The 58,650-nt window shown below is 34.0% G+C and overlaps 2 protein-coding genes and 1 long non-coding RNA gene across 3 annotated transcripts; all 3 read left to right on the top strand.

The window, feature by feature from the left end:
* Nucleotides 1-24,091: 24,091 nt before the first annotated feature.
* LOC142636088 (uncharacterized) lies at nucleotides 24,092-29,541 on the top strand. The gene is made up of 4 exons (XM_075810165.1): nucleotides 24,092-24,240; nucleotides 24,687-24,800; nucleotides 26,486-29,261; nucleotides 29,372-29,541. The coding sequence occupies exon 3, from the start codon at nucleotides 26,493-26,495 to the stop codon at nucleotides 29,259-29,261; it is 2,769 nt and encodes a 922-aa protein (XP_075666280.1). The 5' UTR covers nucleotides 24,092-24,240; nucleotides 24,687-24,800; nucleotides 26,486-26,492; the 3' UTR covers nucleotides 29,372-29,541.
* A 118-nt stretch (nucleotides 29,542-29,659) lies between these two features.
* LOC142636089 (uncharacterized) lies at nucleotides 29,660-33,195 on the top strand. The gene is made up of 2 exons (XR_012844251.1): nucleotides 29,660-32,255; nucleotides 32,698-33,195. It is a non-coding gene; the product is annotated as an uncharacterized LOC142636089 (long non-coding RNA).
* Nucleotides 33,196-50,539: 17,344 nt separating this feature from the next.
* On the top strand, nucleotides 50,540-54,952 carry LOC142637264 (uncharacterized). The gene is made up of 4 exons (XM_075811542.1): nucleotides 50,540-50,673; nucleotides 51,165-51,337; nucleotides 51,993-54,669; nucleotides 54,782-54,952. The coding sequence occupies exon 3, from the start codon at nucleotides 52,000-52,002 to the stop codon at nucleotides 54,667-54,669; it is 2,670 nt and encodes an 889-aa protein (XP_075667657.1). The 5' UTR covers nucleotides 50,540-50,673; nucleotides 51,165-51,337; nucleotides 51,993-51,999; the 3' UTR covers nucleotides 54,782-54,952.
* The last annotated feature ends 3,698 nt before the right edge of the window (nucleotides 54,953-58,650 follow it).

Genomic DNA, 58,650 nt, shown 5'->3' with positions numbered 1-58,650 from the left:
AGGATTGTCTTTTATGTATTGAATGAATGAAATGGATGTGGGTCACTTTTTGGTTGGTGGTGGTGGGCGGTGGGCTTCTCTTCATTCTTTAAGAATCAAGATCTTTGTGTCCCTTTTTAAGTAAATGATTTTATTTTTGTTTCCATTAATAAGTTATAAAAGTCTTTGCTTTGTTTTGGGATTGGAGGTGAATATGCTCTCTTTTACAGTGCCATTCATGAACAATTTACACTTGCCCAAATTGAGAGGTTGATCTCTCTGTTTTTATTTTAGAGAAACAAATCTCCTTCAATGAAGAGGCTCTATTATTGTCTCTCACAGCTCGGCTTCTTTCTATAAGCTCTACTACTCTCTCTGTCTCTTTTGGTAAACTTTTTATTACCCTCAAAGAAGGTTTATATATTCTTGGGAGCATATATGTTGAATATGCACTGGTCAATGAACTATCTATAGACTAAAGAGCAATAAAAAAAGGAAAATTATAGAGGAACAATACTATTCACCTTCGATTTTCCTTTTACATTGTATTTTATTTGTATATTAAATCTTTTTAATTTTTTAATTATTTCTTTTTTTTCATACGCAAAACCATCATTCACTCTCTTCCTTCATATATAACAACCACTGTCCATTCTCTTCTTTTATGTTTGAAATATGTAAAAAAAAAAAACTAAATGCAAAATAAATAGTGCCAATATAAATTTACGTGGTTATAATAATAATTATATATTTTTCACAACTTTGCATAAATTGATGTGGGTGAATTTTAGCTTAATTGCCTAAAAATGTGATATGTTATCTATTATACAAGCATTGATGCGATTACCCTCGGTCAAGTAATTTTTTTTTTTTCATTCTCAAAAAAAAAAAGTAAGTTTTTTTTTTCAACTATCCTCTTTTCAAATACAACTTTAGCACCAGTTTGGTTTTCAAATACAACTTTAGCACCAGTTTGGTTGGAAAGAAAGGTGGAGAGAAAAAAAAAATATGAGAGAAAATGGTGGGGCCTAGAAATTTTCACCTCGGGCCCAACATTTGGAAAAAAAAAAGTGTTTTTCTCCCAAAATTTGGGAGAAAATTAGTTTTTTTTTTTTGGTGCTTAACTTTTAGTCTTTTTTTTTCATTAACTTGTAGTTTTTTTTATATATATAATATTAAATATTTTTCTTGGTACTAAGGGCACAGGAGTAAATTTATACAATCTATCTTTTATATCTTCTCATTTTCCTTTTCAACTAAATAAAAAAGTTTTTTATCCCTTCACTTTTCACCCCTTCCCAACCAAACACTAGGAGAAAAAACTAAAATTTCTTCTACCCTCTCACTTTTTCATCCCCATAACACAAAAAAACTCTTATTACATATCAATTTTTTTAATAAAGATAAAAAGCTTTTGAGAGAGAGAGAGAGAGAGCTCTAAACTTGTTAAAATTTATTACTTCCACTTCATGATTAATGTTCTTTAAAACCAAGATATCACTAAGTTTATTTTGTGAGCATGTATGTGTAGAAGGGTGTCTTTGATGGAGTCTAGGCCTTCAAGTTTTTTTTTTTTTTTTGCTCTCAAATAGAATTTTATTCTAGTCCAATCTAAAGTGTATATGTGTATGAAACTCCTTTCTGAAAATTTGAACCTCGGCCTTTATCCTTTCACACCTCACAAATACTTATACTTGTGGAGTAACCATCATGCCAATGGTGCACGATGAAAAGTTTAATTAGTTAAAAATATGTAATTGGAGAAATCGTGACTATCTTTATTTTTATTTTTTTTTAATTGGAGAAATCATGACTATCTTTTATATATATATATATAAAAGTTGTTACAACAAATGGTGAAAGAAGATTTGAACCTTGCTTCTCCTCATAAAGAAGAACGAATAAAGATACCAGGCTACAAAGCTCTTAACATTATCTTTAACAACATCTGGATTAAAATTTATTTGCATCAATACAAAACATTTCTGAGTATCTTATGGACCACATCAATGGAATGCTAAAGTTAGTTCCATAGTATCATGCAAAGAATAGTCCCGTAGTGGACCACAATCACCACATCAATGTATACCCTTTTGTATTTTCTGGTAAATCGCAGAGACCCCTCCCCCTGAAAGCAAATTTGGATTCTTAAGTACAACTTGTACACACTTTTTAGTTTTCACGAGGGATGTTCATGCACGTTCTTAACATAAGCTGCAAGAGTAAAAATTTTACATCATCACTCCATTTCTCACTGAAGCTAAATAAAAAGGTTAAAATGTACCTATAAAAATTGCTAAAATGTCAACCACTCACTATCTTACACTTGTAGCAATTGCAATTGATTCTATATATGGATATTTTAAAATTGTAGATGTTCTTACGTTAACCGTGAATATTGATATACGTAAACGAGTTTAAGAAAATATTATATTTTTAAAAAAAAGAGGTTGGTGAAATTTGCTTTCCATGCATATAATCTTTACTTTACTAATTGCGTGAAGAACTTTGTTTTCCACACATGTAGTGTATACTTCACAATGCACACTTCAGTCAATTAAAAAAGAGGGAGTCTCAAACTCTGATTTTCACACAAATAGTGTATTCTTCACTAAATACACACTTCAGCCCGTTAATATAGAGGAAGATTCACACTCTAGTTTTCTGAATAAATGAGAGTAGACTATGATATTGAGCTTTTTGTTTATACCTTATTTACCTCAATAAAATATTTGTGGGAGAAAAAAAAATGTTGTAAATTTGTAGTGTGCTAGCTGTCTAGTCAACCGATGGACCTGACCCACCCGCCTCTACCGACCGAACCCGAACCGCTGCCGACCGAAGCAACTTCTCTGACGGTCGGCGACGGATTGCTTCCTCCAGAACCCGACTTTGACGGGTCGGACGTCGATTCTCCTTCTTCAAAATCCGAGAAACCCGATCTGACCGACCCACAAATATTTCAGCGTTATTTGATAAATCTGGTGAGTTTTGAGATGTTTTTTGGCTAGATCTTGGCTAGATCCGACGAGATTTCGTTAGATCTAATCGAGTTCTTGGCTAGATCCAGTGAGATTTTGTCAGATATAGTCGATTTCTTGGCTAGATCCGGCTAAATTTCGCCAAATTTAGTCAAGATCTTGGGTATTTCCTGCGAAATCTCAAAGGATTTTGGCCAATTTTCATCTTTCGGCGAGTTTTGAGATGTTTTTTGGCTAGAGCTGGCGAGATTTCATTAGATCTAGTTGAGTTCTTAGCTAGATTCGGTGAGATTTCGCCAAATCTAGTTGAGATCTTGGCTATTTCCGACGAAATCTCAAAGGATTTTGGCCAATTTTCATCGATTTTCCAAATCCCGACTCCAACCTAACCCGACCGCCACTCATTGGTGTTCCAACCCACCTGAACCGATCATCCTCTCGGTCAGCGGCGGGTTGAAAGTTTGTCCACTTGATCTGGTCGAGTCAAATGTGGGTTGAGCACAAACTCGATCCAACCTAACATGACCCGTGGACAGGCCTATAAGAAAGACCATTATGAAAAATTTGTACTTAGACAACTACATCTTTTAGAAAAGTATTAACCATTTCTTTGTTATATCTTGAAATGACCCCTCACAATGACAGTACCATGTAATTGTTTATATATAATTACTCATATCCATTTAGTAAACACCTCCTGCATTACAATTGGAAATATTAAAAATCAATAGTCCAACAGGAAATCTTTTTATTTTATGTAATTTAGTTGAATACTCTATTGATGAGGCAAAGACTTTCTTGCAAACCAAGAAAAAAAAAACAAAAAATATATATGCATTGGTTGTAGTCAAACACGACCATATATAAGAATACTTTATATTTTTTGTTTTTCTTTTAGGGAATTAAGAGCCTCTCCAATAGTTTAGGTAAAGGTAAAATATTGTCTATAATAGAGAATGAGACTATAAAAATAGTCTCCAATGGGTTTTCTATACATAATTTTTGTTTTTTTTGCTAATGAATAGTAGCTCATCAAATCTGATGGGCTACTATTTATTCTTCAAATGTTTTTTCTATTATAATAATTAGATATTGAATAAAAAAATGTTGAAAGATCTATAGTTGTTAAAAAAAGAATAAAGAATGAATGAAGAAATAATATTTAAATGAGATAGAGAATGTGATAGATAATTTGTTGAAAATATATTTGAAAAAGTGGATTGGTAATAACTAAATGTCACTATTCATTCTTCAAACAGTACAAAAATTTGAATAATATGCTGAAGATTATCTAAGGATACTTGTTTTTGTTTGGTTAGACTGTTAGGATTGACTAGCGGAAATGAATCTCAATCAATCACCATCAAAAGTCGCTTTACTTGATTTAAAAGTTCAGTCAATATCAACCCGTAGTAGGTACTTTATTATTGTAGTTCTATTATTAGAGTGATAAACAAGAAAGTTTTTGAGAATGTTGAAGAACTTTCATAGTTTCGCCCGCCTAGCACAAAGTGAGATAGTCTAGAAGCTTTGTTTGGATTGCGTTTTTGGCTTTAGGCTTATAAATAAGTAATTTTAAAAGTGAACCGCAATTGAAAAATAATTTTTTTATTGTTTTTAGTTTTCAGTAAAATAAACAGTATCTAAATGTACATAAAATTTTATTTGTGAAAGTAAAATCCTCTCAATTTACGAGAGTATCACTTTGATCTTTTATTTATTTATTTATGAATATGCTATAAACACAAGGGTGTCACTTTGTAGGATTGAGATCAGGTTCAATACCTTAAGTATTGCATTTGATGCAATTCTTATAAAGGATTGAGATTGGTTAAAAAAGTTAAGAAAATTGAAATAAAGTAAAAGGTAAAACTTAAAAATGTAAAAAGTACATTTTTTTTGTGAGACATGATAGAATGAATTGCACCAGATCCTAATTCGTAAGACAGAGAATCAACAATTATGAATAAATAACATTAATAGAGTTGTACCAGAAAAAGAAAGTTATGGAGTGACTGTAATTAGTTACGAGAATTAATTATCAATAAAAATTTGGAATTAACTTTATAGGTTTTTCGTAGAAGAAGAATTAACTTAATTATAAGGGATACATTTTGACATTTATCTATCTATCTATTTATAATATATTATAAAAGTTCTTACAAAAAAATATATTATAAAAGTTGGATTTCAAAACGAGTGGATACATATTATGAGGACACGTATTTCTTTGCCAAAACCTATAACATGACATGTGGTTTTTTTTCTCCACTTCGTAGGAGTTTCCCTCTCATCTAGGGTGAGCCTTTCTTTCACAAAGGGTGAGCCTTTCTTTCACAACGACGCCCCTTGGCTACGTCGTGGCCCCTTAACGTTTTTCTTCCCCCACAACCCCCATATTCCTCCCACCCCTCTGCCCCTGAATGGACTAGGGATGGACTCAGACTTTTGGCAATGTATTCAAAATATCTCGCTAACAATTGAGGAGGAAACCAACATCGTTATCATGCATAACCACTGGCAAAGGACATTGGAGGAATGTTCACTCAACCTTATTGGAAGACTACTCATGGACAAACCGAACAATCAAAGGGCAGCGAAAAACCTTTTCTAGTCCATCTAGAAGTTTGGGAATGACCTAAAAATTGTTGACATTAGGAACACTCTGTTCCAGTTCCATTTCAAGCTCGAGAGCCAATTACAGTGGGTTGTCGACAACGGACCTTGGAGTTTTGACTATTACCAGCTTATCGTCCGAAGGTGGGAAAAAGGCATGACAACACAAAACATTAACTTCCCTAGTATTCTGTGTGGGTACAGGTCTGGGGACTGCCTTTTGACTTACTAAACGTGGAGGCGGCCAACGATATCGGTCGAGGCTTAGGAAGGGTTATCGAGATAGATAACAAGGCTTTCTCTATTGAACAAGTGAGGTTTCTTCGTGTGAGAGTTGAAATACCTCTAACACAACCAATGCAAAGAAGAAGCCTAATTGTAAGCCTGGAGGGAGATAGGACATGGGTTGCTTTTTTATATGAATGGATTGTTGGCCCGTGCTTTTCGTGTAGAAAGCTTGGTCATGAAGCGAAGGTATGCACCAAAACAAAACTGGGTACAACCGAAAGGGAGCTATCATATGGAGAGTGGCTTAAAGCCAGTGGACAGCAAAGGCTAGAAGGGACGGATGGAAGATCCAAAGCCTGCCAAAGCAACCATACGACGAATTAGATTCACAAAGGACGGGGTCGTTGGTCCTAGGGCAGCACCGTTGACTATGGGTGTTGAATCCTAAAAAGGAAAGGATCCAAGACAAGGTTCTGATACTGGGCTGGCCCACCATGTACAGGAGGAAATCACGGACCCAATTATTAATAATATATTTTACCAACAAGGACACCAAGGGTCAAAACCGGACATGCATAACCCCACCCCATGTAAGGAAATAATATTTTGATGAGGATGGGACATTAGTGCATGGCCAAGCAATGCGTATTAGCCTCTCACGTCCAGGGACGTCGCAAAGGAAGTGGATGAAGATTTCGAGGCCACAAAACATGAGTATGGAGCTAAATGAACCACTATCTACCATAGGAGTAGGGTAGAAAACGCAAAATACAGTGGCGTTTGTGAACTGTGAAGAGTCAAAAGATGATGATGGTAAGAGGAGTAATACCACTACAGGGTCATATCCCTTCATCTTAACAATGGCGGATGCTGGGTCCCAGCTCCGCTGATTGCAATGATCATTATGGGCTAGAACTGCTGAGGGCTTGGGAACCGCCAAGCAGTTCAAGTACTCATCGACCTGGTGAGATCAAAAGGACCCACAATTTTGTTTCTAATAGAAACTAAGCTGTCAATGCAAGAGATTGATCCGATTAAGACCAAACTGGGGTTTCACTCCATGCTAGCAGTCCTAAGTACCCGAAGAAGCGGTGGACGAGCTCTCCTATGGAAAGATAATGTAACAGTTGACCCACAAACTTTTTCCCGTAACCATATTGATGTATATGTCTCTATCCCTCTGTAGGAACAATGGAGATTTACTAGGCTGTACACATCAAAAATATTTAACACGTCATAATGACTTTCCTTAAATACTCCTCAACAAATTAATTACTGTTATACATATTTGACATTTGTAAAGTTTATTGCTTAAATAATTGTAAGAGTAAATGTGTCTCCTTAAATTACTCCCAAAAAAACCTCTCATTTTTACGTTAATTGGGTTGTCACCTAATGCCTAGAAACTACACTATTTTAAATAAAATAAAAAATAGCAGTCAAACGTTGAAGTAATTAAAAAAAATTAAGAAAATACAATTACTCCTAAAAAAATGAAGGAAAAAATTCCAATAATATTTCATTATCATTGCATTAAACTGATGACTACTTCATTTAATTAGACACATATTGCCATATTCCATCTTTTCAAACAAAACAAAAAATTACTTGCAATTATATATATATATACACACACACACATATTGAGTCTTATAAAATATATATATATATATATATATATATATATATATATATATATATATATAGAGAGAGAGAGAGAGAGAGAGAGAGAGGGGGGGGGGTAGAGAGTAATAAGAATAATGAGAGTTGAGTTTTAATTGAAAATTAAATGTGGGTCCGAGAGTATCAGCGGTAACAATTTATTTGAGAAGAAAGAAGACCAAATGGGATTCTAAAAGAAGAGAGGACCAAATGGTTGAATTTTCCATTAAAAAAAATGATAGAATAAAATGTCAATAAAGTTAATCATAAAAGAGGGGGAAAGGAGAAAAAAAATAAATTAAACAATGATGGAATCATTGTATAGGTGATAACTTAAAACGGCAAGTAGGGAAAAACAGAAAATAAATAAAATAAGAATAAGAAAAGAAGAATAATGCTAGACATACATAAGGAGAAAAATATAGAGAAAATTCTAATAAAATAATTACTCTTAAAAAACCAATGAAAGGAAATACAACTTCCAAAAATATTTCCTTTCAGAAATTAAATTTTGTGTGCATAAACTCAACATAAAAGTGTTGTGTTACATTGGAAACACATATTTGTTTAAGTCTCAAGGCTTCAATATTAAAATGTGCAAATAATAAAATATTAAAATCTGTTTAAATCTTCTCTCTCAGCCCAAAAAAAAAAAAATCTGTTTAAATCTTAAGGTTTGCATTTCTTAATTTTTAGTTGCATGTTTCATGATTGAGTTCTTTGAGAAGATGAGACGTAAAATAGGTAAAGGTTTATATATTTTAAACCAAATACTTCATAAAATAACCGTGCAAAGAAAGGGTTAAGAACTAATTAAAAAAAAAAAACGTGTGTTTTTTTTTGATAAATAAACTAGGACATGTACGGAGTAATGATTGTGTGGAATTAAAAAAAAAAAAAAAATTTAAGCCCTTATGTTGTCGTTTCTACGTTTTTTTTTTTTATAATGAAAATGGGAGGTCTTATTTATATAATATAAAGTTTATACATCACCAATACTCGAATGTCGGGCACATAGTCTATTAACCCCGAGGCCGGCCAAATCCCTTACATAGCACAAATATACAAAACTGGGATAGGTATTATATACAGACAATAGGTTCTATTGGTAAGCTCCCTGTTTCGCTAGTGCGACCGCACATTCATTAGCTTCACGGTAAATGTGCTGCACTTGCACCTCCCAGTCCTGGTCCATGAGGCTCCTGCAATCACAGATTAAAGGCATCATATTAGTAGGGTAACTTGCTTTGTTATTGGTTAACCATGATAGCACTACACTAGAGTCAAGTTCAAGTTGTATAAACTTAAAACCCATATTCCATGCCATTGCCAAACCTTGCCGGACAGCTGCCAACTCAACCATATTATTTGATGCTAGTCCCAAATTAAGTGAAAATCCTAAGATCCATCCACCCGAGTGATCCCGTAATATTCCCCCTGCACCTACTATTCCTGGGTCACTATTGCACCACTATTAGTGTTTAGTTTAATATAGGGATTAGGGGGCACTTTCCATCGTATAATCTACGGGATTCTAACCTGGCTCCGATTCGTAGTGCCAGCTAAGAAGTAAAAAAATCCGTAGCGGCTTGCACGGAGGAGTGGATAAGGCTATGTTGGGATCGAGATTGATTCTTGAAAATCCTTTCATTGCGAGCTAACTAGAGATTCCAACAAATGAAAGGAAAATAAACTCGCCCAGGGAGTTGATGGTGCATAATAACAATATCAGCAATTGCATTGCACCGGAGCCAATCTTGCAAAGACATGTGAAAGAAGGACATGGGCAAGATTCCCGAGGATTGACTCCAAGCCTCTTTTGCCCAGGGACAATCTCGTAGTATATGTATGGTCATTTTCGGGTTGTGGCATCTAGGACAGTGGTTATCCAGATGGTTGCACCCAATAATTAGGAATTGTTTAGTGGGCAACCGATTGCGCATAACTTTCCAGAAGAAAATTTGGATCTTTTTTGGGCATTGTAAAGCCCAAATCTAGTTCCATATCGATTTATTCCAAAATACTTGTTGTTGATGAAAAAGAAATTTGGAAGCAGATTTAACTGAATAGTTACCATTGTTATGGGGCCACATAAAAGTGTTAGAGTTTATAGAAAAGTGTGCCACAGGAATACCCTGGATAAGGTTTTAAAGCTGGGGGGAAAGAAGGAGGTTGAGAGAGTCGAATTGTGATGCCCCAATTTGATTGATTGTGTGATGTGTGTGAGTGTGTGATGAGTCCCACATCGGGTATTTACTCGGTTAAACTAGGTTTTATTAACAACTGCAAGAAGTCTTAATTGTGACTAATCCTTTTGAGGTATAGTGCAGATGCGGCTAGCGCTTTTCCTTGGGTCATTACACGAATGACCAAGAGTGATTAGTCCTCAATGAACTAATCCTACGATCTTCATCATGGAGGAAGAGGGGACCTTCGATATAACTGTGAAGGGAGCATTGAGGAAGCCAAGGGTCCTTCCAAATCTGAATAGTTTGCCCATTCTCGACAATCCAACTCATGCCCTCAAGTAACAAATTGACCTCTATCAAGAAAGCTTTCCAAATATGGGACCCTCTTGAATTTCATGGACTAGTAAACAGGGTTGTGTGTGGGAAGTATATAGCTTTTAGAACTTGGGCCCGAAGCATGTTAGGATTTGTATATAGGTGTCAGGCCTAGTTCATGAGAATCACGTGATTTCTATGACAGGTGGATAGTATTCCTACCCTACCAGCCTCTTTGGGTAAAGTGACGGTTTCCCAATTAACCGTGTGGCAGCCTCTATGTTGAGCAGTATCCCCCTATAGTAATTTGCAACTCATTTTGTCTATCTGGTGACTAATCTTTTGAGGAAGGAGCATGGTTTGCATAGCGTAGATTGGGATGGATGTCACAGATGCTTTTATGAGGGTGGCCAGGCTAGCCATAGATAAATATTTTGCTTGCCATCCTTCAATTTTCATTTGTATTATGTCCACTAAATATTGATATGATTGTGTTGTTCGGTGGGTGGTAAAAATAGGTGTCCTTAGATATGTGCCAATGCAGTCCGTGGTTGGGATACCAAAGATGCTAGCCACCTGCACTTTTATACGCCTAGTTGTACTAAGGGAAAACCATAGCCGCGATTTGGTAACACTTATAAGCTGGCCCTAAGAGTCGCAAAAGTTTTGTAGGATTCTACGTAAATTCTTGTAGTCCCTGGCCTTGGCTTTAGTGAAAAGAAAGATATCGTCAGCGAAAAACAAATGCGAGAAGCTTACCCTACCCCCAAAATTTATAGGGTGGATAAGCCTATCTTGAATAGCCTCTTCCAACTTGATTGACAACCTTTCCAAACAAAGGAAAAAAAGATATGGTAATAAAGGATCGCCCTGTCTGATGCCCCTACTTGGCACCACTTTCGGGAGAGGGGTCTTATTCCATAGAATGTAAATAGAGGAGATCATATTCATGATGAGTGTAATGAGGTTTGGTGGCATTTGAAAAAATTCTAGCGATTCCTTAAAAAAAGACCATTCTAACCGATCATACGCTTTTTTGAGATCCAATTTTATTGCAACGTACCTCTACCCCGTCTAGATTTTAACGTCCGAATTACCTACTGGACAAGGATAATATTATCACTCGTTCTACGGCCCAGCACAAACTCGGCCTGATAGGGTTTATAACCTCAGCAATATAAGGTTTGAGCCATTGCACGATGATTCGAGATAGCAACCTGTATAAGATATTATAGAGACTAATTGGTCGAAATTGAGTGATCAATTCGGGATGTGCTACTTTTGGTATAAGGACCAGGTTTGTTGTACCCCATGTTGGTGGAATATTAAGGGTCTGTTTGGTTTACAATCTCAAACTCACATTTTTATATTTTAAAAAACTTTACACACTTTTCCACACACTTTTTCACCCACACAAATTTCAAAAAATTACAAAAATCTCATCTCAAACTACTTTATCAAACACCCCTTAAGTTGCTCAAAAATCTCTTGAATGATCTAAATTACACTTGTGCCCAAACTAATCCATTTTTTTTGGAAGAAAAGAGCATGATAACCATTTGGCTTTAGGGCCTTCAAAGGAGGGAGATACCTAATATTCCTAATTATTTCATCAGGTTGGGGAATACAAAATAGAGACTGGGCATGTTCTAGGAAAGGACTATATTGACAACAATGCATCGCACTCCTAGGTGGAGGACGCATATGAGCTGACGTAGCGTGAAACAATTTTTTAAAAGCATCATTAATATGTTGAAGTAATGGTTCTACAGTAAGCCATAACCCATGTCATCTTTTAAGGTAACCATTTGCGATTGACTACGTCGTTGAATGGTTTTAAGGTGAAAATATTTAGTATTCGCATCCCTATAATTTAACCACATGATCCTAGATTTGAGTTGCCAATATAAATATTCTTGATGGAGAATGGTGTTATGTTCTTAGGTAAGCTGTTGTTCGAGCGAGTATAAAAAAGCGGATGGTTTCCTAGTTAAATCCACTTAGAGCCCCCGAAGCCTAGCTAAAATACGATTATTGCACTGGAATAAATTTTTGAAATGGTATTTATTCCAGGCATGAATGTTGTCCATTAAAAAATCTAGACGACGAGGGAACCTAGATAGGGAGGAGGAAGTAGATGGGATTTTTCCGATGCTTTCCAGCTATCCTTCAATAAGGAAGGGAAGGTAGGATCAGAAAGTCACATTTGCTCAAACTGAAACGGCTTGGGAGATTTCCGCTCTAAGGGGTCAATTATAAGCAAAATGGGACAGTGGCCAGACTTAACCCTAGGAAGATGGTGTATTTCTGTTGCAGGAAAAAGAATTTTCCATTCGGCATTTCCCAACCCTCTATCCAACATTTCTTCAATATTACATTGTCAAACTGGGCTTTTATTGGTCCACGTAAAGCAAGGACCCTGGAACCTAGGTCCATGAGTCCACACTTATCCATGCAATTTCTAAATGCAGATATGCTATTTCTATTTAAAGGTAAACCCCCAATTTTTTTGTCTTCCGAAATCATATCATTAAAGTCTCCCAATAGAACCCAAGGTAAAGATACTACATTAGCAAGATTTTGTAAATATTCCCAAAAAATTTTACGCTTATTAAAATTACGAGAAGCATATACGGCTGTAAGTAAAAAGGAAAGAGATGGAGATGATACATTCATAAGTGCATAGATTCTATACTCACTATGGGTGAGAATTTCCACTTTAAAGAAGGGACTTTCATTCCATAACAGTCATATGCCTCCGAAGAAACCAATAGGATCCACTCGTCGAGAGTGAGTATAGGGAAGAGTATTAATAACCGCTTGAGCCCTCTCCTTAGCAATGCGGGGCTCTACAATAATAAGAATTTGTGATTAATGCCTACGATGGAGTTCACTGGCATTGTTACGAAAAGCCACGCTGCCTGCTTCCTGGCAGTTCCAAGCAATCATCTTCATTGAAGAGGTATTAGGATTCAAATAGTCATTCGGGACCCCCTAGGTCCTCGGGGTCCTCACTGCAGATCGAGTGAGGCACTGATGCCTCGCTGTGGTTGTCTTGATACGATACATCTATTCCAGTTCACCGAGCCTTTCCCAGTACGTGACGAACACAACAAATTGATTTGTCCAATTGTCCTATTTATACTATTCCTTTGTACCATATTCATTGAAAATTAAATAAATAAAAATTTCTTGACATACCCATTATTATTTTTTTATAGAGAAAAAAAAATCAACACCCCTCTTTCGATAAAAATTATATTAAGAAGGATAATTTTGAATTTTGTTTTTTTAATGAAGGATAAATTTGAAAACTTATACCTTATTATTTAAAATACAATGTATCAAATGATGCATTTGCTAAATATTGATATGGGATAGTAATTTAAAAACTTGAATTTTCCACACAAGCCTAACGATATGGGATAGTTGTCAAATGTTGATGCATTTGCCAGCAAAACTATATGAAATATAAACTCAACCTTTTAACTTTACTAGTGTCTGCAAATTACTCAGATTTGCTAATTGCAACTTATCATCAGTTAACTAGTTACACCACTTCAGAAGATAAAGATGTCTCAGCTTTTTCATCTTCCATATCACGAGAAATGATATGTCCACAACATTTTCACAACATTTTCACAACAAATCCTAAGTGGCAGGATGTTACTGGTTGTTATTGTTGGGGCAAAAAAGTAATCTTAGTGTTAGGTTCAAATTTGAACCAATAACAACTAACCACCTATGATTTGTTGTAAAAATGTTGTAAAAATGTTGTGGACGTAGCACCTCTCTCCATATCACTGTCGGTATTAGTACAGTTGATTCCCAACTCAGTTCTTCAATGGTTTCCAAATTTAGGGTCTCTAAAAACACCAAATTAACTATAGAGGAAGGCAATTCTTGTATACGATTTTTCTTCAAGCTTAAGAACCTCAAATGAATCAAACTTCCTATTAGCTTTGGTAACTATCCATCCAATGACTGGCTTCCTTCCAGATCCAAAACTCTAAGCAATTTTGAGTACTTAAAAACTTATTTGACTTGTGGCTATTTTCATTGGAGTATATAAGGGACCTGATTTGAGGATTCTCTTTGTAATAATTATTTGCGAGTTCATCAGAAAATATGGCAAGTCTTCAAATACTACCATTTGATGAACAAGTTGTCTCATTTTCACTCTAAGGACTCACTATGTGGAGGAAATTTTCCTACTTTGCCTTTGACAATCATAGGTCTCTCATAAGATCATGGAGATGACATGATTTAATCATTCCATTTCACCTAATTACACCCACTTGAACCATGCATCTATTATCAACTCAACCAAGTAGCGTTCTGCATAATCTTCTAACATTTCATCTCCCTTTAGTTCATACTTTAGTGGCACAAAGCCTTCTGCCACCCATAGTTGAACCAACTTCTTTGCTGGTATATCAAAGTCCTCTAGGAAATGGATCAGATAAAGGAAGCATGGTTTCCATTGGTAAGGCAATTCAAAGTAACTCATAGCCAACACCTCGTGAACTCTTGATTGTTGTCCTTCACCTTGGCCTCTGCGTAGGTGTAATTTTATATTTCGATGCACAATATTCCACTCATCCAATGTTTCTTTTGTTGCCAAAAGTCCTCCAAGCACAAAAATTGCCAGTGGTAAACCAATACACCTTGCCACCATTTCCCTCCCTAACTTCTCTATATCTTTGAATATTTTGAATTTTGCATGCTCAAAGGAACTAAATTAGAAAGTATTACATTTTCAAGTACTAGCTGAATTCCCGTAGTACAACTTATTATTAGTTTTCTCCAATATTTCAATAATTTTTATAAAGAATATTGTAGCTTAACTGGTTGGCACTCAATTTCCAATAGAGACATTTATAATTCAGATCCCTCAACTATTGATGTGTAAAAAAAAAAAATTCAATAAATTTCCTTGTAAAAATTATAATCTTTAGTTATTTTATAGACAAAATAGAAAGACACTAAGAGTAGTGTAGTGATTTGATCACACTATATATATGTGTTCACTAAGTGAAAATTACATTATATAATGGTTAATATAGATAAGCATGATTCATGCCTACTAAAAAAATGCATATATATTTTTATTTTGTAACATCTTGATTGTGTGTTACTAATTTTCCCCCTTTTTATTGGACATTGCATCAATGGTTGCATAATACAGTGTTTCAATTGTTTCTCACATAAAAAAAAAAAAAAATATATATATATATATATATATATATATTTCTCATATGATTCCAAAAAATAATTATACTCCCTCCGTCTTAGTTTGTTTATCCTCTATTCAATTTTGGGATGTCCCAAAATATTGTCCAGTTTCTAAAAATAAAAGTCATTAATGTACTAAAGTTCCTATTATACCCCTACTTTATTTTCAAAATTATTTGAAAAGAAAACTAACAAATATTTAAAAAATCTATCTAATTGGGACACCTTTTTAGTTGCCTCCTTAAGAATAACTCTTAAAAAAAAAACTGATAAATTTATTTAAGGATAGTTTTGGAAACACAAGACAATAAATGATATTCCCTTAAAAAATTTGATTTTTCAAATAAGACAAACAAATTGGGAGAGAGGGAGTATGAAAATTTTATTATGCTATAACAAAATAAATATATTTATTCTATTACACACACACACACACATGAAAGGAGTTAGGAAGTTTAAAGGATTAGCAACTAAACATGAATAAGAATGTCATACTCTAAATTTATTATTATTGTAATTCCAACAAATAATTATCTCTTTTATAAAGTTTATAAAAAATAATCATATAAATTCATTTAATATATATAATTAATACACAACTATACATAATTAATATATGCATTTACATATTTTATGGAAGATGATTTTGGATAATGTTGTACATATATTATAGAGAAATAGTAAACTAAATTAGAGTAAATAAACATACACATATTGAGATATTAAAAATTAATTAGTAGTATCACTGGATATTTGTGGCCTTCTCAAGGTAAGATTTTTTATTTTTATTTTATTTTATTTTTTAATCATGAAACCAAAGATAAATGCAAAAAAGTACCGGGACCATGAAAATTAACTGATTTGTGTTGTGTTCACATATTTCATACCATAAAATGAAAGTATGCCCAACTCTTTCACTGTCTTCTACTCACCGATAGTGTAACATTAAGATATGATGTGGGCAAGTGTATATGCATGTATCTTATAAATGATTTAAAATTAAATTATGGTAGAATATGACTTTACATTGCACACCAAATATTTTCTCTCCTTATATATCCAAAGAAAAAACCATCCAACCAAATTACCCAAACCTAAATCATATTTAAGCCCCTAATTTTAAAAAGAAAAAAAAATTATAAACATAGGGGTTTCAGCGTCTTGATGGTCGTGGGCGGACGGTATAACAAAGGTAGTGACCTTTTAGATTCCTCTTTTTCTCCCTTTAAAATATTTTGTCAGTCTCAGATCTTTTATTTTAATAATATATAGTAAAACAATGCATTTTATTTAACAACCCATAACATTTTTGTGTCTTTCTATTTCTTTTCCGGGGTTTTTTTGGTTAGTTATTACTATTAGTCCTTATTTATTATTGTTTTTTTTAAAAAAAATACTAAAACAATGTGTATGTTAAAAGACATGAAGAAAAAAAATGTGTGGTGTAACTTTAATCAATTAATTGATTCTCAAAAAAAAAAAGTTTAATCAATTAATGAGGTAACAGTAAAATAAATTGATGTGGACTTTTGGATAATAGTGAAAAAAACTTAATGAAAGAGGTAAAAAAAAAAAAAAAAACTAGATGCAAAATTAAAGCTCCACTTAACAAGACTTCATGCACTCTCGCATGAGATTTCTGCTTTTATATATATATATATATTGATTTTAATATTTATGCATTTGTCAGGTCAAAATAGCGAAGTCTCAAATGCCTTCTAAGTTCTCCATTTAAAAATAGGGTGCGGCTTGTGTCCAGTGGCAACTGTGGCAATTGCCACTGGACACGTTAGATTGCTGACACGTGTCCATATCCTGACGTGTCCAGTGGCAACTGCTACTGGACACAAGCCATTCCCTTAAAAATAAATAAATCACATAAACATGACGGGCATCAATAAGGCTATGCTTGTTTCACCAGTCATTTGAAAAACATTTTATAGGAAAAAAAAAATTTACTTTCAAGTGTTTGGTTATGTTCTTAAACATGCTTCAAACTCACATTTTCTACCATTTTCCTCTAGTTTCTCACCTCCCAAACAAATATATAATATACAAACATCAACCCAAATAAAAATAAATTAGCCTCATCACAGGCGTTTTGGGCGTGCGATAAGGCTTTATTTTTTTATTTTTTATTTTTTACAGTGTCATAAATTTTCATTTATCCTAATTGGAGGTTTGTACGTTTCCTCATTAATATTACGCATTTAGAACTACTAATACAACTAGGAGTGTCATGAGGCTAGTTTCAAAAACTGAACAAATATTACACATTTTTTTTGTAGTAAAAAAAAAACCTAGGTTTTTATTTTATTTTATTTTATATATATATATATATATATATACTTTTTATTTTGAAAATCTAATTTAGAAGTGGATAAAACAATTTTAAAATTAACAGGAAAATGACCTTATTTTTTAGGCAATGTTTAAATAGGAGTTAAAGTTGTATTTTTACCGGATTGTAATTTAGTTTTGTCTTTACTTAAATATAGGCGTGTATGAGCATTTTGTAATAAAAAAAATGAGGATCCCCAAAAGGAGAAGTCCCTTAAATAGTAGGATAAAAAATACTTGAAATGAGAGAGAGAGAGAGAGAGAGAGATTGACGTCATAGATATAGAGAGTTAATGGATCAAGAAAGTAAGAAAAAGTTTACAACTGAGAATCTCTTTATGTTTATAGCTTGTTTGGATGGAGGAGGACTAGAGAGAGGGAGAGTAAGTTAAATTATCTTATTTGGATATTTTTTAAGGGAGGAGGGGGAGGGGTTTGGAAGGGTTCTAATTACTTCTAATCCCTCATTTTTAATTCTCCCAAATTGGAAAAATTTGAAGGGAGAGTAGAGTATAAAAATGCTTGACCAAGTGAATTACCAGATTTACCCTTACTGTATTCACAAAATTACAAATTATAAAAATGTTAATTACTCCCTTTTCCCTTACTTAATTTTAAAAACATCCAAATAAAACAGAAAATAATCATTCCCCTCTACTCTCTACTCTTCTCTCCACTACTCTCCTCTCCCTCCAAACTTCCAAACTTCCAAACATGGCATTAGTGTTGGTATCCTTGGTCCTATACGTTGTTCGAAATTAGTTATGAAATGCTCAGATCGTGTGGTGGTGGATGGGGGCGGAAGGCAGGTCAATGATGAGAGGGGTGGGTCATTTGGGTTGCGCAAGGAAGGATGGGTTGATGGGTTAGAAGGTGGAGGGGCTGATCAACGGTTACGAGGATAAGTCATTTAGGTCGCCTAGGATAGGAGGGTCATCAAAGATGGGTGAATCGATGGGATTAGGGGTGTTAGGGGGCTGAAATGGTAGGTTGCTTTCTATTGTTTGAGGCATAAATATTCGGACCGAAAATACAAGCACAAGTGTTTTACTCCCAAAAATCCTTTATTTTAGAGTCAATTTGAAAATATTTTTAGATTAACTAGCATTTTTAGTCACATCAAACACCCAAAATTGGAGAAATATTTTCCGGAAATCAATTTTTGTCAAAACAAATGTAGTGAAGGTTGTTGCAAGAAATTTGTCCTAATGAATTCCTACTAGACCTGTTGAATGTTAGAAAATACTCCATAATGTTTATTGAGATCGTTTTAATTTTTACCTGCTCAATGTGATTACAAGTAAATTGAAGTTTATTATTAAGCCACGATTTGATTGTTATGGACTTGGATGATTTATGGATCTTTTGATAGAGTTGTACACACTTTATTTTTTATCTTTTTGCAAAGTTTAGGATTAATTTTCTTATATATGTGTTTTGTACCTTATCATGACCTTATTATCATGATGTTATTATCAAAAAAAAAAAAAAAATCATCATGATGTCAAATTTTGATAGTTCTTATTGTAAATACAAATTTAATTGTAATCTTCTTGCTTGAAGCTTTGTACCTTGACCAGTATCGCCTGGTGTGTTCGAATGGAGAGATGTTCATGGCTCAATTTCTCCCTCCCGCAACTATTAATTAAAAAAAAAAAATCTAGCCTTCTTATCTTTAGGATGTACTACTACGAATTGCCGTTTATAAATTAAGATTGGTTTACTTTTAGATATTAGGGTAAAATTTTTAAAAAAAAAAAAAAAAAAACTCCCTTGGATTTGGAATAATTGCAAGCTAACCCATGTGCTATCAATTTTGTATTGTTGACCCTTAAGGTTTAAGAATTTTTCAAATTAATCCCTCAATCTCAATTCGTTAACTATATAATCATGTGATGTGCACACATGCACACTGCATAACCATTTTTTGTCACTTATAGAGAACAGAAATTAAGATAGAGGGTGAATTTGAACAAATTTTAAACCTCCTAAGTTAATAATACAAAATCTAGAGTTGCCACTTATCCAAATTCCAAGGGCATTTTGGACTAGATATTATAATTTGTTCATTGCCTTCAACTTTCAATTAACACTCTTATAAAATTTGCCACTTTATTGTCTTATTAAAAAAAATCATTCAAAATTACAAACGGCTCAAAAAACCGAAAGAAAAGAAGAAGAAGAAGAAGCCCTCTAACTCTAATCATGAAGTGGTGCTCCAAACATGACATAAATAAAATATGCATTAAGACTCATTTTAGTAATACAAATAGCCTTCTCGCAGTTATGTAATATATTATAAATTCAATTTAAAATATTAGTATTATTATTTTTGTATGTAATCTAATAAGTATTCTTGTTTACTCAAATAGCCTCCTTGCGGCCCATGCTATGCACAAGCTCAAATATTTATATTTTCTTCGTTAATGTCAAAATTTTTCATTAATTCCATTCCAGGTTATGTTTTTATTCAATGATGTTTATGCACTTGTCAATGCTCGATGAAGCTAGAAATGTGATAAGACCTAAAATCAAAAAATGAAAACATCCTCACAAAATAATGCCTTCTATTCTATTTTAATATTTATTTTCGGCGATTGGCAAACTCATAAATCTCACTAGAAAAGTATAAACTACCAATAGAGAAAATGGAAAATTTTGAATTAAGTTCAAAATAAATTAAGTAAATAACTTAAATTTTTAATATTCGATTAGGCTTGATTTGATTCATTTAAAGTTGGACTAAAAGATAATCACAAAACCAACGGAATTTCATGTAAGAGCAACCACATCAGTTCCTCTATTTTACACATCCATTTTTAGACTAAAAACCTACTTTTTTTTATTTTACACATTCATTTTTACAAAACAATCACATCAGTTCATCTATTCTATCACTTCTTTTAATTACATAATCAATTTTCTCAAATTTTTTATTATTTCTCTCAACTACTCGGATATATATATGCGCCCTCTCTCTTTCTTTATCCATTTCTGTTTGTTGCTCTCTTTCTCTATACCCATCTCTCCCTCTCGATCAACTCTCCCCTGAAAAACTCTCCCTCTTGATCAACTCTCCCGAGTTCCGAGCTCCGATCCACGAGCTCTAAGTCGAGCTCTGATCCATGATCCACGAGCTCCGAGCTCCGATCCACGATTCATGAGCTCCGATTCACGATCCATGAGCTTCGAGCTCCGATCCACAGGCAAGACCCACGAGCTCTGGTCCAGTCTAGCACCGATCATTCCACAAGCACCGCTCGTTCCGATCAAGCATCGATCTGTGTTTGTGTATCTCTAATTTTTTTTTTTAGCAAGTGTATCTTTGTGTTGATTTGTCTGTGTGGATGTGTTTGTCAGTTTGTGTGTGGGTGTGGGTGTGTTTGTGTGCATTTGAGGGAAAAAGAAGAAGATGAGCAGTTACTGAGTTTGTTAAGCACAGAGAAGAGAGAGAGAAAAATGTGCGAACGGAAAATCAATAAAATAATAAATGGACGAGCTACAGTAGCCGTGTATATTTACACGGTTATTGTAGCTCGTGGATGGATTTGCATAATTTTACACCCTCTTAGAAGAACTGATGTGGAACATTTTTTAGACAAAATGTGTAAAAGTGGTCTATTTTTCTATTATACATCATTTTAGAGGAACTAATATAATTGCTCTAAGTTTTAGTTTCCCCTGTTCTATTATTGTATTCAAAACACAATTTAGTGAGTGGGGACTACAAATGGGCCTTTTCTTGACTATTCAAAGTGCTATTATCCCCCCTAGTAAATGAAAAATGTCCTTTTATGAATTTGGTTCAGAAAGTAATCAATTTCTAAGGAAAATTAGTATATTCTTCTTGTTTAATACACATAAAAATATCACAAATTTTTTGAAAACCAACCAGGTTAATTCCACATCTCATTATTTGAACTAAAGTTAATGTAAGATGGTTAAGCATTATTGCGCTTGGGAAGATTAAAAAGAGGTACAATGTTCATAATATTTTTATAATATTTTTTTACAACAAATTAATTGTGGTAAGTTGTTATTGGTTCAAATTTGAATTCACAATTTAAATTACTTTTTTGTTTATCTATAACAACTAATAATAATTTACCACTTAAAATTTATTGTGAAAATATTGTGAAAATATTTGAAGATAAGATTTCTCTTATATTATACTCCATCTTATTACTTAAAGATAATTGTTGCCTAAAGGGTGATCTCAAAGTTGCAGAATGGAATCTCTTATATAAAGAAGAATAGTACATGCCTAGGTGCCCTTTATAGATTATACAGTACATAGATATTTACAACTTCAATATATAATAAGTCTTCAAATGACAAAGTAGGAAAGAGTGACAAATATCTTTGGGGGGTTGGGGAAACGAACAAAAACAACGTGAGTTGTTTAGAGGATCTCTGAAAGGATACTGTTCAAAGTTTACTGTCCTCACAAAATTCATATAGATGAGACAAAAAAGCTCATTCAAATTTGTCAGTTGTCTTGATATAATTGAGAGATTGATATTTGCTATCATCATTTGAAAACAGACTTCTTAATTACCACTCATCTTTTTGTGCCATTTATCCACATTCTATCTTTATTTTTTTGTGGCTCAAGCTATATTTGGGAAAGGAGGTGAAGTACTACAATTTTTTTTTTTTTTTTTGTGGCTAATAACAAACAAAATCCAAAATTATTGTGTCCGTCTGTTAATGAAACAGGCTTGGGCCACAGAATGTGGACACGTGTTTAATATTTACTATGTGTTCACATTTTATTGGGTTCAAATATGTGAAGGTATATTTTCTCCAAAAAAAAGAAAAGAAAAGTGGAAGTATATCATGATGCATAAGTCTTCCTACTTACATAAAACTTTAGTAACTTTCATAAAAAAAAAATAAAAAAAATTGGATACTTCCACCTCAAGCATGTTATTCGCAATTTTAAAATGTCATATATTTTTCCGATCGCACTAATCAAGTATTTGTTTTATTTAGTTTTTGCACATGTTTAAAATCTTTACCTTTTTCTTGAGCTATATTTTACTTAAGTTTATTTTTTAGTCCAATAAGTTTATGAAAATAAACTCTCCCTACTGAGCTTGCAACCTATGGATTCATTGACTAGTGCTTGTAATATGAATATTTGATGATATCTTATTATTGATGTGTATGTTTTACTATCAATGCCACTTTTTCATGATTTTAAAAACAAATTGACTCGTTGAAAAACAAACAGATTGACCAGCAGTTTGATTGGGCTAATCGAGAATTAATGTCTAGTTTGATCCAATACTAAAAACCAACCAATGTACCCCATCAAAAAAAAAAAAAAAAAAAACCAACCAATGTAAAATTTGTTCCAAAATCGATAAAACCCAATGAAAAATAGACAAGCCCAAGGATCAAAATCAATCAACCCCAAGAATCTAAAATGGTTTTCCTTCTCAAAAAAAAAAAAAAAAATGGTCTTCACCAATTTTTTTTTTCTGCGTAAACAAATCACGTGCATTATTATTATTATTATTATAATTATTGATAAAAATGAACTAAACTATTTATTTAATTTTAGAATTACGGGCTTGATAAAAGTTAATATATTCATTTAATACTTAAAATACTTGAATGAATGTGCTATTTATAAAGGAAGAATTATAGCACTTTTCCTTGTTATTTCAAAATGAGACTTATACTATTTTTTTTTAGTGAGACTTGCATATATTATTTATGACATCACCATGATCAAATTTCCAATTGAATCCGATCTAATTTTAAAACGGTAATTGTTACAAGCCCTAATCTAGGTCCACCTACAATCTTATTATCAATGAATGGTTAATGTAGGTAAATTTAGACACTAATGTATTGTGAGCTCATACAACACAACACTAAGTAACTCACTTAAGTAAAAGTATCTTATGACACTATCTTATACAACACTCTTCTCACAACTGTGTTGACCTATGAGACTCATATATTACAAGGGGAAGCTATATAAACCAATTTTCAAAATATAATTTCTCACATTAGTTTGATTAGGTGTGATGAACGTGAGTCCCACTCAACCACAAAAAAATCATGAAATGGTGGCATTTGTGTTAGTTGTCAGTACTAGGACTTACAACCTGTTTGCTTGTCTTTCAATTTTCAATAATCCTATTAGGTACTTCATATATTATTCAATGCACAGAAACACATGTATAAATGGAAAATTGAAGAATGATTTCACTCAATCATGAAAGTGAAGCTATAACCAACAAGACCCACTTCGTTTGTTTGCTAGAAAAGTTCCTTTGTCTAATCCTAGCTAACTATCATGCACATGAAAATCATGTTACACACACATACACATAGACTTATTATTTTGGTTTTCATTGTCAAGATAAAGATTAGAATCTTCACAAAAAAAGAAAAAAGAAAGATTAGAATGTCTAGCTTTAAGGCATTATGAAGTTGGGCAATGAGAATAAAATCCAAGCCCAATAAGGTAAGCCGAGCCTACTAAGACTAAAGGCTGAAAGTGTGCCCCGTTCACACTCAGGTTTAGCTCAGGCCCCGCCCATATATCATTCTTTCCCGAATTTCATTTACATCAATTATACTACTCAGTAGCTAGCGCCGTTTCTGGATTTGGATCTTCCTCAAGCTCTTCAGAAGAAAAAAGAAGAAGAAGATTTTTTACCACCCAAAAAAACAAGGTCAGTTTTTTTTTTTTTTTGGTATTTGTATTTGAAAAAATTGTTTGAATAATCTTGTCAACTAATTCTTTGTTTTATGGTTGGGTTACTGATATTTGTACTGAAATTGAACACGTTCACCACCTGTTTGATGAAAGTCCTGAATGGGTTCTGTTTTGATATAAATCAATGAAGTGAACGGAAAAAGAAATTAAGATAAATTGTTGTGTGTCATGTATATGGTGCATTTAAAACTATTGGGTAGAGTTGGTAGAGCTATTGCTGAGAAATTTCACATGTATATTATCCAAAAGGTGTGTTTGTGACTTTATGGGAAAATCACTCAAAACAATTCTCTGTGAGATTACTTACTAGGTTCAGAGCTCACCCAATTTCTACTAAAAATGTTCAATTTTGTTTTTCCTGTTGTCTTGCTCTTTAATACTTACTACTTCCAAATCTTGCAGGTTTGCAACATTTGATGCTTTATTTCTGCTAGAAGTTCCACTCAATCTCTGAAGAGTGTGTATTACTGTCAACCATTCACTCCGTGGTTATCCGGGATTTGTTCTAAAATAGAGGTAGCTTTCTTTTTATTGAATGACTTAAAATTTCTTGAGACTTGAATTTTGTTATTCCAGTTAATTAAATATGACCCATATGGGGGGAACTTGATTATTAGTTACATAGATTCATAACAGTTTATTAGCTACGCAATACCTAGTTATTTATCATTTGTTTGATTTTCATGTTACAAATAGCAAAATTGATTAGATAGCCTCCTTATTGTAAAGAAAAAACCATATGTTCAATTCAATATGATGAAAGAAGAAGAGAACTGATGCCAGATTCAGGAATGCTACCCAAAATTTAAGTCTATTTTCATTAAAACCAGAATCCTTGAACTTCCAGAATCCTTTATCCAGTACCTTCTTGGAGATTCTGGCCCTTTCCTTTAAAAATAGGAATTACAGTAGCTAAGTCTATAAAACTGAAATATGATAATTTATTATCTCTCTCTTCCCAAATAAATTAAAAATATCTCCTCTCTTTAGCCTCTCATCTCTCTCAACAAACTCTCTTAACCCAATCACCTTCTCTCTGTCTCTCTAGTCGACGGCGGCATCTTTAAAGACAGAAGGTAATGATGGTTGGCAGGGGAAATTGTCCATTTAACATTATCTTAGGAACTATTAAGTTAGTTAGCATGTTTCTTAAACATTTTAGTAAACTAGCACCTCGAGCCTTAAAGGCTTGAGTTCAGTGAAGCAACTCGAGTCTCTAAGGCTTGAGTTCGGATTGCTAACGTGGAAAATTTTCCAGGTGGAATCAGAGGCTCAGGTTACTTAAAGCAATCTTGAGTCTCTAAGATTGGATTTCTTGCAGGATGTATTCTCCTATCAGCCTCCAGATTACTCACTCACTTATATCTTGTACGAGCTCCACAGACAAACTCATTCACCCTCTCAGTCTCACTCACTCACCCTCTCAGCCTCAGTTTTAGACTCATAAACTCACCCTCTAAGTAGCCTCACTCATCCTCCCATCTCACCTCTCTCACAGTGCCTCTCTCTCCATCTCATTCTCTTGTCTCCATCTCTCTCTCTCTCTCTCTCTACAAATCTGCATCTTAGGTAAGGGTTTTACAATTTTGCACTTGGGTTTTATTTATTGTTGGGGTGTGGTTTAAAATTTCTAACAATTTTGTTAGTATATAAATGTTGTGATTTTTTATTTGCTAGGTTTTTATCATAACTTATTTAAGATATTATTCTAAATATTGTGAATATCTATTTAGTTTTGTTAGAGTAAATATTGTGATTATTTATTTGCTAGGTTTTCATCATAACTTATTTAAGATATTTATTTCGTATTGTTAAGTTTTTATCTTGACCTTAGAAGGATTTAAAATTTTGTATTGGGTATGAAATGGATAGTATTGCTAGGTTTTTTTTATCATAACTTATTTGAAAATATTTTTGTTAAAGATTTGAATGGGTTTTGAAAGTCATGTCATTAGAATGATTTAGAATTTGTAATGGGTATGAAATGGATAATGAGTGTTTTTATATGTGATGTGGAATGAGTATATGCAAATTTGCTTGAGGGTTGGGACATAACGTCATAACCATACCATATGTTGTAACCAGGTGTTGTTGGCATTTTATATGTAATGCTTGTACTTTGACTAGATAAAATGTTTTGTCATTGATGTTGAATGAAAGTGTTATATTTGTCACTAACATATTACACTTGACTTTAATAGGTTAACAATGATTGGAATTGATATAAATCTGTACTATGGTGGAGAGCTTTGCAATGATGATGAGAACGAGGGATTGCCATTTAAAGGGCGGGGTATCAAGTGCTATTATATTCAGATACGTCGTAGGTTGAAGACCCTGAATGATTTGAAGAGGATAATTATGGAAGAACTACGTGTGAATCCTGTTTTGCATGACATTAAAATTACTTTTCGTTCTCCACATGAAATCCTCCATCAACACATTAATTATAGGTATATGGTGATAGAAGAAGACAAACATGTGAAGATCATGTTTGACAGGATGGAGAAAATGGCCCAAATAAATGCTATTGAGTTGTACATAAGTGCAGAGCCACGTGCTGAAGTTGGCGGTGAGGAAATGCAACAAACAACTACAAATCTACAGTTTATTCTCCCAGATGATCGAAGCACCACATTGGAAGGCTATACACCCCCATGTGAAGAGACACCAACATCGATTGAGAAGGAAGGCGGCCATAGATATCGAGATGAATTTTGTAAACCTCAAGATGAATCTTTTACACATTTAGAGGAGGAAGATGAAGATGTTAATCAAAGTGCCATTAATGTTGAAGATCTTGATGATAGAGATGAGTATGAAGATACGATTGAGCGAGACGATTTTGGCAAAGATGTTGATGACCATGAAATTGCTGCCGATCTTAATGCTGGTGATATATTTGATTGTGATGAAAATGGTGCTGACGATGATATTGGTGTCCAGCATGTTACAAGCACAATCCCTGCATACACACCTCCTGCCCGGTCATTCTATGCAAATACTTGGAAAAATATGGTTGATCCTTCAAATGTTGAGATACCATCTGCTTCTACTTGGCAAGAGGGGATGAATTTTGATAAAGGGTTGATTTTTGCAAATAAAGAGGCGGTGAAGCGTGCATTAGCAATTTCTGCTGCTAAGGAAAACAAACAATTTATAATCAGTAGGTCCACCAAGGTGAAACTGTGTGTGAAATGTGTGGATAAGTCATGCAAATGGTACGTTGGGGCATTTATGAAGCCTAAACTTCATGGACTATGGGTGGTCACAGTTTATGTGGGTCCTCACACTTGTATATCCCTTGGGTTGCCAAAAGATGGTAGAATGATGGATTCTAATTTTGTTGCATCAGAACTTCTTCCGATTTTACTCAAGAAACACACTACCACAATTCATGATCTCAGAACTAATATGAGCATGAAGTTTGGTCATGAGCTTTCTTACTCTAAGGTATGGGATGCAAAACAAAAGGCTATTGCGAAGATATTCGGAGATTGGGAAAAGTCTTACCAAAGGTTGCAAAAGTTGTTATTGGCATACATTGATCAGGACCCGGGTACCCGGTTTTTCTATCATACCACACCTGGGAGCGTAGCAGGTACTAGTTTACTGCACTATGTATTTTGGGCTTTTGCTCCATGCATTAATGGATTCAAATATTGCAAGCCAGTGATCAGTATTGATGGGACCCATTTGTATGGTAAATATCAAGGAAAATTGTTGATTGCAATGGCAACCGATGCTAACAGTAAGGTATTTCCTCTTGCCTTTGCCGTTGTGGATATTGAGTCAGTGTCGAGTTGGGCATGGTTTTTAGAATGCCTTAGGGAGACGATTGGGGATGTGATACCTGATGAGGGCATTTGCATAATTTCTGACCAACATGAGGGTATCAAAAATGCCATTGCAGCCTGGCCCAGGGATGAAAATGGAAGATTAAGGGTATTTCATCGATATTGCCTTAGACATGTCACTAGCAACTATAACACACATTTTCAGGACCCGATTCTAAAGTCATTGGCCTTGAAAGCAGGATATGCAACTCAAGAAGCAGAATTCAATAACATAATGGACTCCATTAAGAATGCCGAGATTGAAGCCACTAAGAAGAAGTTGACCATTGACATTAAGGGAGGTGATCCCAAACCCTATGAGCCACACACATATCTAATGAGTGAGCCTGTGGACATGTGGACCCAGTCACATGATGGTGGAAAACGTTATGGGACAATGACAACTAATATATATGAGTGCTTCAATGGTGTTTTAGAAGGTGCACGTGGCCTGCCTATAGCAGCAATGGTTGAGTTCACTTGGTCCAAACTGGTCGCATATTTCCATGATCTACACAAAGACATTACTCATGAGCTCTTGGAGGGTAAGAAGTGGAGTAAATATGCCATGTCCATTTATGACACAAATAAGCTCAAAGCTGCACAACATCACGTGAGGGAATTTAACAATCAAGATGATATATATCAAGTATTTATATCATACAATGACCATAGCACTGGAGGGGGACACAGTTATGAAATTCGGTTAATGGATAGAACATGTGGGTGTGGGGAATGGCAAAACATTAAGATCCCTTGTTCACATTTAATTAAAGTCTGTGAGTTGCTACACATTGATCCGACTAGATATATTGACCCATGTTATAGTTTGGCAAATGCCATTAAAAGCTATTCCCATGGATTTACGGTGCCTAAGTCAGAATCATTGTGGAGGGATGCTGATGGCCTAAAGTGGGTGCCTAACCCAAGATTGTTGCGGGACAAAGGTCGACCAGTAAAATCAAGAATAAGGAATGAGATGGATGGGGTCAAGAGAAAACTGGGAAGCCGGAGGGAGGAGTCGGATTTGAGGGAGAATCAACCCAAGCAGAGATGTAAATTGTGTCATGAAGAAGGGCATAACCGTAGAAAATGTCCGGATTCTCGTGGCGCTTCAACAAGCGGTCATGTTCCAAACTAGGTATGTAATGCTTCAATAATGTCCGGATTGTTCAAATTAATTTAGTTGCTTCTGTGTTTAGTTGATATTTACTATTTTGTCTCCTAACGATTTTATTTTATGTTTTTCAGGCATGCGGTGATATTCCATGACTGGCGTTTTAGTTGTACATTGTATTACTATTGACTACGTTACTTATTAATATTGAATACGTTGTATCGGAACCATTTTTTTTTTTATGCTGAATGTACTTGTAATTTCACTCTTCTCAATCCAATGTACTTATTTCAAGTTTGTGATAGGAGCAGTAAGATTTATGATGAGAATTAAAATTATGCGTTGTTGGATTAGTTGGATCTTCCTCAACTTCTTCAGAAGACAAAAATAAGAATTTTATACCCAAAAAAAGGTCAGTTTTTTTCCCCACTTTTTATTTTTTGTATTTGAAAAAAATTATATGAATAATGTTGTCAACTAATTCTTTGTTTTATGGTTGGGTTTCCAATATTTTTTTGTACTGAAATTGAGCACGCTTACCACTGTTTGATGAAAGTCCTGAATGGGTTCTGTTTTGATATAAATCAATGAAATGAACAGAAAAAAAAAAAAAATTTAAAATTTATTGTTGTGTCATGTATGTGTATAAACTAAAAGATGGTGCATTTGTAACTAATGCGTAGAGTTGGTAGAGCTATTGTTGAGAAATTTCACATGTATATGGAAGCTTTTTTTTTTTTTTTTACATATGTATATTATCCAAAAGGTGTGTTTGTGGCTTCTTGGGAAAATCACTCAAAACAATTCTCTGTGGCATTACTTTCTAGGTTCAGAACTCACCCAATTTCTACTGAAAATGTTCAATTTTTTGTTCTTGTTATCTTTCTCTTTAATGTTTACTACTTCCAAATCTTGCAAGTTTGCAACTTTTGGTGCTTTATTTTGCTAGAAGTTCCATTCAATCTCTGAAGAGAATGTTGGGTTTTGAGAGTATATATTAATGTCAACCATTCACTTTGTGGTTTTCCGGGATTTGTTCAAAAATAGAGGTTGCTTTCTTTTTATTGAATGGCTTAAAATTCCTTGAGACTTGAATTTTGTTTCTTTGGTTGATTAAATATAACCCATATGAGGAATAGCAAGATGTCAGTAGTCATGAATGAGGAATAGGCTAAGCAATTGATTGATTTCCAAGTTCTTTTGTTATGTTCTCATTCCTTGCAAGATTGAAGTGATCCTCTTAGTTTTTTATTTATTCATATATATATATATATATATATATTTTGGGTTTTCCATAACTATGACATTGGTTGTATCATTTAACCTCAGTTATTTGTACTCTGAACAAAGGATCTCTCTTAGTTGAACATCTTGAGCAGGGATTTCAGCAATAACTCAGTAAAAGATGTGATTTTTTTGTTGAAGAAACGTATTTGGTACCTATTTTTATATGAATTTTATTGCAGTTTCTACATGTGTCTTCTTTTTCTAGCTTTGTGGGTTTCAGTACTGGTCAATAAATTCATATCAGTTTATTAGCTACACGATACCTAGTTATTTATCATTTGTTTGATTTTCAATTTACAGATAGCAAAATTGAATAGATAGCCTCCTTATTGTACAGAAACAACCATCTGCTCAATTCAAAATGAAGGAAGAAGAAGAAGTGAACCGATGCCAGATTAAAGACTGGTACCCAAAATTTAAGTTTGTTTCCATTAAAACCTGAATCCATGAACTTCCCGCATCCTTTATCCAGTACCTTCTTGATGATTCTGGTATTTTCCTTTAAAAATAGGAATTGCAGTAGCTAGTGCAAAACTGAAATATAATATTATTGTCTCTATCTTCCCAAATAAATTAAAAATATCTCCTCTCTCTTCAGTCTTCATCTCTCTTGACAAACTCTCTCTCAACCCAGTCGCTCTCTCTCTTTTTGGTAGATGGCAGCATCTTTGAAGGCAGAATGTCATGGCTTGGTGGCCGCGACGATGATGGTCGGCATTGGTTGCTGGAATTTGTCGCAGTTTTTAGGTAAGTTTGAACCTGTGCTGAATCAGTGTTCTTGTGGCTTTGAATTGGTGTTGAATCGATGGTGCTTGTGGGTTGAATCGTTTGGCGGTGCTGAGGTTCGGGCTGTTCCATGGTAGCTTGTAGTATTAATTGCTGGGGATTGGGTTTGTATTGGTGGTGCTAGACTTGGTTTCAATGGTGCCTTTGAGTTTTGGTTTCTGGGGTTGGATTTGAGAGTTGGTTTCGGCAGTTGCTGGGGTTGGGTTTGATAGTTGGTTTTGGTGGTGCCTTTTAAGTTTTGGTTGCTGGGTTGGGTTTGAGGGTTTGTTTCAGTGGTGCTTTAAGTTTTGGTTCGTGGAGTTGGGTTTGGGGGGTGGTTTCAGTGGTACTGGAGAGAGAAAGAAAGAGAGAGGCTGAGAGAGAGGAGAGAGATTGGTTGTTGATTTATATTCTTTTATTGGATGATTTATCTATACTACTATTTAATGGGCTTCTCCTGTTTGGAATAGACATTTAAATAGGGACAAAACTGGAGGACAAATCGGTAAAAACACCTCTCTAACTCCCACTTAAAACATGCCCGACAAAATCGTACCACTCTCTTAGGCAAGTTTCTTAGAATCACCTTACTCACCTTTTCCATGCATCCTATCCTCACACAAACCGCCCCAGAAGAGAGAACCTCCAAAAAGACTCTGCTCCATCCTTTCTATCTCTCTGTCTCTGTCTCTCTCTCTCTCTGTGTAATGTTTTGGTAGATATTGAAGAATAGGAGATCACATATAGGAACTGCAAGGGAAGATGGCAAGCCAACTGCATGGCCAAAAAAAGAAGAAAAATTACTATTATTCTTTCTCTCTTTTAAATCTTTGTATATGTTGAATTTTGTTTGTTACTGGGTTTCAAACAGCTTTGTTAATAATGATAATAATGACGCAACAAAAAAAATGGGGCTCCCCTGAGAAAGAAGATGAGGATTTGGCAGTTTCCTACCTGACAAGTTTGGTAGGTTACTCTTTAATTTTTGGCTCTTCATTCTATGTTCTTTGCATTTTTTATCTTTTTGGTCTTAGATATACCATACTCACTATGACCGTGATTATAACTCTGCTTACAACTGGACATTTGTAATTTTCTAAATTCGTCCTAACAAATGTTTTCCTTTAATCAATATACACCATAGGGCGGGCATACATTCATAATTTTTAATTTGTGGTTTTCCTTTTATCAATATACACCATAGGGTGGGCATACATTCATAATTTTTAATTTGTGAAATATTTACAGAAGGTATACATACCATTTGCATCATAGAAATGGTTCTTTCCATGCAAATATACACCCACAATTGTTTATATTTCCCCCTATTTTTTGGTGGAGCTAATGTCTTATTACACCATTCCTTTCTCTCTAGAGACTGAAGAGTTTTTGTTTTGTGAAATGACAGATCACGTTGGTGTTCCTGTGGCAGAACATCGTCAAGTCATGGAGGCAATAGCAGAGCACACAATGAGGGTGCAAGAGAAATAAAATTCAGCCTCTTCGTCCTATTATGCTTCTCCTTTGGCGGTTATAAGTCAAGTGTAGAATTTTCACCAATGTGATTGTGTTTATATTCCCTATTTAGGTATATGTTTATTGTGCACCTTTCAAACTGGGTGGAAGAGTATCCTTCTTTTCAGCAATCAGTGGTTAATATTTTTTTTGTTCTCAAAGAGCTTGAAGTTAATGTGTCAAGGCCTTCACTTGGGTATCATTTTGGTGGGCAGCAAGCATTTGATGAAAGTTGTGAGTATTGGCACTTTGCAGCAACTGGTTTTTAAAAGTTGCAAGTGTGACTTAAGTATTGGGATAAAGGCTTATTTAAAGGTTCATGGTCTTCTTTATTGGATCTTTGGGAGTCTCAATTCATTTTTAACATGCTTTTGCAAGCTTTGTTCTTAAATGTTGGTTTGTCTCTTCTCTTAATATACTGCATTCTGCTTGGGTGGAATTTTGTTTCATTCCTGATTCTTCATCTCCATATTTGAATGATTTTTAGTTTTCATTTTTGGCTCAAATGGTTCTGATTTGTGAAAATCATTGTATTTGGTGTGTAATTAGCTTTTGTGATTTTATTGTCAAATTAGACGAATATATGGTGATTACCTTAAGAGTCCGTTTAGGAATTCTTTGGTTGAAACTGAAATTTTTTTGCTAAAAAGTACTGTAGATAAAACTAAAAAATAGCTGAAATATTACAGTGGGATTTATGAACCAGAAAGTGCAATAGGACTCATGAATATTAGCAAATATAAGCTGAATAGTAGCAAAAATAAGCTTAATAATAAAGAAAGATAGCTTTTTAAACCAATGCTAAATGTTGTTCATTTTGAGTTTTGATATTAGGATACATGTGGTTGGGTGCTACAAAGGACTTGAAGTATTTGAGGTCTCAAAGGGGATGTGATGCTAAAGGAAAATAAACCTTCTGTCTGTTTCATTGTCAAGATTATGGGTCCACAATCCAAATTCCATATGAATCAACCAAATATGCTGTGAAAGGTTTTAAAAGACCTTCAAATTCCACATTAACTTTTACTTACAATTGTACTTTTGGTCTAATTTTATTGGCTTTTGAATGAATTATTTTTGAGGTTTATTCTATTGTATTCATCTTTTTTTTTTTTTATTTATTTTATTTTATTTTATTTTTAATCTTATTGTTTAGCAGACTTCAGGTTACAGCAAGTGCACAACTTTGGACTTGATACTTAAACCCTTGATAAGACAAAAATTTCTATTGGCTTAAGTAGTTGTATAAATTATGCATGAGTGAGTGAACCCTGTTCCCATATTTTTGTTTGTGCGTGTTAACCTTTGGCATTCTTAGGCTTAGCAATAATGGAATTCAATTTGTTGCTGATATATTCAATTTTTTTAAAAGACCTTCCTGTCGTTTTCATAGATTTTTTTTATTTTATTTTTATCATAATAGTAATATACCTTTGGGATGTACTCATAATTTTTTTTTGAGAACCAGGATGTACTCATATTTGGTTTGCAAAGTTGTAGTGGGTTATATTTATCTTAACCCACGACAACTTAATGCTTTTCTAAGAGTGTTAATGCTATTCTAAGAGTGTTGTTGGTGCTCTGTTAGATGGGTTAACTCACCCCAAACATCAATGATTCTAACGATTGGGTGGACATTTAGATGAATCTAAGTTTTTTTTTTTTTTGAGAGAGAGAGTTTGAACCTATGACGTCCGCTTCTAATGATAGCTCTTTCATCATTAGACCAAGACATCAATCAGTTTTTGGTGTAGGCGGGGATTGAACTCCAGATTTCTTATACAATCATTAGAGACTTTACTAGTTGAGCTAGTTGGAACTCACAGATGAATCTAAATTTATTGGGTACATGGGGAGAGAAATAACGCCAAATAAAAATAAAATCAAATATGATGGTTCAAAATAAAAATGTTCAACTTACATAGTAGAAAAGAACTCGATATTTATCTTAATACTCTATTCTTTTTTCCCCCCTAAAGGTCACTATTTATTCACTTAATTTGAGGTTGATGGGTTTTCTAATTACAAAAAGATGAGGCATAGCACAAAAAATTAATTCATTTTTGACTTTATGAGTTTGTTTTATTGTACCTATGTTAATGGAGAACAACATGAGATTCAAACGTGGTTCAAAAGAAGTTACCACAAAATTTCCCCAATGACAAAAAAAAACTAATACCACACACATTGTGTAGAAATATTAAATTTGAATTTTGGTATACAAATTCTAAATCTAATTATTTTACTATTTCTAAAATTAAACAATTAATTATCAAATTAGTAGATACACAAAAATGAACTAGCCTCTGAGCACACGCTCACGTGCATGCTTTGAGGTTTTTTTTTTAAATAGTAAAAGTTAATAATTTGAGTTCATTATAATTTGATTATTACATTTTCCAGATAACAAAAATGCCTCGGGTGTGATTAGTGTTATGCATTTGTGGGTGAAATAATTTTTTCATTACACCCTAGATATTTTTGTGATTGAAAAATGTAGTAATCTTAAATTATAATATATGCAAATTATTAAGCTTTACAAAAAAATGAGCATTTGAGCACATGCGTGAGCATGTGATCAAAGGTTAATATTATATAATGAGTTGTATCTAAAATAAAAAAGAGATGTTGGATGAGTTATAAAATAGTAAGTTAAAATAGGCAAAGTAACTTCTTAGAGGGTAAAATGACAATTTTTTTAAGAATCTAGATGCTAATGCTCTTATACCAAAAACCTAAGCAGGCAAAGCCGGCTTACGTGCATGTATAGACATAATGATTTCCATTTGATGAACTTGTAAAAATTAAATTTACCTTTTTTTGTTGTTGTGTTGTTAACCTTATATATAATACATATAATGAAATTGACTATTTTTATTATGAATAGATTGCAAATAATGATTTAAAATCTTATGAACTTACTCATAAACTTACAAAAAATTTAATCTCTAGTATATATAAGTATATTTTTATATAAATGTATGTAAATAAAATATATATTAGCTTCATCGTACACTACACACGTGCTCAAAGGCTTCTTATTTTTTTTTTTTTTTTTTTAAAATTCTCATTTTCTCAATTTGTGTTTTATAGGTTTGTCCAGTGAAATTTATGTGTTTGCCAATTACGGAAAATAAACACATAAATAGAGCTGAAGGCATTATTTTGGTGGGTGTTTTCATTTCTTGGAGTTAGAGCTCATCACATTTTTGGTTTCATCGGGGATTGGCAAGTGTACAAACATTACTGAATAAAAACATAAACCTCAAATGAAATTAAAGAAAAATTTTTACATCAACAAAAAAAAAAAAAAAACCCCTCTGAGCTTGTATGTAGCATGTATGATGAGACTATTTGTATTATTATTAAAATTTGTTATTTTGTTTATGTTATGTTTGGAGCACTACTCCATGCTTGGAGTTAGAGAGCTTCTTTTTGTTTTTTGAGCCGTTTATAATTTTGCATTTTTTTTTTAATGAGACAATAAAGTGGCAGATTTTATAAGAGTGTTTATTGAAAGTTGAAGGTAATAAAAAATTTATAATATCTAGTCCAAAATGCCCTTGGGATTTTAGATTAGTGGCAACTCTACATTATGGAAGGGAGAGGAGCCAACTCTAAATTATGTATTATTGACAATTTTTTTTTTAAAGAGAGTTTCATCTTATAGTGTTTGCTCTTAATGATAGTTTTTTGTCATCAGACCAAGACACCAATCGGTTTTTGGTGTAGGCAAGAATTGAACCTCAGATCTCTTATTCAATCATCAAATATTTTACCAATTGAGCTAACTGGAACCCACTTGTATTATTGAGTCTTGTTTAATAATTGTTCAAATTGAACCCTCTATCTTAATTTCCTTCCCTATAAATAACAAAAAATAGTCATTTGTTGTGTATGTGAGATGTGACCGCTTTACTATAATAAAAAATTCATTATTAAAATAATATGTGCATATCACATGATTATATAATTAATCAAATTGAGATGGAGGGATTAATTCGAAAGATTCTTAAACCTTCGGGGTCAATAATACAATTTGAGTTAGTTTGGATAAGTCGTTTTAAAAAGTGCGTTTTCAAAAAATAGAGTTTTTAAAACAAGTATTTTGATAACACATTTTTTTAAAATTACACTTAAGCGTTCTGTAAAGCATGTTGCCCTAAAATTGCTGTTTTGAGCAAATTACAAAAAAGGACTTGACAGGTTGGTTCTGTAATGATAATAATAAAAGTAATAATATATATTTTTATTTAATGATGTAATAATAAGAAAACATCCTATAAAAAATATTTAATAATAATATGGTTCTATTTAATAGTGTAATTTATTTTTGCCTAATTTTTATCTTTTCCAATATCTATCTCCTACTACCACCCTTCACTTGCTGAGTAGATAGACAGAAATCCTCTACACTCAACCACATGATTTGCATCTAACCTTAGTAATTTCTAAACAAATTCATTCAATTGCATCCAAGTTTCTCCAGATTCATCTTCTTCGTGTCACCCACAACTTCATCCCCTACCAAAATAATTTTGCTTTCGCTTGAATTTTTGCATGCCCAGAATATTCAATTCATGAAAAGAGCAAGAGAGAAGAAACTTCAATAAAGCTGAGCAGAATTAGATAATGCCAAGGCGTAGAGGAGACAAATGATAGCAAGATAGCGGGCAAGGCATTAGTATTTGTGAGGATATTTTAGGAATTTCAAACTTCAACGGACTATAATAATTGCCTTTTTAAAAAAGCCACTCACCATTGTGTTTTGCAAACGTGAATTTTAGAGTTTTCAAAAACATAATTTTTCAAAAGACGCAATGCCTATTGCATAGTTTCCAACGTTTTTGTGATATAAAAAATGTGCGTTTTTATTTAGAAAATGCCCCACCAAATAGAGCCAAAATTGATAACACATGGGTCAATTTGTAACTAATCCAAACCCTAATGGCCTGTTTGGATGTTTAAAAAAGAAGGGGGAGTAGAGTAGAGGGAAGGGGAGTAATTCAATTACCTTGTTTGAGAGTTTTTTAAGGAAGGAGGGGGAGGGGTTTGGAGGGGTTTGAAGGGGTTTCAACTACCTCCAACCCCCTCATTTTTAATTCCTCCAAATTGGAGAGATTTGGAGAGAGAATAGAGCACATAAAATTATTGATAAAGTAAATTACCTAATTTACCCTTATTATATTTATAAAATTACAATATTAAAAACAAGGGGAAGGGCTAATTACTCTCTTCCCCCTTACTAATTATAAAAACATCCAAACAAGGTGGAGGGTAATCATTCTCCTCTACTCTCCTCCCCACTACTTCCCTCCCCTCTACTCCCCTCTACTCTCCTCCCTCTCTAAACTCCCAAACATGCCATAAGTCTTTTTACATTTTACCCTAATATCTAAAAGTAAACCAATTTTAATTTATAGGCTGCAGTTCGTAAGTAGAACATTCTAAAGACGAGAAGGCTAGAATTTTTTTTTTTAAAATTAATAGTTGTAAAAGGGAAAATTTGACCATGGACATCTCTAGTGGAAACACTAGATGATGCTAATTAAGTTACAAAGCTCTAAGTAAAAAGTTAGAATTAAATTTGTACTTACAATAAGAACTACTAAAATTTTACATCATGATGATAAGGTCATGATAAAGTACAAAACGCATATGTAAGAACATTCTACATCCTAAACTTTGCAAAAAAAGAAAAAGAAAAAAAGTGTGTCTGACACTATCAAGAGATCCATAATCCATCCAAGTTCATAACAACCAAATCGAAGCTTGATAATAAGCTTCAATCCACTTGTAATCACATTAAGCAGGTTAAAATTTAAACAATCTTCAATAAACATCATAGAATATTTTCAAACATTCAACAGGTCTAGTGGGAATTAATTAGGACAAATTTCTAGCAACAACCTTCACTGTATATGTTTTGATATAATTGATTTCTAGAAAATATTTATCCAATTTTAGGTGTTTGGTGCGATTGAAAATGCTAGTTAACCTAAAATATTTTCAGGTTAATTGTAAAGGCTCTTTGGGAGTAAAACGTTTATGCTTGTATTTTCGGTCCAAATATTTATGCATCAGTGATCAGACAAAGCAAAGCAACCTACCATTTTAGCCCCTTAACACCCCTAATCCCATTGATTCGCAAGAAAATCAAGACAAAAAATGTAAGAGAAATCGGCATAAAAATTTGGTTTGGGTCTGTAGAGCTTGTATATGGCATTTTTTTTTTATGGAGTCTTGATTTTCTTGAATTGTGATATAAAGTTTGTGTATGAAGGTTGATGTTTATAAAAGAAAAGTATATATATATTTTTTTTTTTCTTTTCTTCTATGTTTAATATTTTATTTATTAATTCTATGAATATTTTTATGTAAGATGTGGGGGGATGGAAGAATTCACACCCATGGTTAAGGCCCAAATGCCTGAAGAATCTTGTGAAGTGGAATGGATCGGGCCCATATACTTGAGAAGCAAAGGGATTCTCTATGGATCGTCCCCGTAAAATTCACAATACACTTCATCCCTAGAAGCCTCATCTGAGGTCATGAGCATGGACAATCCACTAAATGCCCAAATATAACCTCGGGAAGTCTTCCAAATAGATAAGGATGACAGAGATCTTTACCTCTGCATTAATGAAGCTTTTTCTACCTAACTTCTGTTGCATTAAATACGTATGAGACAACATAAACAGTACAAACACCCTCAAAAGTCCTGTTTTAGGATAAGAAAGCAAGAAACCCAATAAAAAAGAGGAGATATATCCTAGAGAATTTGGCTAGGAGCAGGATAGCTGGGAGGATAAGGGAAGAGAACATGTCTATAAAAAGGGGGGGGGGATTGGCAAATGTTGGGGGATCGAAAAAGGATAGAGAGAAAAAAGAGAGAAAATAAAGAGAAAAACAAAAAGGAAGGAGGGAGTGAATCTTATCTTTTATAATCCAATACCATGGGAAAATGTGGTTTTTCCTCTGTAATATGTTTACTTCGATGTGAATGCAATATTGTTTTATAAATTAGTTATTTGAGTTTTCTATTGTGGAGTCTTCCCCTTATATTTTTATTAAATAAATTATGTTAGTCAATCACCCTAGTGTTTGCCATTCAATAAAGTTTTTAAGGATTTTTTTTCCTTGGGTGCTTTTTGACCCCCACAATTGGCGCCGTCTGTGGGAATACTCCACCAAGCAGTAGGCTCAATAATTGGTTTTTGAGAAAAACATGGCGAACCGATCATGAAGTGGGCCGGCCCATTTCTCTCATCCAAGTGTCTTTAAAGAGTATATTCATGAAAATAGGCGTTTGCAATCTAAAGTTCACAAAGAGATTCAAGGGAAACCTTTGCAAAACCTATAACTGGAAAGTTGCCTCTCACCTGTAGGAAGAGAGGTCGGCTACCAACACCGTTAGACCATCTTAATCCAGCAGGGACAGTGAGATGGATATGTTAAGGGAACAAGTGTTGGCCTTGCAACAGCAGGTTGTAAGAAATGAAGAACGTCTTTGAAGGAAGGATGAAGAATTTCTCCATCAAAAGGGTCCTAGCCTCGTATGAAATCATTCTTGAAGGGATGAACACAGTGTAGGAGAGCGGTTGAAGAAATAGGATAGAAGGCAATCCCCTCCTCACGGGGATAAAAGGCCACCTCCACATCACCGAGATGGGAGACAATTTTCGCCCTATAGGGAGAGGACAGTTTCTCCCCCTCACTGGAGACATAGAAGGGAAGAACCATCGCTACATAGGAAGAAGTCTAGGGGGCCAATCCCTCAACATCTGATGTATCACAACCTCGAAGATCTTGTCACGCCTAAGCATCTAGTATTGATGCTATGAGTAAGGCCTTGTAGCAGATATCTTAATCCCCATTTTTGGAAGAAATTGAAAGAACAGATTTACCGCGCAGATTCACTAGGCCGACCTTCACCATATATGATGGTAAGACTGATCTCGTGGAACATGTCAACCATTACAATCAGAGCATGACAATCTATTGAAATGAGGCCTTGATGTGTAAGATATTCCCTTCCAACTTGGGGCCCACTGCGAGAGATGATATGATGGGTTAGAGAAAGAATCCATTAGTGGTTATGATGAGTTAATAAGAGCCTTTGGGGCACTATTTGTAACATGTAGCAGAGCTCCCAAGTCATTTGATTCTCTCCTCACCATGTCTATGAAGGAAGGAGAAACTCTTAAGACTTACTCAGATCGTTATTGGGAGTTATACAATGAGATTAGAGGAGATAATAGGGGGATTGCGACCAGTACATTCAACGTGGGGCTCCCCATTGACTCTGATCTAATGGCTTCGTTAGCTTTGAAACTTGTCACGGATATGAATAAACTAATGGAGCGAGTGGAAGAGTATAAGAGGTTAGAAGATGATCAGTTACAAGATAAGACTAAAGCCAAGGCACCTATTAGGGAAAATGAGGTCAAAGTAGAGCATACCCCCTGGCCAAGAAGAGACTTTTTCCCCAGGTCCAAAAACTGAGGTTCGAGATAGTGAGTTCACTGTATAAGGAGTCGGTCTATCGAATTGTGGAGAAGATAAAAAACGAACCTTACTTTCGATGGGTAAACAAGATGAGTGGAGATGTATCACGAAGGAACTAAAACCTTTTTTGTTCTTACCATCGGCCCGGGGACATACAACTGAAGATTGCCGGACTTTGAAGGATCATTTGAGCAAGCTTGAGAAGGCAGGGTGCCTAAAGGAGTTTATTGCCCAGGATAACCCCCGGCCTTGAGACATTAAAGGGGTGAGCACCTCATAGTTTTCGGCTCCCTCTTGGGGGCTCATGGAGGTGATTCATGTGGCCAAACACCTAGCTAAACCGGGACAAACTATATCCTGAGTTATGGTCGTAGCCCTGGTTTCAGATCTGGAAATGGATTCACCCCTCCTAAAATGGGACGGTAGGAAGATAAAGGCATAGGCTTTACTGGAAAGGAGGGCACTATTCAACCCCATAATGATGCGCTGGTAGTAACATTGCGGATTGAAGGCTTTGAGGCCAAAATGGGCAATTAGCCATAGTTATGGAAGAATATAGTTAGTAGGCACAGTTTGGAAACTAAATATAATACTAACATCTCGACTCTAAGAGAGTCGATTTTGGAGGCCAAAATCGAGTATAAAAGACTCGATTTCCATGGTCTATCACATTTGATGTGGCAATTTATCCACGTGGACACCACCTAAAAATCGAGTCGTATAGACTCGATTTACAAACCAAAACAATTTCAACTCTCACCTCAAAAAAAAAAAAAAATTCAGAAATCCCAAACACTGATTTGCGCGGCCTGGTCGTGCGCCTGGGTCGCGCGGCCTAGATCGTGGCCTGGGTTGCGGCCTGGGTCGCGACCTGGGTCTCGCGCCTGGGTCGCGCTGCCTGGGTCGCCTTGTTGGGTCGATGGCGATGGGCTGTGGTGGCTGAGCCAGGAAGCAGATGAACAAATGCATCGATGAAAAAGGAAGGAGAAGGAAAATAAGAAAAAACAAATTGAAACTTATAAATCGAGTGTCAGATACTCGATTTCCAGGTGGAGTCCACGTGAATAAAATGCCACGTCAGATGTGATAGACCATGAAAATCGAGTCTTAGAGACTCGATTTTGACCTCCAAAATCGACTCTCTGAGAGTTGAGATGTTAGTATTATATTTAGTTTCCAAACTGTGCCTACTAACTATATTCTTCTATAAATATGGCTAATTGCCCATTTTGGCCAGGCTTTGATATAAGAAGAGTGATGGTAGATCAAGGAAGTGAGACTGAAGTAATGTACTCCAATCTGTACGAGGGTTTGGGCCTCACCCTTGGTGACTTAACTCGATACGATACTCCTTTAGTGGCCTTTGACGGGACTGTAATCACACTAGCTAGTCAAGTGAGGCTAACCGTAGTGGTAGGAGGAAGGGAGGAATTAGTGGATTTTATAGTGGTTCATTCCTATTCTTCTTATACAAGCATCCTCGGACACCTATAGATCCATTCTATGGGTGCCATACCTTCTTCTTTACACTAGAAGGTGAAATTCTTGACCAAACAAGGCATTGTTGAACTCTAAAATTTGATTATTGCAAAAAAATTTGCAATTGTGTTACAGTGCAATTCTAAATGTAGAATCGCACTATAGCTCAACTATAAAACCAAAAAATATTATTTTATTATTTTTCACTTTTTGCTTTCTCTCACTCTCAGTTCTGTTTCGATGTTTCTCATTTACTCTCTCTCTCTCTCTCTCTCTCTCTCTCTCACACACACACACACACACTCACAGAGCTCCTCCCTCCTCAGTCGTCACTCTTTCTCTCATCTCACATCTCTCTTTCTCATTCAAAGCTTGCATCGGAGCTGGGTTGGGTTTGGGGTCATGGCATGGCGATCGGCGAGGATTTTGAATTTTGGATCGGCGTGGATTGACGGAGATTGGAGATCGTGGTGGGTTGTGTTTGGATCGGTGAGCTGTGTGGGTCGTGGGTTAGGTGGTGGGTTTGGAGTTGTGGGTCAGGTGATGGGTTTGGATAGGTGGATCGGTGTATCATGGGTCAGGTGGTGGCATGGGTTTGGATTGGTGGAGGTTGGTGGTTTAGGATCGTGGAGATTGGTGGGTTTCTCGGTGGAGATTGGTGGGTTAGGATTGGTGGAGATTGGTGAGTTTCTCGATGGTGGCATGGTGGCTATGTTTTTTGTTGTTGTTGTTGTTGTGGCTGGTGCTAGGGGCAGAGGGATGTTAGGAGTGTTGTAAAATGGAGTTTTGGTTCTGGTGGGATTTTGGTGGGCAATGGGCAATGGTGGAGTGGTGGGCATAATATTGTTGTGGTGGTGATTGAATTTTTTGGTTGTTGAGACAGGGACAGAGGCAGGGACAGAAATGAGAGATCGGGGAGTGATAGAATTTATTATTTATTATTTTATTGAATAATTTATATTATTTTAATGCATTGTATTGTAAAATAAAAGTTGGGATGCTGGGAGTATTGTAAAATGGTATGGTATAATTGATAAAGTAGCTTTTTGAGATGGTAAAATAGGATAAGATACAATTTTCAGATAAGGATGCTCTTAATAATAATAATATTTTTTTTGAAAAGAATAATAATAATATTTTTGTAAGTGCACAATTGCACCTGGACCCAAAGACAATCACGGGCTCAGGCCCAATGAGCCTTAAACAATAAAATTTGTAGAGTGTGGGCTTAAAACCTAGGTTAAAAGTACTGGGAGCTTGATAACAGGCTTTTATAAGTAAATACAGGTAAATAACGAACGATAATTGCAAATGGATCTCCTCGGACTTGAGCCGATGACTACTTCTTTATTATTTCTCTTTCTTCCTTAAAGATTACAATTTCTTAATTTCTTTCTTAGTTACCGATCCCCCTCCTCTCTAGCCTCCATCCCCCTTAAATACTTCATTTTTTGACTCTTTTTGGACAGTGACTAGAAGTTTTAGCCCTACTGTTCAGGGGTCACTTCCCCATTAATGCGGCCAGGGAGGTAGGTGCAGTGCCTTTAATGCGGAGGTGGCAGCCTTTGCCCTTGATATTTTCTTTAACACTGGTGCATCTGGAAGGTTCAGGGTGTCCCCCTTTAACCATTAGTCTTTCCAGGGTTGTGCCTTGACCTTCATAATGAAATCTTGAGTTCTCTTGGATCGGTCCGAGGAGGAACTCACCCTCGGTTGTATCCTCGGAACCTCGGCCTATGGGCCGATTCGTAGAATTTAATTCTGGAGCAGGTCGGCCCTTCATGCTACAGTCCAAAGGCCCATATGCCCATTTGGGTCCTTTTACTCCCCACAATTTTAATATCACCATTAGTGTGTCTGCTTTATTCTATCCACCTCTTGATGACAATAACTATTTTAACTTAATATAAAAAAGGTTATGGACTAAACTTAAACTAACACATTTTAAATATTATAGACCATTTTGATGCATTGGGTAAAAATTAGTGACCAAAATGGTTATTAGACCAAATTTTTATGTTGGAAAAAAATGAATGTTTAAATTTATGTTTATGTTTAGTAAGTATTTATTTAAATATTGTATTCAAAACAAATTGTTCTTAATTTGCTACGTTCCTAACCCTTTAGACTTTAGGATTTAAAAAATGCTATATTAAATTTAAACATGAAATGGTAGAATTGATTAAAATTGTATTAAAAAAAGATAACAATAAAATATTTAAAAATGAAATTACATTGAGCATAAATGTAGTTTAGTAGTTGAAAATCATCAAACTTTATCTTGGTGTGCAAATTAGTTCGAACCATTTTCCCCTTAGACTCCTAAACACTTTGTGCATGTAGAAGTGTCAATTCAGCTACAAGACCCTTAGCAAACTGTTTTGAACTTTGTCATAATAGTTTAAAAATGATTATTTTTGGTATCTTCAGCAATAGAATATGGTTTTAATATAGCTCTTATATGAATATCAAAAGTATATAAATTTATGAAACTCTTTTTTAAAAATCGTATTAGAAAAAAAATTTATATTTTTTATATTTGTATCCCATTTAAGATTTTTGAAAATGCATATGAAAAATAATTTTATTTTTAAGAATTCATTTGGCAAGTTAGACAAAAATATAACATAAAATTTACATGTCGGAAAAAATGAAAAGCCATTGAACAAGCACATTTCATATGTAACTTAATTTATTTTATTTAGCTTACTTTTAAAGTCTTCAAGTTTTAAACAAATTCAATGCATGAAGATAATTTGATTTTGTCTTTGTGTGCTCTTCCCCTTTTTTTGGTCCTTTGTTAATCGTGTTTTGAAGTTTGTTGTTGTAGTAAAATTATTGTTTTCGGTATTTTAAGCACTAAGAAAATTAGATGTAGTATAACTCTTATGTGAATTTAAAAAATTAATTAAATTTAAGATGCTTTTACTAAGAGATTAATAATAAAATAAAGGCTAACAAACTAAATAAATAATAATAATAATAATAATAATAATAATAATAATAATAATAATAATAATAATAATAATAATAAGATGCTAGAAAATGCATTATTAAAGTTGCAACAATTATCACGTCACATCCAAACATCCTATAAGAAAGTAGAGGAAAAAAAGTCCAAACATGTACAAAATTGGAACGATGAAAAATAAATTTCCTTTGATTAAAGGGGTGACCACTTGTAGGTGTCTTTTGTGCCAAAAGAACCAAATAGAGTTTAAATGGGATCTGTTGGGATCTCCAAAAGCACACAACAAGTTTTAGATTTTGGGAAAAGGCTGATACATGCACTCTGTTGCACACACATTTACACACAAGCGAAAAAACAATTGAAATTGTGACTTTTAAAGGGTAGTTTGAACTTTGAACAAAGGAAGAGGGAGAGGGAGTATAGTAGAGCTAGCCGGCCATTCAAACTTGCCGTGAATCATGACTTCAAGTCTAATTTCAGTTTTTCTTTTTTCGTGAATGTGAATGTGATGTTTGTAACAAACAATGCTCTTAGATTTTTGTTTTTATCCATAAATTGCTAAGTTGGCATGTCAGGTAACTTAACTACCTTTCATGCTGATATTAGCGTGAGACTCAATAGGTTAGTATTCTAAAAAAAAAAAAAAAAGAAAAAAAGCTTAAAAGTAAAAAGTCAAAGGTTTTGTGGCTGAATTGACACCTCCTCATGTACAAAGTGCTTGGTGGTCTAGGAGGAAAAGAGTTCGAGTTGTGGGGTTAGCAGCATATTGTAATTACCTTTAAAAAAAAAAAAAAAAAAAACTTAAAAGTCAAAAGTTTCAAATATTTCATCTACTTAAGGTCTGTTTAGGATCTGTTTATTTTGCTGTAGATACTTAGTGAGAGGAATGCGCACTTTAGCAACTGAACTTTCTCTTTGAAGAGTCTGACTCAACAACAAATATGTTGTCTACTTACTAAGCCTTTGATTACAATCCAGCAATCCTTGCTAAAGAGCTACGTGCCTCATACATGTGACAAGTAAAATAATATTGTTGAGGCTGGTTCTGGTACTTAAGAATTTCTATCAAGAAAATCAATACTGAATAAACAATTCTGGAAGTTCATGGATTCGTATTTTAATGGAAACAGACTTAAATTTTGGTCACCATTCCTGAATCTGGCATCGGTTCACTTCTTCCTTAATTTTGAATTGAACCGATGGTTGTTTCTGTACAATAAGGCTATCTATTAAATTTTGCCATCTATAACATGAAAATCAAACAAAAGATAAATAACTAGGCATCGCGTAGCTAATAAACTGTTATGAATATATACGTGATTCATGTAAGCTTTTAGTTTACCCTGTTTTATTATTGTATTCAAAACTCAATTCAGTAAGTGAGGACTACTAATGGGCCTTTTCTTGATTATTCAAAGTGCAATTTTCACGACTAGTAAACCAAATATGTCCTTTTATGAATTTGGTTGACAGAAAGTGAACAATTTCTATGGAATATTGGTATCTTCTTCTTGTTTAAAACACATAAAAAAATCACAAAATTTGAAAGCTAACCAGGTTAATTCTACATCTCTTGATTTGAACTAAAGATCTGGGATCATGTATGATGGTCAAGCATTATTGCACTTGGGATGATTATATTATATATCATCTTATTACTTAAAGGGTAACTCAAAGTTGCAGAATGAAATCTCTTATATAAACTGAAGAGAGATGCATGAATCCAAATGATAAAGAATCACTTAATGCACAAGGTTTCATGGAAATCATGAGAAAGAAGAAAATAAAGAAGACTAGTACATGCCTTGGTGCCCTTATAGTAGACATATATATACAACTTCAGGACTATCTACAATAGATTCCCATATTTAAACAATTAAACTCTTCAAATGACAAGGTTCTTTTGGCTATTGAATTTCCATGATACACAGAAACAGTGGTGTTACGTGTGGCTTGCCTTTGGTCTACTAATAAGTGACCGAGTCCTAGTAGGACTCTTGCTATTGGATTACTCTCAAACTAATACCCAGCCGTATTAGGAAATCCAAGTTAAACTCGGAATTGTTATTTGGCACCACTTTGTCACTTATGCGGCTATTGTTCTGTGTGTTAAAAGTGCCGCAACTTCGAGGGCTTCTAGAAGAGTTTTCTTTATTCTTTATGTGAGATAACTCTTTGGTGTATTTGGTTCTTGGTTTCAGTGAGAGTGCTATTAGTGTAATCTTCCTCCTTGGTTGGTGAAATTTTTCCTTGACATTGTCCGTGGATGTAGACTTAGGCCGAACCATGTAAATCTTTGTGTTCATTGTGTGATTGTTTGTTTTGTCTTTCTATTTCTATTTTGCATAAACCCACTGTTATTTGGATACACACACAACAAATAGATATTTACGTTTCTGCTATTCTCAAGAAATTAGTGTCAAAGCTTCTGCTTTTACAAGTAGGAACTAGGAAAGAGTCTGATTTTGTTTTTGTTTTTGTTTTGGGGTTGGGGTTGGGGTAGGGATGAAAGAACAAAAATAACGTGAGTTGTTTAGAGAATCTCATGAAAGGATACTGTACAAAGTTTACTGTCTTCACAAAATTCATATAGACGAGACAAAAAAAAAAAACTCATTAGAATTTGTCAGTTGTTTTTATATGATTGAGAGATTGATACTTGCTATATATCATCATTTGAAAACTGGCTTCTTAATTACTACTCATCTTTTTGTGCCATTTATCCACATTCTATCTTTAATTTTGTGGCTCAAGCTATATTTGTTTAAGGAAACGAAGCACTATACCTTTTTTTTTTGTTAATAACAAACAAAATCCAAAATTGTCGTGTCCGTTTATTAATGGAACTAGCTTGGGCCATAGAATGTGGACACGTGTTTAATATTTACCACGTGTTCACAATTTATTGGGTCCAATATATGTGAAAGTATATCTTGCATTAGGTGCCCGAGTCCTCTCTTTCACATAAACCTTTAGTAACAATTTTCATAAAAAAAATTGAATGCATTCACCTCAATACATGTTATTTGTTACAATGTCATATATTTTGCAATTGCACCTAATCAAGCATTTGTTTTATTTATTTTTTGCACATTTTTATAATCTTTACCTCTTTCTTGAGCTATATTTTATTTAAGTTTATTTTTTAAATCCAATAAACTAATGAAAATAAACTCTCCCAACTGAGCATACTCCTTCTGTGGATGTGCTTGTAATACGAATATTTGATGACATCTTATCATTGACATGTGTGCTTTACTATTAATGCTACTTTTTCATGGTTTTAAAAAACAAATAGACTCTTTCAACAAAAAAAGAAAAGAAAAAGAAAACAAAAGAAAAGAAAGAAAAACAAACAAACAAACAAATTGACCAGCAGTTTGATTGGGTTAATCAAGAATCAATGTCTAGTTTGATCCATTACTAAAAACCAACCAATACAAAAATTGTTCCAAAATCGATAAAAACCCATGAAAAACAGTCAAGCCCAATCAAAATCAATCAAACCCAAGAATCTAAAATGGTCTTGACCAATTTTTTTTTTTTTTTGCTTAAAAAAATCACATGCATTATAATTATTGATAATTAAAGAACTAAACTATTGATTTAATTTTAGAATCCCAGGCTTGATAAAAATTAATATATTTATTTAATACATAACATACTTGAATGAATGTGCTTTTCATAAAGGAAGAATTATAGCACTTTTCCTCATTCCTTCGAAATGAGACTTATAATATATATTTTTTAAGTGAATAAATGACTTAGAATACTTTATATATATATATATATATATATATATATATAGATCTTTTTTTTTTTTTTTTTTTTTTCAGGGTGAGACTTGCATATATTATTTATAACATCATCACGATCTAACTTCCAATCGAATCCATTCTTAAAAAAAAAAAACTTCCAATTGAATTTGATTTAATTTTAAAATCTTAAACCTCTCACGTTCTCGATTCTTTTGACAATTTTATTTTTATAAAAAAATGATTTTATTTTTATATAATAATTGCTACAAGCCCTACTCTAAGTCTACCTACAATCTTATTATCAATGCATGGTAAATATAGGTAAATTTAGACACTAATGTATTGTAAACTCATACAACACTACGTAACTCACTTAAGAGAGAATATCTTATGACACTATCTTATATAGGAGTACTTCTTAGGCACTCCAATAACTCTCTCCAGACGAAATTGACCTATGAGAATCAAATATTACAAGAGGCACTTGAAGCTACATAAATTGATTTCATAATATAATCTCCCACGTTAGTTTGATTAGGTGTGATGAATGTGAGTCCCACTCAACCACGAAATATCACGAAATGGTGGCACTTGTGTTAGTACTTAGTGCTATGACTTAATTACAACCTGTTTTCTTGTCTTTCAATTTTCAATAATCCTATTAGGTACTTCATATATTATTCAATGCAAAAATCCACATGTATAAACGGAAAATTTAAGAATGATTTGCTAAAAAAGTTCCCTTGTCTAATCATCTTATTAGCTAACTATCATGATTCATGCGCATAAAATCTAGACTTATTATTTTGGTTTTCATTTTCAAGATAAAGATTAGAATGTCTTATCTCCAGGCATTGTCTTTTATCAAGACTTCTTGAGCACAAATGAAGTTGGGCTCCGAGAATAAAATCTAAGCCCAATAAGGTATTTCGATCCTACTTAGTCTAAAGGCTGAAAGTGTGTTTGGACTAAAAAGCAAGTCCCAATATCAGAAAAGCCCACTTCACACTCATGTTTAGCTCAGGTCCGGCACAGATATCATTGTTTCCCGAATTTCATTTACCACCAATTAAACTGCACTGCATAGCGCCGTTTCTTCCTCAAGCTATTCAGAACGCAACAAATAAGAATATTTACACCCAAACAGACAAAGGTCAGTTTTTTGTTTTTGTTTTTGTTTTTGTATGTGTACTTGAAAACATGGTATGAATAATCTTGTCAACTAATTTTTTGTTTTATGGTTGGGTTTAAAATATTTTGTACTGAAATCGAACACGCTCACCACCTGTTTGATGAAAGTCCTGAATGGGTTCTGTTTTGATATAAATCAATAACATGAACAGAAAAAAAAAAATTAAGATAAATTGTTGTGTGTGTCATGTATATGGTGCATTTGTAACTATTGGGTAGAGTTGGTAGAGCTATTGTTGAGAAATTTCACATGTATATGGAAGGGTTTTTTTTTTTTTTTTTTATTTTTAAAATTTTTTTTTTACATATATAAAGTATCCAATAGGTGTGTTTATGGCTTCATGGGAAAATCACTCAAAAAAATTCTCTGTGGCATTACTTTCTGGGTTCAGAACTCACCCAATTTCTACAGAAAATGTTCAATTTTTTTTTTATTTTCCTGTTATCTTGCAGGTTTGCAACTTTTGGTGCTTTATTTTTGCTAGAAGTTCCACTCAATCTCTGGAGAGTATGTATTAATGTCAACCATTCACTCCGTGGTTATCCTGTCAGCCTCACTCACAGACAGCCTCACTTACAGACTCACAGACTCACCCTCTCACAGTCTTAACAAATCTACATCTTAGGTAAGGGTTTTACAATTTTGCACTCGGGTTTTATTTATTTTTGGGGTGTAGGTTAAAACTTCTAACAATTTTGTTAGTATATAGATATTGTGATTTTTTATTTGCTAGCTTTTTATCTTAACTTATTTAAGATATTATTCTAAATATTGTGAATATTTTTTTAGTTTTGTTAGTGTAGATATTGTAATTATTTATTTGCTAGGTTTTTATCATTACTTATTTAAGATATTTATTTAGTATTATTAAATTTTATCATGAATGAGTTTTTATCATGACCTTAGAAGCATTTGGAATTTTGTATTGGGTATGAATTGGATAGTATTGCTAGGTGTTTTATCATTATTCATTAACTTTTTTGAAAATATTTTTGTTTAAGATTTGAATGGGTTTTGAAAGTCATGATCTTAGAATGATTTGGAATTTGTAACGAGTATGAAATGGATAATGACTGTTTTTATGTGTGATGTGGGGTGAGTATATGCAAATTTGCTTGAGGTGTTGGGACATAATCTCATAACCATACCATATGTTGTAACAAGGTGTTGTTGGCATTTCATATGTAATGTTTGTACTTTGAGTAGATAAAATGTTTTGTAATTGACGTTGAATGAAAGTGTTATATCTGTCGCTAACATATTACACTTGACTTTAATAGGTTCATAATGACTGTGATTGATATAAATTTATACTATGGTGGAGAGCTTTGCAATGATGATGAGAATGAGGGATTGCCATTTAAAGGGCGGGGTATCAAGTGCTATTATATTCAGTTACATCATAGATTGAAGACCCTGAATGATTTGAAGAGGATAATTATGGAAGAATTGCGTGTGAACCCTATTTTGCATGACATTAAAATTACTTTTCGTTCTCCACATGAAGTCCTCCATGAACGCATTAACTACAGGTATATGGCGATAGAAGAAGACAAACATATGAAGATCATGTTTGATAGGATGGAGAGAATGACTCAAATAATTGCTATTGAGTTGTACATAAGTGTGGAGCCGCATGCAGAAGTTGGCGGTGAGGAAATGCAACAAACAACACCAATTGAGAACAACGGCGGCCATAGATATCAAGATGAATCTTTTACACATCTAGAGGAGGAAGATGAGGAATATGTTGATCATACTGTCATTAATGGTGAAGATCTTGACGATAGAGATGAGTATGAAGAGACAATTGAGGGAAGTGACTTTGACAAAAATGTTGATGACCATGAAATTGCTGCCAATATTCACACCAATGATATAGTTGATTGTGATGAAAATGATGTGGAAGATGATATTGGTGTCCAGCATGTTACAAACACAATCCCTACATACACACCTCCTGCTCCGTCATTCTATGCAAATACTTGGAAAAATATGGTTGATCCTTCAAATGTTGAGATTCCATTTGCTTCTAATTGGCAAGAGGGGATGGATTTTAGTAAAGGGTTGATTTTTGCCAACAAAGAGGCAGTGAAGCGTGCATTAACAATTTATGCAGCTAAGGAAAACAAAAATTTTATAGTCAGTAGGTCCACCAAGGTGAAACTGTGTGCGAAATGCAGGGATGAGTCATGCAAATGGTATGTCGGGGCATTCATGAAGCCTAAACTTCATGGACAATGGGTGGTCACAGTTTATGTGGGTCCTCACACTTGTATATCCCTTGGGTTGCCAAAAGATGGTAGAATGATGGATTCTAATTTTGTTGCATCAGAACTTCTTCCGATTTTACTCAAGAAACACACTACCACAGTCCATGATCTCAAAACTAACATGAGCAAGAAGTTTGGCCATGAGCTTTCTTATTATAAGGTATGGGATGCAAAACAAAAAGCTATTGCAAAGATATTTGGAGATTGGGAAGAGTCTTACCAAAGGTTGCAAAAGTTGTTATTGGCATACATTGATCAGGATCCGGGTACTCGGTTTTTCTATCATACCACACCTGGGAGTGTAGCAGGTACTAGTTTATTGCACTATGTATTTTGGGCTTTTGCTCCATGCATTGATGGATTCAAATATTGCAAGCCAGTAATCAGTATTGATGGGACCCATTTGTATGGTAAATATCAAGGAAAGTTGTTGATTGCAATGACAACCGATGCTAACAACAAGGTATTTCCTCTTGCCTTTGCCGTTGTGGATATTGAGTCAGAGTCTAGTTGGAAGTGGTTTTTAGAATGCCTTAGGGAGACAATAGGGGGTGTGATACTTGATGAGGGCATTTGCATAATTTCTGACCAACATGAGAGTATCAAAAATGCTATTGCAACTTGGCCTAAGGATGAAAATGGAAGATTAAGGGTATTTCATCGATATTGCCTTATACATGTCACTAGCAACTTTAACACACATTTTCAAGACCCGTTTCTAAAGTCATTGGTCTTGAAAGCAGGATATGCTATTCAGGAAGCAAAATTTGATAACATAATGGACTCCATTAAGAATGCCGAGATTGAAGCCATTAAAAAGAAGTTGACCATTGGCATTAATGGAGGTGATCCCAAACCCTTTAAGCCACACACATATCTAATGAGGGAGCCTGTGGACATGTGGACCCAGTCACATGATGGTGGAAAACGTTATGGGGCAATGACAACCAACATATCTGAGTGCTTCAATGGTGTACTAAAAGGTGCACGTGGTTTGCCTATAGCTGCAATGGTTGAGTTCACTTGGTCTAAGCTTGTTGCATATTTCCACGATCGACACAAAGACATTACTCATGATCTCTCGGAGGGTAAGAGGTGGAGTGAATATGCCATGTCCATTTATTGTGCAAATAAGCTCAAAGCTGCACAACATCATGTGAGGGAATTTAACAATCAGGATGATATATATCAAGTATTTACATCATACAATGACCATAGCACTGGAGGGGGACACAGTTATGAAATTCGGTTAATGGATAGAACATGTGGGTGTGGGGAATGGCAAAACATTAAGATCCCATGTTCACATTTAATTAAAGTCTGTGAGTTGCTACACATTGATCCGACCAAATATATTGATCCATATTATAGTTTGGAGAATGCCATTAACAGCTATTCACATGGATTTACGGTGCCTAAGTCAGAGTCATTGTGGAGGGATGCTGATGGCTTAAAGTGGCTGCCTGACCCAAAATTGTTGCGAGACAAAGGTCGACCAGTGAAATCAAGAATTAGAAATGAGATGGATGGGGTCAGGCGAAGACAGAGAAGCAGGAGGGAGGAGTCGGACTTGAGGGAGAATCAACCCAAGCAAAGATGTGGATTGTGTCATGAAGAGGGACATAACCGTAGAAAATGTCCGGATTCTTGTGGTGCTTCGACAAGCGGTTATCTTCCAAACTAGGTACATGATGCATTTCAATAATGTTTGGATTGTTTAAAAAATTTTAGTTGTTTTTATGTTTAGCTGATATTTACTATTTTGTCTTCTAACGATGTTATTTTATGTTTTACAGGCATGCAACGATGTTCCATGGACTAACGTTTTAGTTGTACATTATAGTACTATTGACCATGTTACTTATTAATATTGAATACATTGTATCGAAACAACAATTTTTTGTTTATTTTGAATGTACTTGTAATCTCACTATTCACTCTCCAATGTACTTGTTTCAAGTTTGTGGTAGGAGTAGTAAGATTTATGATGAGAACTAAAAATTTTGCATTGTTGGAGTAGTTGGATCTTCCTCAAACCTCTTCAGGAGTCAAATAAGAATTTTTATACCCAAAAAAAGGTCAGTTTTTTTCCCTCTTTTTATTTTTTGTATTTGAAAAAATTATATGATTAATCTTGTCAACTATTCTTTGTTTTATGGTTGGTTTCCAATATTTTGTACTGAAATTGAACACGCTTACCACCTGTTTGATGAAAGTCCTGAATGGGTTCTGTTTTGACGAAAATCAGTGAAATGAACAGAAAAAAAAAAAGAAAAAAAAGATTAATTGTTGTGTGTCATGTACAAGTTTAAATTAAAAGATGGTGCATTTGTAACTGATGTGTAGAGTTGGTAGAGCTATTGTTGAGAAATTTCACATGTATATGGAAGCTTTATTTTTATTTTTTACACACACACACACACAAACACACACACACACACACACACACACACACACATATATATATATATATATATATATATACATATCATCCAAAAGGTGTGTTTGTGGCTTCGTGGGAAAATCTCTCAAAACAATTCTCTGTGGCATTACTTTCTGGGTTCAGAACTCACCTAATTTCTACTGAAAATGTTCAATTTTTTTCAACCTCTATGTTCAATTTATTTTTCCTGTTATCTTGCTCTTTAATATTTACTACTTTCAAATCTTGCAAGTTTGCAACTTTTGGTCCTTTATTTGGCTAGAAGTTCCACTCAATCTCTGAAGAGAATGTTGGTTTTTGAGAGTATGTATTAATGTCAACCATTCACTCCGTGGTTATCCAGGATTTGTTCTAAAATAGAGGTTGCTTTCTTTTTATTGAATGACTTAAAATTTCTTGAGACTTGAATTTTGTTTCTCCAGTTGATTAAGTCTAACCCATATAAGAAATAGCAAGATGTCAATAGTCATGAATGAGGAATAGGCTAAGCAATTGATTGATTTCCAAATTCTTTTGTTACGTTCTCATTCTTTGCAAGATTGCAGTAATCCTCTTAGTTATATATATATATATATATATATATTTTGTGTTTCTCATAACTATGACATTGGTTGTATCATTTAACCTCAGTTATTTGTACTCTGAACAAAGGATCTCTCTCAATTGAACATCTTGAGCAGGGATTTCTACAATAACTTGGTCGAAAGATGTGATTTTTTTTTGGTTGAAGAAACATATTTGGTCCTGTATTTATGTGAATTTTATTGCAGTTTCTACATGAGTCTTCTTTTTCTAGCTTCGTGGGTTTTAGTACAGGTCAATAAATTCAAAACATTTTCTTGGCTACATGATATCTAGTTATTTATCATTTGTTTGATTTTCATGTTATAGATAGCAAAATTGAATAGATAGCCTCCTTATCGTAGAGAAACAACCATCTATTCAATTCAAAATGAAGGAAGAAGAATTGAACCGATGCCAAATTCAAGAATGGTACCCAAAATTTAAGTCTGTTTCCATTAAAATCCGAATCCATGAACTTCCAGAATCCTTTCTCCAGTACCTTCTTGATGATTCTGGCCCTGTCCTTTAAAAATAGGAATTACGGTAGCTAAAGTGTGCAAAACTGAAATATAATATTTTATTGTCTCTCTCTTCCCAAATAAATTAATTTATCTCCTCTCTCTTCAGTCTCTCATCTCTCTTGACAAACTCTCTCAACCCAGCAGAAATCGAGTCTCTTAGACTCGAGTTTCGTTGTTTTATTTCCCAAGTAGAACTCGAGAAACCAAACACTCGAGTTCTTATGTATTTTTTTTTTAATAATTCTGTTTTTTTTATTTTTTATGTTTTAATCTAGTGAAACTCGAGTGTTAAACGCTCAAATTCGTTTCATGGAACTCGAGCTTCATGGTCTCGAATTCTACTGTTAATAATTTTTTAAAATTAATATCCTAGTGGTATTTGAGTCTGTTAGACTCGAGGTTTAATGTGGTTATTTTATTTCTTTTTATTGTTATTATTTTTATCTTTTTTTCTCTGATTTGTTTAAACTGCCAACAACTCAGTAAATCCCTTGTAAATCCAAAAAAAAGAAAAAAATTCCTCACCACACAGAGGGGATCAATCTTCCACAGGATATCCATAGAAGTCCACAATAATATATATCCAAAATTCTAGGAACATCGGTCTCATTTTTTTGAATGAGACAATTTTCTTATTTTCTTTTACAAAGGTATACTTTAGATCAAATAGCTATATAACCTCTTACAGTACAATTCCCTTCCCAGTACAATTGTATGTTTTATTGAATAGTGAGGTTGTATATATGCAACCTTATTATTCATAGGTTGCAAATTTTTTTAAGTATACAAACTCGGATTAAATGAGTTTTTGCTGTCTTAGGTTGTAAAATAGCAACTGAGGGGTGTTTGCACCCCCCAATGCTAGTGCTCTAACAGCCCAAAACATCTAGGCTTCAACTTCTTGTTTGTGGCTGTAAATAACCACCCCAGTTGGGGTTCACAAGATGCACAATTACTAAAAATCCATGGATACCTGCAAAAAACCAACAACCTTCCAGTTTAGCTGGTCCATGTTATTAGATCATTTTTTTTATAAAAATGGTCTAGGCAACAGCAAGCTACAATCACATCATAAAGTTCTGCATACTGGGAAAGCTATGTTCAATAAAAACAAAAAATTATAGAATGCTATTACAAATTGAATAGCTTTAAGCATTAACGGGAACAAAAATGATCCAAAGATACTGTCAATACTGCAAACATATGTGATAAAAATTTATGTTGCCATTCATGAAAATTTAATTTCTAAAGAAAGTATTGCCACAGCAGTCTGAAAACATCTGTCATTTCAACATTTCCGCATTTGTCACTTCTAAGAGCTAGATGTTCTCGTAGGCTTACAAGTGTAAATCTGGACATGATGACCCCTAGCTTTGTATTTGTTTCTTGTAAGAGTGACCCAAATATAAAATTAGGATTGTGTTAATGGCCACCGTAAGTTAGCTATATGTCATTTTTTTAGTAGTCTTATAAACCGTTGGGTTAACTTTATAAGGAGAAAGAAATATTAACAAAGATTGTGAGACAAACTTTATGTCTTTTCTTTTATTTATCCAATTTTTTTATTAAGTAAGACTCACATTAATTCAACATTAATAAGTACTGCATGATGCTTATTAACATGTGTCATAAAACTATATCGAATTTGGGGAACATGCTCAACAGAGGTGATCTAGTCAAGAAAATGGTAGAGTTGTGTCCAATAGCAGCTGGAGGCTCAAGGACTAAAGTAAAAAAAAAGTCTGACAAAGCCTTCAGACTATAATCAACACAGTTCAGCCACTTGACGAAATGCACGAGTGAATTAATAAACTAACATCACATTTGGTTCTAAAATAGTAGACCTTAACTATGTCAAATTCTCAAAGGAGAGTATAGTATCTATGGACACTATCCACAAAAGTCTGAGTTACTAGTTCAACTCTTGTCCCATGCTAGAAGCGAACATTGGAAAACTACTGCAAAAAAAAAAAACTATTGAAGCGTACGTTTCATATTCATAAAGCTATTTTCAATTCAAAAATAATGATGGCCGCAGGCTAAAGATACAATACCTTCAGCTGCTGGAATAGCAAGTCACATGTTTAAAAACAGAAAAAAAGGAAAAGAACAAATAAACAAAAGCATGAGAAAGTAC

This window comes from Castanea sativa, chromosome 5 (assembly GCF_040712315.1).
Source record: "Castanea sativa cultivar Marrone di Chiusa Pesio chromosome 5, ASM4071231v1".
Taxonomy (NCBI): Eukaryota; Viridiplantae; Streptophyta; class Magnoliopsida; order Fagales; family Fagaceae; genus Castanea; species Castanea sativa.
Note: the sequence above shows the minus strand (reverse complement) of the source record. Positions and strands in the feature narration are given on the sequence as shown.

Bases quoted from the DNA above. Each gene is read 5' to 3' on its own strand.
- LOC142636088 (XM_075810165.1), top strand. From the start codon at position 26,493: ATGATTGGAATTGATATAAATCTGTACTATGGTGGAGAGCTTTGCAAT.
- LOC142637264 (XM_075811542.1), top strand. From the start codon at position 52,000: ATGACTGTGATTGATATAAATTTATACTATGGTGGAGAGCTTTGCAAT.